Genomic DNA, 72,089 nt, shown 5'->3' with positions numbered 1-72,089 from the left:
TTACCAAAAAGTATGTGTTGAAATTTTGATTTTATACGGAAGAGAGAGAATTGTAATGGTGAGTTTCTTAATAACAGTTTTAAAATTAAACTAAAGATGGCGCCACAGGAAACACACACACACACCTTCTCACAATTTATTATTTAGCCAAAAGAAACAAACACTCGCACACAGTATGTTTGAAAACTTTATTCGTACAAAAGATAGATTCAGTTGAATTTTGAATGTGGCGTATGACGGACGTACGAATTTAAATAAAATAACAAAAACAAACGATTAATATAGAAATTTAACAAAAAAAATAGTATAAAATAAAACGCGTGTTGATTTTGGTAAAAATAAAAGAATCTTAAGCAAAAAAAGGTGAATAAAAAAGTGTTGAAAATTTAAATAATAAAAAACAAAAATTTATTGTTATGAGAATTATTTTTGAAAAGAAAACAAATATTTAAAAGAAACTTAAAACAACAAGATTTTGAAATTTACCTTTGGAAATTATGATTTATAAAGTTAAAAAGAAAATTTTAAGAAATTTAAAAAAAATGGTTCTAATATAATAAAACAGTTTTGCAATTGTACTATTTTTGTCATTTGAAAAAGACGAAAATAAAAAGAAACACACATTTACACAAGTGGCCATTTAAGTTTATTTTATTTAGTTTTTGGTGTTTTTCTTGAAAACCAAAAGTGAAATAAGAAAATTTATTGCGGTGGCCTTCAAATTTTTTAGAGTAAAGAAAATAAAAATAAAGATTTCAAAACATCCACCACCAACGACAAAATAAATAATACAAAAAAAAACTTAAATTACAAAATTCTCAAGAAAAGAAGAATTGAAGAAAACGCAAACAGCAACCAACAACATTTAACAGGAAAAAGTAAAGAGTTTGAAATATGATATTAAAAGGCAACACATGTTGCATGCAAAAACAAAAATTAAAGGATTTTCCAAGGCATTTATAAAACAAGACTTTATAAAGAAAAGAAAAAACTCAAGTGGTAAAAAATTAAGTCATTCATAAAATCATTAAAATGCTAATTTAATAAAAGGGGTGAAGTACTATTTACAATCAAGGAACTTTATAAAATTATAAAAAACCGTTAATTTGAAATAATTTATTTTTTAAATTATCAAATATTTTTTGGGTATTTTTCTTTGCTTTCTACACAAATTATAAAACTGTGCCAAATTTTCTTTAATAAAATAATGACTCATTTTCATTTTGCAACCACAACAACAACAATGCAAAAGGCCCATTTTTTTCTTAAAATGCGTGTATATTGTATATTGCTGCTGCATTTCGTACACTTACTTACAGCATGTTGTCATCACAATTTTAAATTAAAAATAAGAGTTTTTTTAAAAAAACACTGTGAAAGTATTTGTGGCAGCAACTTTTTGTCTTCACTAAAAGGATCCCTGTTCGTACAGAAAATGAAGTCATGCATTTTATTTACTTATTCTTCTCTCATTAAAATCTGTTGCATTTTTTTATTACATCATTTCTTTTTCGACTGCATTATTGTTCTTTTTTTTCCTTTTCAACTTTTGACAGTTCCAAGAACAACTTCCTTTAAAATTAAAAATAAATACATTGATTTTTTTTACTTTTTTTCTCCACTCACTTACACTCTTAAGAAGTATTAATGGGTGAGATCATAAGAATTAAATTGATGAAATCATAACTGGGTTAGACTTAACAGTAGCGAAATATAGAAAGAGAAATATTATACGTTTTGAAAAAAAAACAAGTAATTAAATTGGCTACAAACATTATTTAATTGATAACAGGTCATATATGTTGACTTCATTTCAATAATGAACAAAATTTTTGGAAACAACTAAAGTCATATGGAAAGCTTGGAATTTAAAGGTAATAAAAAGGGAAAATAGTCTATACTATAGCCTATAGTAAATAGAGACCATATACTATAGTCCAGACTATTTAGGGATTATAGACTATAGTTAGACTATTCTCTATAGATCAGACTATAGAATTAAGTCCAAACTATAAAATATAGTCCATACCATATAATATAGTACAGACTATAGATTAAAATCCAGACTACAGTATATATAGTACAGACTATAGTTGAGACTATAAACTTTGCTATAAACTATGAACTATAGTCGAGACAATTGTTTAGACTGTAATCTATAGCCCATACAATAGTTCAGACTATAAACAATAGTACAAACTATAGTCCAGACTATACTGAAAAACCATACTGAAAAATAAAAACTATACTCCTAACTACAAACTATAGATCAAACTATAAACTATAGTCCCGACTATATACCATAGTCCAGACTATAAACTATAATACATTCTATAAACTATAGTCCAAACTCTAAACTATAGTCCAGACTCTAAATTATAGTCCAGACTACAAACTAAAATCCTCACTTTAAACTATAGTCCAGACTCTAAACTATAGTCAAGACAATAAACTTTAGTAAACCTACAGTCCAGACTTTAAACAATAGTCTAGACTCTAAACTATAGTCCAGACTCTAAATTATAGTCCAGACTACAAACTAAAATCCTCACTTTAAACTATAGTCCAGACTCTAAACTATAGTCCAGACAATAAACTTTAGTCCAGACTCTAACCTACAGGCCACACTTTAAACAATAGTTCAGACTCTAAACTATAGACCAGACTCTTAACTATAGTCCAGACTACAAACTATAGTCAAGACTACAAATTAAAGTCCTCACTGTAAACTATAGTCCAGACTCTAAACTATAATTCAAACTCTAAACTATAGACCAGACTATAAACTTTATTCTAGGCTATAAAATATAGTCCCGACTCTAAACTATACTCCAGACTCTTAAATATAGTCCAGACTATAAACTGCAGTCTAGACTCTAAACTATAGTCCAGACTATAAACTATAGTCCAGACTATAAACTATAGTCCAGACTATAAACTATAGTCCAGACTCTAAACTATACTCCAGACTATAAACTTTAATCCAAACTATAAACTATAGTCCAGACTAAACTTCAGATTCTTAAATAGAGTTCAGACTATAAACTAAAGTCCAGACTCTAAAATTTAGTCCAGTATTAACTATAGTCCAGACTATATAATTTAGTCCAGTTTAGTTTGTAGACACGACTATAGACTTTATCCAGACTATGAACTTCAGTCCAGACTGTAGACTTTAGTCCAATCTAGGTTATAGACAAGACTACAGACTTTATCCAGAATATAAACTATAGTCCAGACTAGAGTCCATTAGCCAATATATAGCCGCCAGTCACTTCTATTCCCCTGCTTCTTAGGAACATTGTTTACAGTTTCATGGGGTCTTGAACTATTTCAAATCTCTTAAAATATATAAAATTCCTTTGAAAATAATGACCTTATTAATAAATTAATTTAATAATTAAAGTACCTTTAATTAAGCATTAGCCTCTTTATTTCCTTTTTTTTATGGTCTTCCAAAGAATTGTAAAAAGTGCTTTTTAGTTCTAAATTTCATAATAATCCCTTTCATTATAAGAAAAAAACACAAAATCCATTTAAAATGGGTTAAATAACAAGCAAACATATCAAATCGTTCAATAAATTTAACAAAAAAATATTTTTAAGTCAAACCATTAAAAATTAAAAGCAAAAAAAAAAAAAACAAACACCCTCAAATTATAAAAGTTCAAATGGTAATAAAAATTAAAGAAAAAACAGGAATATCTTCTACTATACAGCAAGTATTTTGAACTCATCAAACATTTTATCTAAATTATGATGTTGTAATACTTAAAAAAACAGTTTGAGTGTGCGGTTAATTTATTAAAACAACAACAACAATAATCAAACACTACTCCTAGTGAAAACAAATATAGAAATATATCTGCCGGAATACAATCATACACCACAAGCACTTCAAAATCATGTGTGTTAAAAGAAAAAAATTACAAATTAAACCTCTCCCCTGCTTAAGGAAAATTTTGTTTGATTTTTTTTTTAGAAAAGTGAGAAACCTAAGAAATTTTTAGATTTTAAAAATAAATCAATATGTACAAAAAAAACCAAACATTCTAATTAAATTTTTGAAATAGATACAAAGTTTTACAAAATTTTGGAATTTTGTTTATTTTGACTTAAGGCTGCATGCTTTTGAAAGCAGACAGTCAGTCAATCCAACTGACATACACACAAATGGCTGATTGTTTGAAGCATGGGGAAATAGTAAATTGAAAAATGTTTAAGGAAAATGTAATTTGTGTAAATAGTTTAATTAAAAATTTTTTGTTTTTATAAAATTGTTGCAATTGTTGCACATACCTTTGCAACAATTGCATTTTATGCAAAGTCGATTTTTCGACTTTTTTCATTTAGTTAAAGGTCGACTTTTTGACTTTTAGTATTTTATAAATAGTCGATTTTTTCTGACTTTTCGCTTTTTTCGACTTTTTGACTTTTTTTATTTTTTTCGAGTTTTTCCGACTATTTTAGAGTTTTTGACTTTTTCCGACTTTATCGAGTTTTTCCGACTATTTTAGAGATTTTGACTTTTTTCACCTTTTTTAAATTTTCGACAATTTTTTACATTTTTCTACTATTTTCGACTTTTACCGACTTTTCGACTTTTTTTTGACTTTTTTCGACTTTTCGATTTTTTTCGACTTTTCGACTTTTATTTACAAAGTCGACTTTTCGACTTGTTTCATAGACGTTAGTCGAGTTATCGACTTTTTTGGAACAAAATAGTCCCTTTCGACTTTTCAACTCTTTTCGACAAAAAGTCGATTATTCGAAAGTTGATTTTTAGAACCCTAGTTCATATTCAAGTCTACAGTCTTTCCAATAATATTGATCAGAGTTTTATTTAAAGTCTCGATCATAGTCTTGTATACAGTATTTAGTCTTTTTTATACTCTCGATTTATTTATTTAAGTCTACAGTATTGTCAATAGTATCGATCTAGTATTCTAGTCCATAGTATCTAATGATTATAGTCTAGTTTATATTATAGTCTGGCTAATAGTCTAGCAGAGTTGCTTACAATATCGATCATAGTATTACCTTAAGCTTCGATCATAGCCTTGACAACAGTTTCATTTAGATTTTAGTTAAAGCATCGATCATAATCTTGTTTATAGTCTCGATCATAGTCTTATCTATAGTCTTGATCATTGTATAGTTTATATTTTATTATTATTTTCATCAAAAGTCGAGTTTAAATTTTAGTCTACAGTCTTGTCAATAGTCTCGATCATAGTCGTATTTATATCGATCTATAGACTCCATTCTAGTTTAGTTTATATTTTAGTGTAGAGTCTTCCCATTAGTATCGATCATAGTCATGTTTATTGACTCAATTATAGTTTTGTTTGTAGTTTTGATCATAGTTTAGTTTTTATTTTTGTCTATAAGTAATCTCGATTATGGTATTGTCTCGATCATATTGCAGTCCAGCGATACGCAATGAGCTCTCAATTGAGTTGTCTTGTACTCTTTCTTTTACTCGTACGCTCACACATTTATAAAAAACAAACAAAACCGAGAGAACAATTGTTTTACTCTTCGCCGTTCTAGTCTACAGTCCTCTCATTAATCTCAATCGTAGTCGATTTAATAAAATCGGCTATAATGTGGTCAATATTCTGCTCGATCACAGTCTGTAATATCAATCATAGTCATATCGATAGTCTCCATTATAGTCATGTTTCTATTCTGGATCAAAGTCTTCTTTATAGTATGGATCAGCGGTTTGCTTATAGTCTGCAGTAATAACTGATAAAATCAATTACATTGTTTCTAAACAAAACACTTGTTTATTAGAAAATTCGTCATGTTTTGACCGTTCAGTAAGTGTACAGCGAAGCACCTTTTAGGCCACCTTATCGTGTAGTAGTTGTTGTTCGCCACCACTCTATAAAACTGTCTTCTTGCATTTACGTGCGTAAATTTTTAAATGAAAATTTTTTATTTTCAAATTCATTATGCTTTATGTGTTCTTTATTTTTCAAATTAATTTGCATCTGTAAACAAACAACAAATCCAACAATTTTGTATAATAAATTGTTTATTATTTTTTTGTGTTGTAAGTTTGTTTAATGTTGGCCATTTGAAAAAAAAAATGGCAAAAGTAATTTAAATACTCGCAATAGAGAACACACCCGCATGACCTAATCACTGATTAAATAAACGCACATAATCAAGAAAAAAATTTAGTTTCTAATTTGTTAGAAAAAAAATTAAATTGTAACCATTTGTCTAGATGATTGTGAAAAGAGAAAGAATAATAAGCGAATTCTGGGATTTTAAGCAGAATTAAGTTTAAAATAATTGATAATTATGAAAGCTATTTTGATCAAAGAACAAAGGCAATTCATCCCTTAAACTCCCTCAGTTAAAAGTTTATCACTTCTAATTTCTAATTTTTATTGTTTAACCCAAAAATTCCTATACCTTTTATTTTCAAATACCTATACCTTTTATTTTTCAATGTCCTCATTTCAACCAGTTTAAAGTGCTTTTAAAAAAATACTTCAACTTTAAGTTTTAATAATAAATGACTTTAAGGGAATTTCCTTAATCGTATTTAATGCAATTCCCAGGGTGAATAAAACGCAAAAAAAATGATTTTACGTGGTAAACATTAAATACCGGAAGTTTACCGGGTGTTTTTTTTTTTTTTTGCAGCAACCTTATGTTAAGGACTTTAACCACCCCCCAAGCTAAAGGAGGACAAAAGCAACCCTTAGATAGTTAAAGTTTAATAAAAATTTAAGTGTAATAATTTATGCGATAAAGGAGCGCCCAAATACAATAAACAAAAGCCGGTACAGGGACACAAAACAAGAAAAACAATCCTTGTATATGGGAAAATAAATGGAAATTAAAGGTAGTTTGTGTAAAGCTATTCGAAAAGGAAATTTAAATTAGAAATAGGAAAAAAATACGATTTTTTATAGACTCAATCATAGCATATTGTAGTCGCAATCATAGTATTGTCTATACATATATTAATCGTAATATTTTTAATAGTTTCTATTATAATCTTGTTTATAGCTTCGAACTTTGAGTAAACCCCAGTTTATTGTAACGTTCATAGTCTTTTCTATAATCATGTTAATAATCTTGATCATAGTAATGTTTATTGTCGTGATCATAGTATGGTTATAGTTTCAATAATAGTTATCTATGCAGTTTAGATCAATCTTTTACAATAATACTATCTTTAGTCTCGATCATAGTTTTCTCTATAGTTTTAATGTTGTGACAAAGTGAATATTATATTCTGTGGATAAGGCATATAGCCTTGATTATTGTCATCTTTATTACCTCGATCGACTTTTATATAGTCTTAATAAATTTCCTGTCACATCATAGACTTCTTTATAGGGTTATAGTTGAAATGATGGACTTTTTGCATTTAGTTAAAAGTCGACTTTTCGACTTTTTGCATTTTATTCGATTTTTGAATTTTCGACTTTTTTCATTTAGTTAAATGTCGACTTTTAGACTTTTAGTATTTTATAAATAGTCGACTTTTTTCGAGTATTTTTTTACTTTTTTGAATTTTCCGACTATTTTAGAGTTTTTGATTCTTTTTTCGACTATTTTTAACTTTTTTCTACTATTTTTGAGTTTTCGACTTTTTTCAACTTTTCGACTTTTATTAACAAAGTCGACTTTTCGCCTTTTTTCATAGACGAGAGTCGAGTTATCGACTTTTTTGAAACAAAATAGTCGACTTCGACTTTTCGAAATTTTTCGACAAAAAGTCGATTGTTCGATTATCCAAAAGTCGGTTTATAGAACCCTACTTCTTTATTGCCTCGATCATAGTATTTTATATAAAGTCTTGTCTCGACTATTGACCGGTTTAATATCTCTTCTAAAAGCAGAAGGCAAGGAGTAAAAAATTGTTCTCTCGATTTTGTTTGTTTTTTATAAATGTTCGAGTAAAAGAAAGAGTACAAGACAGCTCATTTGAGAGCTCATTGAGTTTCGCTGGTCTATAGTCTCCATCATAGTCTTGTTTATAATATAAATCGATCAGAGTATTGATTGTATATTCTACATCAATCTCTTGTCTATATTCACGATCATAATTTTGCTTGTATTATTGTTTCTAGTCTCTGCTAATAGACTCGATAACAGTTTTCATTAATTTTTTAATTGCTATTATAGAAATATTTGTTTTTTATTCTTGATCAAAGTCATTTCAATAGTCTCAGGCTCGATTATAGTATTCTCTCTCTTTATAGACTCACATTTATTTCTGCATGCCTGTCAAAAGTTTCTTTCATAGACCCGGTCCACACTAGGAAACTTTTATTGAGAAACTTTTTCTTAATTCTCTTTTGAAGTTTCCTTAATGTTCACACATAGAAACTTTTGTTTTAAAAACTACATATTAATTGCTTTTATTGTACGAATGAGAAGAACAACAAAGCAAGTTTCCGAGTACGGGAAACTCCGTACCTCAAGAGAGAAGAATGACATTCTTTCTCTTTCCCTCTCATGCAAAAACAAAAGTTTCCAAAAAAAGTTTCCTAGTGTGGACAGGCAGATAGTCTAGTTTATTAGAGTTGTGTTATTTAATGGTTCGTCTATAGTCTTGTTTTTAGTCTCGATCACAGTCTTGACTATATTTCTGTCTATTGTTAAGATCATAGAATTAAGTTATGTTAAGTCTTAAGTCCATTTTATTGCCTTAGTAGGAACCTATCGATTAGTATTTTACTTATAATTTCAATCATGATCTTTTCTTAATTCTCCACCATCATCAAACTTGAAAACCCAACGTTTTCAAACTTCCGACTAATGTCTGATCAGTCTCGATCGATGATCTTGTCTGTAGTCTCGATAGCCAATAAACTTTAAGAACTTAAAGTTAAAACATAAATTATCTTTTATAATAAATTAATAATTTTTTTCTTTCACCTTCTAATTTATAAAACATAAATGAAACTAATTTAGTTTCTTTAAGCAAAAACAATAAGATTTTTAAAACATTTTGGTTTCTATTTTCAAAAAAACACAAGAAATACTAAAAGCCAAAAAATTCAAATTATTACAAATACTCAACGAACCATAATTATGAGTGAGTATAGCATGTCAGTCAGTAGCAAACAGCCAGAGAACTATATGGTTGGTTGGATAGATGGAAGTGGATTTTATGGTGGTAGTGGCATGAGTATGACATCATCCGCGTCATCAACTATTAGAATGTATACTATAGACGGCTGACACCTTCAACAACATTATTACGACAAAAAAAAAAAACACGCCAAATTCAAAGCAGCCAACAAAACGAACGACCAAACCAACAAACAATATTTATTATTAGTTTTTTATTATTGTTGTTGTCTTTAACAATAACAAAATTTATAATAAAAACTAAACTAAACAACAAAAATAATATTAACTATTAGACATTAATAACAAATACATGTAGAAAAAAAAACCTACAACAATAACAACCATATACATCACATTAAAAATAAATAAATTAAGAAAAAAAAAACTGGCAAAACTGCCAACACAAAAAAAAAGTAAAAAAACATCTTTTTCATAAGAATCATCATTGTGTCTTTATGCCAGTAGTACGATCGCTAGCTACTAATACATGAACAAAGTTACTACACACAGATATACTTTAACAAAGTCATTTTTAAACTGTAGAATTTAAGAACCAAAAATAAAATACTATAACTTAATTCTATCAAAAATAAACTGTAAAACAGTCTGAATATTTATAAGAAATTAATTTAAGAAGAAAATTAGTTTAAAATGTTTCAAAGCATAGAAAATTAGGCAGACTGGCATGTAAAAACTGTAGGATACTTATTAACAAATTAAGCCAGGTTTTCAAGGTCTAGGTTAAAAAGACAAAATTAAAGTAGATACAAGTTATAAGACGATTACTGCCTGAAAATGTCCATAACTTTATGACATTTTTTACTCTTTTATTTTAGGGTCAATATTTTCGAACAAACTGAATCTGAATAATATGACCTATAGGCATGAATACAAGTCTCGACTATTTTCTTATATGTAGTTCCTACTGCAGTCTGGACTTCTGCCTGGGCAACAGTCTAAACTATACCTTCGGTTAAAGTCATAAATATAGTTTCGTCGATAGCCTTAACTATAATCTGATCTACTCGATTATAGATTGGGCTATAAACTTGATTTTGATCTGGTCTATAGTATTATAATGTAGTACACAGTCCCGACTATAGTTTCGTTATAGTTTCAACTTTAATATAGTCTATGGTCTATAGTCTATTCTATAATATGGTTCATAGAAATGAGACAAATGAGTTGACTATAGTGTGAGCCGATTACAGCCTAAAAGTGTTCCTAACTTTATGGATTTTTTCACAGAATTGTGATTTATCAAAAGTTACAAAGGAACAACACAAAAACTTTAAAAAAATTTTAAAGGTATTTCCATAAAATCTTATTTAAAAAACCCCAATTCCTAAACCCTTTATTATCTTCATACTAGAATAATACATATTACAAAATTCTCATAAACATACAACTTTCATTAAACTTCTTTATCTTCTTTGTTATGCAATTTACTATACAACTTAAATAATTCTATTGTTAAACAAATATTGAATTATTCCTGTTTATAGTTGTAAACCTCAAACCCCTATAGCCTCAAAATCCTTGGCAACTTTATATTTTATTAAGATTTTCTAAGAAATATTGCAGACTTATACAACCAACAGACGTCTTTATACTTTTAAGATTGTAAGTAACACACACTCAACGAATAAAATGTATCCTTTAACATATTCCTCAATACAAACTCATTTAGATTTATTTATAGTATAATTTCCCTTCCTCTTGAAAACTGCGTCTGTTTGTCTCGTTTTTATATGGAATTATTTTCCATTTTTTTTCCTCAATAAATTTGTTTTTTTTTTTCATTTTAGTATGTCAGCAAAGTTAAAATTATCTATTATACAATTTGTATATAGTTGTGCCATTAAACTGATAGAAAAACTATTGAAACTAGGACAAATGTGTTTATATTTTGCAAGGAAAAATAAAAAAATACAAATTGTGGTAATATTTTCTGACTCACAGCGAATGAACTTTAACCACCCAGTGACAGTGGAAGTCTTAAAGAAAAAGCAATAAAAAAACTATACGGCGTAATAGAGAATATAGGTCACGAGGAAGACAGTATACAATTGAGACGTAATAAATCTTAAATGTATGGAGATTAAGAACATGAGTATAGAAATGTTGAAAGATATTCCAATAATACTTATTCGTTTTAAGCAATAACCTTGCTTTGATCTAGTCCATAGTCTCGACTACAGTATGGTTTAACATCTAGATTTGTCTTAAGTCTTATGTACAACTATGATGTTTTAAGAAATAACCTTGCTTTAATCTAGTATATACTTACGAGTACAGTCTAATTTAACATCTAGGTTTGACTTTAGTCTGGACCCATAGTCTTGAATTTATCTCGATTATAGTCTTCATAGTACATAGTTCATTGTCTTGTTTATAATCTTGATCATTGTATTGTTTATTATCTCGATCATAATCTTTTCTACAGACCTGATCTATAATCTCAATATTCTCAACTGTATAGCTACGACATAGACTTGTTTATAATCTTGAACATAGTATTTCTTATTATCTCGATCATAAGCATATCTACAGACATGATCATAGTCTATAGTGTCTATCATAGTCTTCTCTAAAGTATTTTTTATACTATTGTCTATAGTCATAGTATAGTTGATGATAGTCTAGTCCATATTCGCGACTATAGACTTCTGTATAGTCACGACTATAGTCTTGTCTATAGTCTTGACTATAGATTCAATTATAGTTTTATCTATAGTCTCAAACGATCGTCTTATTGTCTATAATGTTCTTCTTTATGGTCTCGATCATCTCATCTTGATCATAGTCTAGTTTTTCGTCTCAAAGTAGTCACGACTAAAGTATAGTTTCGTCTAAAGTCTGGTTTATAGTATCTACCATAAGTGTGTGTATCGACTTTAATCTAACCTATATTCCTGATTTTGTTTGACTATAGTCCTATCTATAGTTTCAACTGTAGACCTGTTTATAATATCCCCTACAGATTAGTGAAACATATAGTCCATTATTTGGACTGTAGTCTGATCTATAGTCTCAACTATGTTATACTATAGTCGCGATAAAAGTCGGGTCTATAGCCATGACATTATCTGTTCTATTCGTCTATATATCGTTTATTAAGATTTGGATTTGATCTGTAGTCTCTTTTAAAATCATAACTAGACTTTCGTTTTATGTCTGTATGTTGTATGGAGTCTTGACTCTATAGGTCTATTGTATCTTCGAAAGACAACGCTAAAGTTTCGAATATAGCCCGGCCTATTGTCTTAATTATTGTCTGGTCTATAATCCCGACTATAAGCTATAGTTTAGACCGTTTTCTTACTTGAATATTGTGCATACATTCCTCTGGTCTAGAATCAACTAATGTGTGGTCTATAGTCGTCACAATATCTGGTTTGTAGTCTCATCTATAGACAACGCACAGTGGTATAGGAAAAAAAAAAGAGGGAAATAATTCGGTAACTTCTAAACGGTTAATCCGATTTTAATGAAATTTGGTATGCACAAAAAGGAGGTGTTGTCGAGTTTAGGTTTTGAATTTGGACCTTATAGGCCAACCAGGGGCCCGGCGGGGAGTCCTCAAATTAGGACACCTCGGCTATGTTAAATTTTTAAAACGATCTTATTTCTTCATTTGAGTTCCGATTTAAAAAAAATTTCGTATATAGAATCTCCTCATCGAGCACTATAAAAAATGTCGTCATAGCAGTAAATTATCTCTTATAGTTTAGGAGATATTCGCATTTGAAAATTAAAATTTTAAAATTTTTACCGTTCTTACTTTAGTTTTTTGATAATAGCGGGTCCAAATATTCCCGATTTTCGCCATTTATTTTTTTATTCGCTTAACAACAAGTTTATATATCAAGCAGTGAAAGAATTATGTAAAAATCATGACTGAGTCCAAAGTTATAGGCATTTTAATTTAAAAAATTAAAAAAAGGCGATTTTTTGCCATTTTTTTGGGAAAAAAGTATCTTTTTCTTTTTAAGTTATCTAAAAAGTTTCTAAAAAGATGTATATAGAATTTATACTTTTTGAAAAGCTGACTTTACATAAAATACGATAAATGAAACAAAACCTAAAAATTTTTGATACCGAGGGGACCAGATCCATCCAAAAAAACCCTATTTTTTATATAAAATTCAATTTTGAGCAAAAATTCTCAAATCGCATAGTCGATATCAAATTATAGTGACCTGTTTTATATGACCCAATATGTTCTTAATCATTTTGTAACGGGTTTCGATAACCCCGCCCCTGGTATGGATATAATAGGCAAAAAACCAAAAAATCCCATTTTTGGGATTTTTTAAAACTTTTTTGGGAATTCCGGGATTTCTAATAAGAAAATTCGAAATTTTATTTAATTTTGGATTTTGAGTAAAAAAATCTACCTAACTGTAAAATTTCATCAAAAAATATTCATAAATAAAATTTTTATTGCAATTTGAAAAATTTGTATCTTCGCAAAAACTGAATAAAAACATTTTTAATTTTTTTTTAAAAAAGTATTCCGCGAATTTTTTAATTTTCAAAAATTATATACAGTTTTGAAAAATAGACAAAATTACCTTTCCATTGATATATAACATGCCTACCTAATGTTTTTTAAGTGACAAATTAATTAGGGAAAACTCAACATCTTTTAGAGAATTTACCTAGTACTATTATTTTCATCCATACATTTGTTAGGCATGTTTTACTACCTAAATTTTTATGAATTTTCACAGCCACTTTTTACGATTAATCTTTTATTCTTTATCCCTAAAAAAAATTAACAAGTATTTATTTTATATAAAAATAGTCTTTATTTATTTTTTTTTATAAATTAATATAATTTTGTAAAATAATCGGTATCACAGTAGTCCATATCTAAAAGATAAAGTAAATCTTTAAATTCATGAATATTTTCAAATGCTAACGTTTTGTAGCAAATCCAACGTTTCCTTATAGTAGATAAAACAGGATCAGAAGATGGAATCAGTTTATTTAAAATATCTTCATTTTGAGACTGCCTAGAACACTTCCTTGAGCTAAACTGATGAATATGCTTAAAGTCTCTATTCCTCGATTCTTGGGGTTCTTCTGTAAGCTCTCCTAAAGGCAGAATATTATGTTCTATGATGACCTTTCCATGACATAATATCTTGTGAACTGTAGGTGTCATTTCTTTCCAGGGATATAATTCCAAAAGTAATTTAGAAACTTTTGTAGAATACTCTCCAAATTTTGTTGCGTTCACTTTATGCTTGCTATTTATCGCCATTAGAATAATATTGACCTTTTGCAGTAAATCCATACTAATTCCGGTTATTTCGGAAGTAGTTTCAAAATGTTTAAAAAAACGTCTAGCGGTATTACCATCGTTTGTGCTTCCATATCCTGTGAGTGGTTTATCAATATTTAATCCCATCCGCTTTTTAAATTCCTCTTGAATTCTTCGTTTCTCACTGGCTCTCATTTCCATTAACTCCTTATTGTTATTTGCATCCAAAGGCTGTTTTTCTTTTCTTAACATTGCTTTAAAAGTGTCCGAAACTTCTTCGTTAGATAAGGTTTCTAGTGAAGTTGATAACCTTTTCCTCTTAGATTTTGAGCTCAAATCCTCATACTGCTTACAGGGAGCACCAACAGTTGATACGCAAATAGCAACTTCTACACATTCATCCAGCCAATCAGAAAATTTCGATCGAAATTTAGCAATGGAATACCGAACACTCTTCAGTTTTATATCAACTGATTTTATAAAATTTTCAATTTTACATATATCAGTTTTATCCACTTTATTTTTATGTGCAGTTTCAATATATTTCAATAAGAAGTTCACTTTATCTTGAAAAGGAGCTGAAGAGTGTTCAAATAAAATGGAGCACAAATCATTTTTTTTTAAGCCATATATAAACCTGTCTTATATATTAATTACAGGTACTTAAATTAAATTATTTTTTAAAGGGTTATGATATTCTACCTAATATGTCTAACGTATCCTTATGTAATGAATTTTTCCTCAATAGGTCACTTTAATAAGCTACCTATTAAAGTGACCTATAGGGGTAAAAATCATTACAGTTTAAAAAATAATACCTGAAAATTTTTTAATATATGTAACAAATTTAAGAGTTAACGTTATGGATGAAAATAATAGTGCTAGGTAAATTTTCTAAAAGATGTTGAGTTTTCCCTAATTAATTTGTCACTTAAAAAACATTAGGTAGGCATATTATATATCAATGGAAAGGTAATTTTGTCTATTTTCCAAAACTGTATATAATTTTTGAAAATTAAAAAATTCGCGGAATACTTTTTTTTTAAAAAATTAAAAAATGTTTTTTATTCAGTTTTTGCGAAGATACAAATTTTTCAAATTGCAATAAAAATTTTATTTATGAATATTTTTTGATGAAATTTTACAGTTAGGTAGATTTTTTTACTCAAAATCCAAAATTAAATAAAAATTTCGAATTTTCTTATTAGAAATCCCGGAATTCCCAAAAAAGTTTTAAAAAATCCCAAAAATGGGATTTTTTGGTTTTTTGCCTATTATATCCATACCAGGGGCGGGGTTATCGAAACCCGTTACAAAATGATTAAGAACATATTGGGTCATATAAATCAGGTCACTATAATTTGATATCGACTATGCGATTTGAGAATTTTTGTTCAAAATTGAATTTTCTATAAAAAAAATAGGGTTTTTTGGATGGACCTGGTCCCCTCGGTATCAAAAATTTTTAGGTTTTGTTTCATTTATCGTATTTTATGTAAAGTCAGCTTTTCAAAAAGTATAAATTCTATATACATCTTTTTAGAAACTTTTTAGATAACTTAAAAAGAAAAAGATACTTTTTTCCCAAAAAAAATGGCAAAAAATCGCCTTTTTTAATTTTTTAAATTAAAATGCCTATAACTTTGGACTCAGTCATGATTTTTACATAATTCTTTCACTGCTTGATATATAAACTTGTTGTTAAGCGAATAAAAAAAGAAATGGCGAAAATCGGGAATATTTGGACCCGCTATTATCAAAAAACTAAAGTAAGAACGGTAAAAATTTTAAAATTTTAATTTTCAAATGCGAATATCTCCTAAACTATAAGAGATAATTTACTGCTATGACGACATTTTTTATAGTGCTTGATGAGGAGATTCTATATACGAAATTTTTTTTAAATCGGAACTCAAATGAAGAAATAGGATCGTTTTAAAAATTTAACATAGCCGAGGTGTCCTAATTTGAGGACCCCCCGCCGGGCCCCTGGTTGGCCTATAAGGTCCAAATTCAAAACCTAAACTCGACAACACCTCCTCTTTGTGCATACCAAATTTCATTAAAATCGGATTAACCGTTTAGAAGTTACCGAATTATTTCCCTCTTTTTTTTTTCCTATACCACTGTGCAACGTCGTTGTATCGACTAACGTCTGGTCTATAGTCACGATTATGTTATGGATATTGTTTAAGCTATAGTTAGGTTTTTGTATCGACTACAGTATAATTTATAGTCTCGACTATAGCTAGTTCTATAATCTCGACTAGTCGGATTATATTCGAAAGACTTATATAGACTAAGGTCAAAAAGTCAAAAGTCAGGGTTATATTGTGGTCTTTCGAATAATGTCTTGTCATAAGTCTAAAGTAAAGAAATAGAAATATTCGTTGTTTTCATTCCATAAACGGATATTTTTGAAAGCATAATATTTAAAAATCATTTGGCAAAGTAAAAATAAACAGTAATTAACTTTTAACTTTAGCTAACAGTATTTATTTTGACCACCCCAAGCAACTTTAATTTAACCAAAACAAATCTGTATATAAAAGAAAAATCCCTCATACCTGAAACTATATATTTCTCAATCTCTACCCAGAAAATCTAAATAAATTATAATTAAACAAACAATAGTCTCACAACAGCTATAACAAAAGGTTCTTAAAACAATGATGTCATACTTGAGAGGCCAATAATATCCAAAACAAACTAAAATTCAATCCTGCAAATACAAATACACATTATGTGTAAGAAAGTGTATAACTGATTGAGATAATAATGAATGACACTACAACACAATCCGGTTCCTTATTATGGCTGCCAACGACCACAACAACTCCTCAGTCAAAGTCAGTCAGCCAGTCATGGTTTACAATACCAAAAATATATTTAATGCCATAAACAGCCTTTAGCCTTAATAATTCCTTATTTGTGGCCTGTTTTCTACTCTACATAGACAGACTTTTGTTATTCTCTTGGTTTCCCTCTTTCTTGTTTTACTCTTTGGATCTTTAGTTTCATTTATTTGTACGTTATTTTCAAGTTTAAGTTCAAAATCATTAGAGAACAATAAAATGTGAATAAAAACCCCAAAACAAACCAGAATAAAAATACAAAATAACACAAACATTATGTATTTAGTTGTACATTTCTGGTCTCATAATCTTAAAAGAAACACAATAAAATAGTTAGACGACAGCCAAACAAATCCATGTTTATTGTGTGTACGGACTTGGAAGAAAAAAAGCCTTCAATTCCGCTTGTTTGGCAAAAACTACCAGAAGAACAACAATAAAACAGCATCATTTCAAACAACAATAACAGAAAAAACTGGTTAAATCCATATTAGACATTTAAGGAAATACTTGTCTTGTTGTACCCGGCTGGTATTCTCACAGCAGAGATGTGTAAATGGAAAATATTGCATATTATTGGAAAAAAGTACTTTTTCTTACAAACACTATAAACTTAACGACATTATTAGCATTAAGGTCTCTTTTATTTTTAAGTCAATATTTTCGAATAAACTGTCAAAAAAATCTCGCTAATAGAATGACCTATAGACTTGAAAATAGTCTAATGTTAAGTCTCGACTTCGGTCTTATATGTAGATCGTACTACAGCCAGGTCTACAGTCTAAACTATACAATCGGATATAGTCTTAAATAAAGTTTCGTCGATGGCTCAAACTAAAGTCTAATCTATGGTCTCGAATTCAGTCCACTCTAATATGTACTCTGATCTATTGACCCGACCATAGATTGGGCCATAAATATGATTTTGGTCTGGTCTATAGTATTGACTATAATGTCAATATTATATACCAGTCTCGACTTAGTTTCGTTATAGTCTCGATTTCTATAGTCTATGGTCTATAATCTCGACTATAGTATGGTCCGTAGAGTACACTGCAGTGTGGCATTTAGTTTGGCCTATAGTTTTGATTAAAGTCTTGTCTATAGTATTGACTATAGTCTATAGTACACCTAACTATAGCATGATCTATAGTATACTTAACTATAGCCTGATCTATAGCATACTTAACTATAGCCTGATATATAGTCTAGACTATAGTCAGGTCTATAGTCTTGATTATAGTCTGGTATATAGTCTTGACTGTAGTTTGTTCTATAGTCTTGACTAAAATCTGGTCTATAGTATTGACTATAGTCTGGTCTACAGTATTGACTATAGTCTGGTCTATAGTCTTGATTTTAGTCTGATCTGTAGTATACTTAACTATAGCCTGGTCCATAATCTTGATTATAGTGTGGTTTATAGCATTGACTTTAGTCTGGTATATAGTCTTAACTTCAGTCTCGACTAGAGTCCGATCTTTAGTCATAACTATAGTCTTGACTATAGTCTGGTGTATGGTCTTGATTGTAGTGTTGTTTATAGTCTTAAATATTGTGCGGTTTATAGTCTTAATTATAGTCTGGCCTATAGTTCTATAGTCTTGACTAAAGTATGGTTTCAAGTTTTGACTTTAGTCTGATTTATAGTATACCTAACTATAGCCTGGTCAATAGTCCTAATTATAGTGTGATTTATTGACTTGACAATAGTCTGGTATATATTCTTGACTTTAGTCATAACTATAGATAGGTTTATAATCATGATCTTTAGTCTGGTCTATAGCCTTGATCTTTAGTCTGGTCTATAGTCTTGACATTAGTCTGGTGTATAGTTTTAACTGGTCTATAATGCTGGTTATTGTCTCGACTTTTGTTCGGTTTTCAATTTTTTGTCTGACCTATTGGCTGGTGTGAAGTCTAGACTATAGTATAGTCATCTCAACTATAATCACATCTACTATAATGTGGTCTATAGATTAGATAATACTATGGTCTATAGTCTTAACTATATTTTTGTATATAGTCTCGGCTTTTTGAATTTGTGCCCCAATAAAAGTACCACCTTTGATACAGATGACAACTAGCCACAATCGTTCTCAATTCCTAATAGAAAAACAAAACGAAGACAACAGCTTTTTGTTATATTCAATAATGATGACGATCACCATCATGGGCACTATGTTTAACAATGACGTTTCAGGTTAATGTTAAGGTTTTTGATGTATGAAAAAATATATAAGAAAAATTTACAATAAAATAACTATGTAATGAAATAAAAACAATTGCAGTGTTTTTTCTTTCGTTAACATTTAATTATTTCTATGGCTCATGGCAAAATGTTGTGTATGATAGTGATGTTTAAGATTTATTAATGAAGTATCTTACAGATTGTATTTAAAACGTAAATGTTTTTATACAATAGTTATTTCCTTTTTTGCAAGAAACCAGTTTATTTGTAGTCATTTAATTGAGGCAAATGTATAATTATTTACTAGAAATAAATTGTTGTTTGTTTAAAAGAAATTGTTATGGTAGGCTTTATAAATGTATAAATAGAGATTGAGGGGACACTGGTTTTAGAATCTTTAATTCTTGTTTTAAGTATTGATATTCTAGTGAAATGAAGAAAAATTATTTTTATGAAAATACGTTTGTTTAAAACTAACTAATTATTTTATAAAAATTTATTATAACTGAAAAAAGAGATTTTATCTAATAAATAATTTTAATTTTATTATATGCTTTTTATTGTTAATTTAATTAAACTTTATAGATTTGTTTATTATAGCTTTTTTTGTTTTGCTTTGTTTGTTTAAATAGTTTTTTAATTTGATTAACGTTTTTTTTGCATTTTAATCTCGAGGGGGTTTGAGTTTTGTATAGTGTTTGTTAAAAGCATAGTATTAACAGATGTTTGGGCAAAATGAGGAATAAACGAAATAGATTCTATTATTTGAAATCATCTGTTTTTTTTTTTTAACTGATAAGAATTTTTTAGTAACAAAAGTTCTGAAATATTTTGGCAATGCAAAAACTATTTAGGAAATTTTCAAATAGGATTTCAGAATAAATTTTTAAAATGTTTCTGTCAATGTCAAAACAAAGAAATAGAGCAATAGATCCGAGCATATTCGAAGCTACAGAAGCCAAATTTTTTGCCGCATCTATACTCGACTTTATTATAGACTATAAACAATACTAATAGTAGGCTACAGACCAGACTATAAGCTAGACTATAGAATTCGCTACAGAGTAGACTATAGACTAGACTATGGACTAGATTATAGACTAGATTATAGACTAGACTATAGACTAGACTATAGACTAGACTATAGACTAGACTATAGACTAGACTATAGACTAGACTATAGACTAGACTATAGACTAGACTATAGACTAGACTATAGACAAGACTATAGACTAGACTATAGACTAGACTATAGACTAGACTATAGACTAGACTATAGACTAGACTATAGACTAGACTATAGACTAGACTATAGACTAGACTATAAAATGCTAAAGACTTTAGATCTATTATATACACTAAACTATAGTCGACTTTTATTCGACCCATTATTTCACTATCAGACAGAAGTCTAACTTTATTGGCAGACTTCTGTCTGATAATGAAGGTCGTCGTAAACATTAAATATTTATGTCTAGTTTTATTACATTTTGCCTCTGTTTATCAATTTGTTTAAATTATATTAGAAAAATATATATTTTTCAACTTAATTTGTTGTTACTCGCACCCTACTAAATACACTTAAAGAATTGTCATATTTTTGACAAACATTTTTCCGATGTAACTGAAGAATCATAAATCTTTACAAAAAATCATAACTAAACTAATATGTTCAAACATTAAGTGATGATAAATATTTAGTTGAGATAATCAAATCATTTTATTACTAAACTATTAGTTATAAATTGGAAATCCAAAATGAAATAAGAGCTATAGCGTTCCCTTACAAAACCACTAAACCTTTAGTTTCAAATCGAATAAATTTACTAAAAGCAGCCATAATTTTACCACATGTCAACAGTTGGTGGTTCATTCATTCACTCAGTCGCTACTGCAGTTTGCAATTTACACTTGCCAGACTGATGCTATATAATATATATTTATATTTATGTTTACATTGGTTAAATTTGTTGTTATTGTGGTTTTACAATTGTTGCTTGTTGTTTGTTTCCACTTTATTTATTTTCAAAGATTTTTATTTGTTTAATGTACAATTTTTGTTATTTTATTTTAATGTAAAATTAACATAAATATTGTTTAAAAAGTAAAAAATCAAACAAGACTGGTTTGTTTCGAATTGTATAATTTTATTTTATAATATTTATTTTGTTAATAAAAGCCGGCTTTTAAACAATGACATCATATAATTGTTGATATTTTGAAACAAGTTATGAGATTTGTTGCTAATTCTTTAATATGAAATTTATTTATATTTGTTACTAAAAATTATTATAAAACTTGTTTCTCGACTAAAACAAAAAAACTATAAAATAAAGAATTTTTTTGAAACAAACAAGTCGGGGAAAAGGTATTTGAAATTTTTTATAACTTACAGGTATTATTTTAATGTGAAATGTGGCGAATAGAAATTTATTGTTTTTTTTAATAAATAATATCTTGAAAAAAACAATTTCAAGTTTGAGGTTATATCGAATTTTTCGCGGAACATTTTGTATGAATTTTTTTATGATACAATTTACTCAGCCGACTAAGTTTGAAAAAATTCGCATTCGTGAGTTTAAGTTTGAAGTTTTTAAGAATTGAGCAGCGCTGAATTCAAATCTGATTTTCTCCATCACATCTAGATTTTGAGATATCGTGTCGTGAAATTTGACAAAACGTCATTTTTGGCCCTTTATGAGTCATTATAAAAACGTTAAGACAACTTTATTTGTAAAATGTTATATGCTATCTGAAAGTAAAGTGTACATTTGTTTGGAGTCTGGATTAAAAATTTGTCTGTCATTGTTATTTAATGAATTTTTCCTAATTTATATAAATTTACGCCCCCTAATGCTTATCCGCCCATTTTTATCTTAAATATTTGAATTAGATAGTCGGCAATTATGGAGAATTCCAGCTCAAACCAATTGTTTATCCACCAATTCATTGACCAAATGGCTGTCAAAATTGATTATGGAATGATTTTAGCTGTAATTAATTTATGTGGGGTGCGCCATGGCCCCTATTATTTCCAAGTGTTTTTTAATATTTTCTGTTCACTTATTTTGTGTTGAAATCTTTTCTTTAACTTTAAATATATTAATTTGTTAGTGGGCGTGGCAGCTCGCATATCAGTCTTCAAAAAAGACCATAATTAATACGAATTCATTATACTCTATACCACTATAATGGGGAGGGTATTATGCGTTTGTACTGATGTTTTTAATACCCAAAATTATTGGTTCTACGATTTAGCTATGTCCTTCCGTACGTCCGTCTGTCTGTGGGTGCATGTAAAGCTTGTTGCAATTTTCAATATAATTTTATGAAATTTTGACCCAAGGACAAAGTCAATTGAAAATCGTAAGGTCCCTCCATTATTTCGTATATCCCGTTAATTATATTGTGGATTAAGAAACCAGCAAAAAATAAAACGAAGTACTTCCAAAAGAATAAAATTTATCACCACAAACAGCACTAACAAGGAGCTCTAAGTGAATTTGTTTACATTCTATGGAAGTGATGTTTATTGACTTCAAAGACACAAGTAGCTCTAAGTGAAATTGTTTACCTTCTATGGAAGTGATGTTTATTGACTTCCAAAGAAGCGAAATGTATTCAATTATGTTTAAAATTAAAGATATATTTTTTTGTATTAAAATTTTTTTTTAAATAAAGCCTCTAATTTATTCATTTATGTTAATATTATTTAACTCAAATTAATTGTATTCTGTAATATTATAAAATTCTACTTAATAATAACGTCCAAACAATGAACATAAAAAATACTTCTTGAGAATGACTTCAGATGTAGTGAATTTGAAATCAAAAAGAATACACATTTCTTCTATGACAAGCCTGTGTTAAAATTATCACTTCTTCAGGTCTTTTTCAGTACCTCTGTGGATTTAATTCTACTTCTTTTTGGCTTCTTTGGAAGTTCTTTTTTTTTTGCTGAGAATATATAATGATATTTAAAAATAAAATTTTATGTTTTTATAAATGAAGGACAAATTTGTTAAATAAAATAAAAGGAAAAAAATGTTTATTACAAAATTTTAACCATTTAACTTAAAATCTAAATGAAATTAAATATTTATCTGTTCATTCATTTAAACGTTTAATTAAAACAAATTTCACACAAATTTTTTGTGTGGGGAACTTAATTAACACAAAGATTAGATCTTACTCATGATCATGATGATGATGATCATCATCTAACAGCTTAATAATTAAAACTATTTAAGTTATTTGTTGTTTATTTTTTTCAAACTGCAATTGTTTTGTAAATGATTTTCCAACATATTTTAGCAATTAACCAGCAACTGGACAGAAATTGAGCAATTAATTAAATTGCAATTAACAATTTGTTGTTAATTCATAAAGCATTTTGTTTATAGCATTTTTTATATGTTTTTCATTTAACAAAAATGGTTAAACTATGGAATTGAGTAGTTTTAAATGTTTTTTTATGTCTGAATTTTTGAAGGAATGTGCTAAAATATTTGTTTTAATTTTTTATTATTTTTTTTGGATTTATTAATTTTTAATGTTTTTTTGTGGTGTGGAATATTAATTTGTATGTTTTGTAGTAAATTTTTAACAAACCGAAAAAAGTAATTAAATTAGACCTTATTTGCTGGAGGCACGTAATGAAAGTACAGCTCCAAAAACAGTAATCAAAACATTTAAAATAACAATTGAGGGCGGCTTAAAACTTTTGATTTTGTTTTAAGAATTTTTAATTAAAATTTCAAGCATAATTTAATAAACATTTTTATAAGGTAAAGTCAATAACATGGTTTTTTTACACAAAAATTTTGGAAAAATGATTTATGGTTTTGAAATCAAGTTTAAACAATTAGATACATGAGTTTTTGTCACCAAAATGTTGTTTAGAAGGATTTAAATGATAGTGAAAATATTTGCAAATATTTGTCTTTGAAATAGAAAGTTTAAAAAAAATTTCGCAATTTAATAGAAAATTGCCAAAAAAAAACTAATCCCCTTATCAATTTAACCAATTTATTTTGGGAATTAGTTAAGAAAGTTAACAATTGTTTTAAATCCCCCTAAACTTTACAAAATTACTCATACAAAATGCTTAACATCTGTCAAATATTTTACTAAATAACTTTATATTTTTTTCACTAAAAATAAACTCTTTGCCTCATCATTTATTTACAGAATTTTTATTTTCTCAATTAAATTGCCAAATAAAAATTTTATGTCTGTGTGCTCTAAACAATTTTTGTATATTTATTTTTGAATATTTTCTTATTTCTTTAGTTTCCATTCAAAACGTCAAATGGCTAATTATGTTTTGAAGACTTGTATGTGTCAAGAAAAAAACACAAAATTTAAGTTTATTTTTAAGGCAAAATTTTGAAAAAAGAAAAAAATAAAATCATACAAAACTATAACTGCTAGCGACCCACATGCGTAATCGCCCAATGGTGGCGTTGATGCTAAAGTCATAAATTTTTATTAATTTTTCTTTTTTGGAACATTTAGATTTTAAAAAATGAAATAGTTTTGAAGCAAAAAATAGTGCGAAATACAATACAAAAAAATTTTTATGTTAAGATGTGTTTATTTTTCAAATGGCACAAAAAAATATACAAATACAAATTATTATAAATTAATATGTCATTTTTTAATTATAGACAAATTTATTACAATTTTTAAAATTTTCTAAAAAGAAAACTTTTTATATGTTTTGTAAGAGATACTTCACTGACATATTGCAAGATAATCTCTGTAGAACTGTATGACAACTATGCTGACATGTCATGTTACTAACTGATGCATTCTTCTGCATATTTATAGCATGAATTACGATTAAAAGGGAATCTAATAATATGAATAAATGTTTATTGTCTTCTAATAAACATATATCGTGTACCTCTTCCTCTCATTACCAACTACGCATTGCGATACTATAGTCAACTTTAAAAAAAATCTTATTCGAGACTTCTAAGCAACGCTCTAATGAGAAAACCTTTGTTTTTTTGTTCAATAATTTTTTATTAATCTCCACAATGATTTCATGTAATTAATCATGTTGCTATTTATAATTTAATTAAATATTTTAACTGTAAAAATGTCAAGTGTATAACATGCAGCAACAATAATATAAACAACAATAATAATATTACTAATCAAGGCATGTATTATAATATAATTTTTTGTCAAAACCATGACGCCTTCTAGTATGAAAAAAAAAAACAGAAAATGTTTCATTTAAAAAATTTTTAATAATAATAAAATAAATTATTAATAAATAAAGCAAATATATTAAGATTTAATCACGTACAATGAAAACAATCATAAGTTGTTGTCATCAGTGAAGGGCGCAGGAAGTTGTAGAAAAAGTACTTACATAATTACTTACTTACTTACTTACTTACTTACTTACTTACTTACTTACTTACTTACTTACATACTTACTTACTTACTTACTTACTTACTTACTTACATACTTACTTACTTACTTACTTACTTACTTACTTACTTACTTACTTACTTACTTACTTACTTACTTACTTACTTACTTACTTACTTACTTACTTACTTACTTACTTACTTACTTACTTACTTACATACTTACTTACATACTTACTAACTTACTTACTTGTTGTTGCTTTTATCCCCTGTACCTCCGTTGGGAATAGAACCCATGACCTCCCGCCTAATAGCTAACAGCACTAACCAATAACCCACCGAGCGTACAAACTTGAAATATTCAGAAATATTCGAACTATTTGTACTAATTACCAATTCGGCAGATTTGAAAGAAAACATCCTTTCAAATTACTGTCCTTCAGATGAGGGGCATCAATGAAAGTTGTTTTAAATTTATAAACAATGTGAGAGAAATATTAATTAAATACAATATATTTTTTCTTTATTTTTTTTTGCAAAATGCTTTTTTTCATAATAAACAAATGTTTATATTTGTTAAATATTCTCAGACATTATGTGTCCCGAAAACGAGGAAAATCATTAAACATTTTGTTTATTTAGCGAAAAGAAGTGGAAACAAATATTTCAATATTTATTTAATTAAAAATTTAAAGAAAACAATTATTACTGTTAAATAAATAATACGATTTTTAATAAAATTAAAATATGCTAAAGCAGGCAATAATTTATAGAATGACATCATATGAAAAGGAAATTATTAGGGACGTAACGAAGATTTTAGTGAAAATTAGATTTTTAATCAAAAATTAGATTTAGCTTGAACACTTTCCCTATTCCTTTGGAACCATTCACGTAACTAGTGCGCTTTTAAATTTTTTTTACTTTTCTAGATAAATTAAGATTATTTGTTTTTATAAAATGCAGAGTCTTACTTAATAAAATTTTTTAATTAATTAACATTAATACACAATAAAACTAAATTAGAAGCAACTGGTTACATTATTATCACAAGGTAATCAAATATGTATATAGTGGAAACAAAATTATTTTATTAATTAATAACTTTTAGCAATTCTAATATTGAAACAATTGAAAGCAGTTCAAACTTTTTTTCTCAAACAAATTTAAATAAATTCAGTGCCAAGTTGTTGTTATAAATTTAATTTGTTTCTATTTTTATATATATTTATATTTTTTTCATAGCTGATCGCCATAACAACTGGCACATTGTATATATGTGGGTATCTGATTATAATTAATGTCGAGTTAAATTTTAATCTAAATGAAAAAACATTTAGAAAAAAAAAAACGTAGAAAAACAAAAACTAGAACAAAAATTAGAACAAAGTGCAATTTAAAGGCGATCTGCTCTCTACGGTTTAATGAGTTGTCATTTTTTCAAAATAAAAATAAAAAACAGAAATAACAACAATTCACAATTCATTGCTATTTTCAATAAAAAAAAAAAACGATGCCAGATTAATATAAATAAATATATTAAATTTTTTTTAATAAAATGTATATAAATTTATTTGGTTTTCCAAATGATTAAATATTGTTTAAAAATATAACAATTTGTTGTTAAATACTTTTGCAAATTTTAAAAATTTTTAAACAAATTTGAATATTTTTTAATTATACTGATTTTTAACACCTGTTGCTGATAATGAAAACGTTTTCAACATATTTAATTAATTTTTGTTGCGATATATTTAGAATACAAATTGTTTCTTCAAACATTTAATATAAAATTAGTAATTGTATGTTCTAGTTACCTTCTGCATTACTTTTCACCCAGAAAGTAGCTAGAGCGAAAAGTGAATATGATTTTGTTGTAAATTTTATGTAAAAAAAATTTTCATCAAATTTTTGCCAGTAAGATTTGAAGAGAGAATTTAGTTAGAGTTGTTTTATAAAGAGAAAATTTGATTTTTAAAATTCTTTAAAGAGAAAATGATAATGATATTGCAATCTCAATTAGGCAGCGAAGGGCAGAGAGTAAAAAAAATAATTTCTGGTGTTGTTTATTTTTTATACATGTGTGAGCATACGTACGAGTAAAAGAATGAGTACAAGGCCGCTGTTTTGAGAGCTCATTGCGTTTCACTGATTTAAGAAAATTTTTATTAAAGAGTAAATTTCAAAGAGAAAGTGTTCTCTAAAGAGTAAATTAAATCGAAAAATTTTTTATAAAGAGACAAATTTATTTAAAAGTTTCTATTAAGAGAAAGTATCATAAAAATTTTTTCTAAAAATTTTTCGAAGAAATTCTTTTTAGAATAAATATGATAAGAAGTTTTCTATAAAGAGAAAATTTTATAGAAACTGCTCTATAAATAGTGAGTTTGATTGTCTATGAAAAGAAAATTACCATATTCTATTTCTGCAAAACTTCTGAGTTAAATAGATGATGTTTACAAGTGACATAGCATATAGCACAAGGGGGATGAGCACAATTGAGGATGAGTAGCTGTAGCGTGTCGAAAATGCATTCCATTCTGCTGTTGTGTCTGAATATTTAAATTTTCAGTATTCTTATTAATTAAAAATTTTATTACGATTTGGAAAATAACTAGCTTGAAGAATATTCAATTAATAATTTTTGATTTTTTTTTACCCTACACCTCTTTAGTAGGGTAGAGTAGGTGGGTACCCTGGGTTTGTGCTGATGTTTGTAATATATAAAAATATTCGTCCTTTACCCACCTTAAAGTATACCAATCGACTTAGAATCGTTTCCTGAGTCGATTAAGCTATGTCCATCCGTCTGGATGTACAGGTAATAATTTTCAAGAATAATTGGGACTTTGGGCTCACAATTAAGTTTAATATTCTATTATGTCATTAAAAGTCGCCAAAACTTAGTTTTATAGAACTTTTAATGACATTACCGATTTTTGTAAAGATCGCGCTTTCCCTATACAAACTCCTTTCAGAAAATGACTTGAAGGTCAAAATTCACCTATAAACACTAATTGAACTTTTAAATTCAACATAAATAACTTTGAAGTAGATGTAAATTCCTCTATCAACATGTCCCCTACTCCCCTTTGAGCCCTTTTGTAAAAAATCTAATTTTTTGCCAAAAATAATTAAAAATATTCCGGAATAAAGTTAAAAAAAACATACTGAAATATATCGTCGGCTATGCCCGACTATACATTCCTACTTGTTTGTATATAAAAAATAAATTTGACCGAAATTTGTTATTAAATGAAAATGTGACCGAAAAGTTTTTAAAAATAAAATTTGACCGAAACATTTCTACAAAAAATTCTAGTTATTAAACCTAATTTGAACGAAAAGTTTATATAAGAGAAGTTTTTAATAAAAAAGAAAATTTGAACAAAATTTCAATTTACTTAAAAAAATTTGACCATTTTTTTTAATGAAAATTTGATCGAAAATTTTCCAAAAAAAAATTTGATCGAAATTTTTTTTAAATGAAAATTTTAAGTAAAAATTTCACCAAAAAGTTTATATAAAAAAAATTTTTATTAATAAACTAAGTTTTAACAAAAAGTTTCTAATAAAAAGGGAAATATCTTTTTAAAGAAAATTTGTCCGAAAAGAAAATTTAAACGAAAACTTTCTATAAATATTCTTCAAAAGAAAATTTAATTCAAATTTTCTATAAAAAGACATTTTTACTAAAAAAATTATAGAGAATTTTATGGAACATTTTCTTTAAAGGTAAAATTTGATAAAAAAAATCTTCTTTTCAAAAACAAAATTTCATCGATAATTTTCTATAAAAGAAAATTTTAACAAAAATGTTCTATAAAAAGAAAAAGTATTAAACAAAGTATTCATTGAACAGAAAAAATTTGTTCAGACTTTAATGTCCTAATAATTAATCCCATCTGGGAATATTTCCCCTATTTATTAATTACAAGCTGGCAATTCTAGCATTTTGACTTTTTTAAAGTAATTAACTTTAAATTTATTTACACTGTCTTAGTCTGGGTGCTTTAAATGTCTACATATGTCTTCGTTTATTATCAATGTTTTAAACGAATCTGATTTAATTATAGTGATGATAATAAATATTACTATTTTACTTATTTGTCACATAAATAAGACATTTATTACAAACAAAAATGTGTTTCATATGAATCAGCTGCGATTTGGTAATTTACATTAATAATACTACGGTAATAAGTAGTTTTAAAAGATTTCCAACACCTTATAGACAAAATGGAAATTAGTTAACAAAAAAGCAATTGAATTTTCTTTAAGTCAAGCTTCTTAACTTGGTAGTTTTAGGTTTTTGTTTTTCTTTGAAGTTAAATACTACAAAGTGTTAAATGTTTTTCAACACTTTGTATTATTGTTGTAAGCATTTGACACACATTAGAACTCACACTGTATTTTGTAAGTTAAAGTGTTTGTAATTAGTATGGGGATTTAAAAGCAAAAGAGGTTCCCAAACATTGTTATTAAAAAAAAAGAAAAACTTGAAGAGATTTTTTAAATTAAAATTTTGTTAAAAAAGAGATTTTTGTTAAAAAATTTGAGTTTTTTTAAATTTTTCTAAAGTTTGGGACTCTCTGTTTATTTAGCTTTTTCTTAACACTATATTAATATTTATGTTTAAATTACATGTTACAAACTACTTTAGTTCACTGTTTCATGTGTTAATTTAATAACACGCACGCACTCGTTTGCAACATAAATTATTTGTTCCCTTGGAAGTGGGAGACCTAAAAGAGAGACGTATCGACTCCCCTTAATTTCTTTTGATCTTAAGCGTTACTAACTAAATAAAACAATAGAATACATTTTATGCCAGCGTGGTCATTAATTAATTGTAAATGAACAAGAGACAACTGCAACTACAATATAATAAAAACACAACATTTTGCAATTGAGAAGATCTAATGAACTTTATTAATTAATCGGTGCAAAGAAATCGGGTCAATGCTATTTACTTATTGCTGTTATTCAATATTCATTCATTCATACAAATTATACATTCATTCTTTACGATTTTGATTACAAGTCAATGTAATGTAATAAACGTCAATGTAATAAATAAATAAAGTTTTAATTTCATACAATAAATCAAAGGCGCTGAAATTGTGTTGAATTTAAAGATGCGGCATTTCGTAATAAGGGAATTAATTACAAAAGTTATTAAGATTTCACAGATGATTTAAAATTTCTAAAAGAAATTTTATTAACATAATAATAAAATTCGGCTGTGCCGAATCTTATATACCCTTCACCATGGTGTGTTAAAAAAATAGTCGGTATCAAAAACTCATCTTTCACATCACTTACTTCACGCTCAACATTTCTAGGTTCAATATTAAGAAAATTCAAAAAGTACCTTTTTCAGGACGAAAAGGTAACAAAAAATTCCAATTGATTTGTTCTCGTATAATCCGGGCTCTACATACTTTATTTTATGTTTCTAAGTTCGTTATTATAGAAAACTCAAAAATGTTTCTAGGATCAATATTATAGAATAATCAAATAGTACCTTTTGAAAAACGAAAAAGTACAAAAAAGATCCCTTTTTTGGCTTCTAACTTAAGCCAGGCTCCACATACATAATTTCATGTTTCTCACCTAATTCAGACTGCACATACTTAATTTCATATTTCTAGGTTCAATATTATAAAAAACTCAAAAAGTACCTTTTGAAAAACACCAAAAAGCACCTAAAAGTTCCCTTTTATGGGTTCTTATCTAATTCCGAATCTACATAATTAATTTCATGTTCCTAGGTTCAATATTATAGAAAACTCAAAAAGTACCTTTTGAAAAACAAAAAAGCACCAAAAAGTTCCCTTTTATGGGTTCTCATCTAATTCCGAATCTACTTACTTTATTTAATATTTCTACGTTGAATATTAAAAAAAATTCAAAAAGTACCTTTTAAAAAACTAAAAAGTACCAAAAAGTTCCCTTTTTTGGCTTCTAACTTAAGCCAGGCTCCACATACATAATTTCATGTTTCTAGCAAATAACAACACACTCTTGAAAAATTTCTTTAAAAAGAAATTTTGATCAATAACATTCTTTAAAACATTCGTAACATTTTTAACATTCGTAAAATTTATTAAAAAATAACATTTTATTGAAAATTTTATTTTTTCTTTAACAAAGTGATCATTTGATCGATAACTTTCTTTAAAAAGAAAATTAAATCGATTGTTTTCTTGTTGGAAATTTCTCTATAAAATGATCAATAATTTTGTCGAAAACTTCAATTGAAAAGAAAATTTTAAAATTCTACAAAGTGATCATTTTATGGAAATCCTTTTTTAAAATACAAATTTTAACTTAAACTAAGTTTTGATCGAAAATTTTCTAAAATTTAAAAAGTAAATTTGATAACATTTAGTTTTAAAAATTTTTTACAAAGTGATCATTTAATCGAAAACTCTCTTTAGAAAGAATTTAATCTTAAACTTTATTTGAATTGAAAATTTGATTGATACTATGTTTAAAAGAAAATTTTATCGAAAATTTTTTATAAGAAATTTTCTACAAAGTGATCATTTCAATGAAAACATTCTTTCATAAAAGAAAATTTTTATTAAAAATTTTCTGCAAACTGATCGAAAACTCTCTTTAAGGAAAATTTTGATCTGAAACTTTTAATTTAATCGATAGCTGATAGAACATTTTCCACAAACTTTCTTTAAAACTCAAAATTTGATCGAAAACATTTTAATAAAGTAAATTTAATAGAAAATGTTCTTCTTCTCTTTAAAAAGAAAATTTGATTTAAAACTTTCTATATAGAAAACAATTGATCGCAAAATTTTAACAAAGTGATAGTTTGATCGCAAATATTTATTTAAAAAGAAAATTTGATTTAAAACTTATTTAAAGCAAAAATTTTATTGAAAACTTTTTATAAAAGAAAAATTTATCGCAAATTTTGTACAAAATGATCATTTTTTTGAAAAATTTATTTTAAAAATTTTGTTTAAAATTTTCTTACAAACTAAACATTTAATCGAAATATTTCTTTAAAAAATAAACATTTTATAGAAAACTTTATTTAAATCAAAAATTTAATCAAAAACTTCCTATAAAAAGAAAAATTTACCGAAAATTTTGTACAAAATAAACATTTTCGCGAAAAATCTTTTTAAAATGAAAATTTAATCTAAAACTTTATTTTAAAACAAAATTCGATTGAAAATTTTCTTTAAAAAGAAAATTTGCATCAAGTTCGATAAAATTTGAATCATTTGATATAAATTTTTGTTTTTAAATGGTAAATTTTATGAAAAAATTTTCTACAAACTGATCACTTAATGTAAAACTCTATTTAAAAAAAATGTGATGTTAAACTTTATTTAAATCGATAATTTGATCGATAAAAATCAAAATTAGATCGAAAACTTTTTTAAAGTACTTAAATTTAATAGAAAATCTTCTTCAAGAGATCATTTAAACGAAACTTTCTTAAAAAGAAGATTTTTTATCAAACATTTTCTACAAACTGATCATTTGATCGCAAACTCTCTTAAAAAGGAAATTTGATTTAAAACTTTATTTAAAACGAAAAATTTATTAAAAGCTTTTTACAAGAATAAAAATTTATCGCAAATTTTTGTACAAAGTGATAATTTTTTTCGAAAACTTTCTTTTAAACAAAAATTTGATTGAAAACTTTTTTAAAAAAGTAAATTTCTTAAAAAATTTCTCTACAAGGTGATAATTTAAATAAAAGCATTCATAAAAAAGAATATTTTGTTTAAAAATTTTCTACAAACAAAACATTTGATCGTAAATTTTCTTTAAAAAATAAACATTTTATAGAAAACTTTATTTAATTGGAAAATTTTATTTAAAACTTCCTATAAAAAGAAAAATTGATTAAACATTTTGTAAAAAATAAACATTCGAGCCTAAAATCTTATTCTATAAACTAAAAATTAAAAAGAAAAGTTTTTTGTTTTACTTAAAATTTGATAAAAATTTCACACAATAACCAAATATCTTCTGCCATCTGTAAAATATATCTTTATTTCAAACAAACTTAAAAGAAACTAAAAAATTATTAATAAATTAAATAAATATTTTTTGAAAAATATTTAAACAAATATTTGCCAAGCTCTACTTATTAAACTATGATGATGAACTTTAATGGCTAAATTAACTTAATAAACATTATTACCGCATTCTCACAAAATCCACAGAAATGTTGCCAGCCAACGAAATTTTGATAAAAAGAGAGTTGAAGTGAGACCTACCAGAACTAGAGGGAAACATTAACCGGTTTTAATAATCGTAAACAAATCAATGAGAAGAAATAAATGACATCACTAATGATGTCATTTATACAATCAAACAACAATTATAATGTATTCGTAAACACAACAACAACAATAAAAGACAAGCCATTACAACAAACATAAAGAGCTTAAATAATAAACAGTGTTGTTGTTGCTAAAGTTAAAATTAAACAGAGCAGATCATCTCATCAGCAAAGAGCACACAAACAAATAAAAAAGCAATTACGCATAAAAAAACGCGTTTTATATTAAAAACGAATCGAAATAAAAGAAGAATTGAAATAACAACAACAAGAAACAGATTTTTTTTTTTTAAATAGCGAAAAAAACGCCCATTTAACTCAACTAGGAAAACAGAAAGAATATTCTTAAGATAAATGTAGCTATGAGGATGATTGTGTGAAGTTGAGCTACAAAAAATAGGAAGATCAAACATAATTCTATTTAAAATTTCAATGATCTGCTTAGTAGTTTGTTAAATGGCCCAAGAATAGTTAAGCTAGCTTTTGAAAAGCTTTACAAAACTAGAAAAGCATTTTTTTCTATTCAAAGTTGAAAGTGATACTTATGTTCAATATTAAACTCAATACTCTGTTTTATTTAGTTAGAAATAAAGGAAAATTAATATCTTTACAGTTTAAATTGTATAAAGTAGTTTTTTTTATTCAAATGATAAATTTGATTAAGTCGTACAATGTCAGTGGCTTAAGAAGTGTTATTGTAAATTTCTGTCGTAACTACCTTGTGTTGGAGGGTAATTTAAGTTGTTAATGGCATGTGATTTACAAGGAGATAAATACAAATATTTTTGATCAACATTAAAGGAGATTTGATCATACTTTGATTAAAAGTTTTTTTAAGAGAATTTTTGACTTTTATTTACAAAAAAGCCGAAAATTTTTTTTCGAAAAATGTTTATGAAGAAAAAATTTAATCGAAAATATTGTATAAAGAAAAAAATTTGTATGAAAATATTTTATGAAGAGAAATTTTAATTTGAAAACTTTGTATAAAAAGAAAATTTTAATCGAAAATTTTTTTGAAGAGAAAATTTCGAAACAAAATTTTTAATAAAATTAAAATTTGAATGAAATTGAAAAATTTGAGAAAATTTTAAAAAAAAAAATAAAGAGAAAATTTCGATCAAAAACTTTTTATAAAGAGAAAGTTTTAATGGACAATTTTCTATAAAAAGAGAATTTTAATTGAACATTTTCTATAAGGGAACATAGAGAAACATTTAATTGAAAACCTTCTACAAGAGAACATTTTATTGGAACATTTTTTTATAAAAAGAAAATTTCAATCATTTTATCGAAAACACTCTATTTAAAAAAAGAAAAATTTTATCTAAAACATTATTTAAAATGAAAATTTTATCGAAAACTTACTATAAAAAGATAATTTGATAGACATTTTATACAAAGTGATCATTTGATCAAACAAATTCTATAAAAAAAGAAAATTTTATTAAAAACTTAAAAAAATGATAATTAAACATTCTTTAAAATAATATTTTCCTTCTGATCATTTTTTACAAATTGATCATTTAATCTAAAACATTCTTTTAAATTAAATTTACTTTGTGTAATAACTTAATGAGAAAAGAAAAATTATTTACAAATTTTGTACAATTAGTGAAAAAAAAGTACAAAATTTTAATCAAAAATGTTCTAGGAAGAGAATATTTCGAACCAAAATTTTTAATATAAATATTTTAATGAAAACTTTCTATAAAGAGAAAATTTCTATCGAAAACATTGTTGTTTTTAATGAAAAACTTTCTAAAGAGAAAATTTTATCTGTAACTTTCTAAAAAGAGAAATTTTGATCGAAATCTTTATATAAGAGAACATAAAAAGAAGAATTTATTAAAAACTTTTTATAAAGAGAAATGTTTATCTCAAAATTTCTATAAAGGAAAATTTACTATAATTAAAATATTCGATTGAAAATTTTCTTTAAAGTGTAAATTTTAATCGCAAAACTTCTCTTAAGGCAATATTTTATTAAAAATTTCCTATTAAAAGAACATTTGATTAAACATTTTCTATAAAGAGAACATTTGGAAATTTTCACAAATTTGATGGAGAATTATCTATTAAGAGTAAAGTTCTTATAAAGAGAAAATTTGTTGAAAATTTTTATTATCAATAAAAATAACATTTGGGAGAAAATTGTTTGCTCGATCATTTTAAATTAGAAATATTTTAAAAGAATTTCTATAAAAAGAACAATTTATTAAAACATTCCCTCATACAAGAGAAAATCTGGCAAAAGTTTACCTATTTCAGAGTATTTCAACAATAATTTCTAAAAAATTAGATCGATCAATTTTCTAAAAGAATAATAATTGGTCTATTTCAATAAAGGAATTACCCTTTAAAAAATCGCATATTTTTTTTAAAAAATTTTGTATGAAAAGAATAATTGTGTGAAAAATTCGATAAAAAAAATTTGGATAAAGATAATATTTGATCGATAATGTTAAACAAAGAAACAAATTGATTTTATTGACTTTTTGTGTTTTTATTTAAACATTTTCTACAAAAAAGAAAATTTGATCTTGAATAATCTATATTTGCTTTTATTCGAACGATTTCTGCATAGAGAAATTAGTTTGAATATTTTTCTGAAGAGAGAATTAGATGGAAAGATTTAAATATTTCATCAGTTTCAAAATCGATTTTACAAAAAACTCTTTTAATTGGTTCTTGTCTTAGCTAAAGTGATCTCTATGATCATCTTCATCTTATTGCCTGCTTAAGTAGGGTTATCTAGTTATCGTTCTGTCTTATCCTTAAGTAAATTTATCTCTGATTTTATTATTAAGGGCTCCATTTACAATTGCATTTAACATTGTTGCTGAAGTGTGGGTTGCAATTTATTGCAATCACTATAATTGTATAAAGTATTATTAAGCATTTTTCTTGGGCAATTGTTGAGGGGGAGTGACAGCGTAAGAGAAAGAGTGAGTAGGTGTCAATTTAGTTGTCTGGTTTTTAAAATGATGTTTAAAACTTTCAACTATCAGTTGGATACAATAATTGTCTCATAGATTCGTTTATTAGAAAATCAGGGTGTCTTTTTTTAAAGAATTTGATAAATTGAATTTAAATGAGAAGAATTCAATTATAAAGTTGGATTTCAAATAATAAATTATTTGCATAGTAATGTAATGAAGTTTAGTTATGATATTTCTATGTCTTTATATTCAAAAAGTAGTTTCCAAAAAAGCTGTGTTATAAATATGACTTCTCAATGGGAAGTTTTAATTCTTATCTGGCAAGCAGCTAATGTAGACCATCTGGTTTTAAGATGTAAGAAAACAGCTGTAATTTCCCTTTAACAGCTGTTATTTATTTTAGTGAATACCCTTAATATTTCACTTAAACTTAAACCGCTAAATTTACCTTATTTTTAACATTAGAAAATGCGTATTTAGCATATTGAAGTTGTATCAATTTTATATGTATGTCTACAAAAACGACAATATTAAATTTGAAATTTGTTATAGAAAAAAGTTTACAAAAAAAACTTAATTTAAATACGCTTAACATTTGTATTCAAGGTGTGCAAGTTTTGTTTAATTTATAAACAAAATTGAAAAAAAAAAAACTTAAATTCAAACAGAGGCAGGCTTCCCATACTGAAAAACAAATATTGAACACGTTGGTGTAACGTTTCTAATGTTGTATAAACATTTCGCTGTCGTTTTTTTTGTTTTTCTGTATAAATTTAATTCAGGTAAATTTTGCATTAGGAAAAAGTTTTTTTTTGTGTTTTGTATTGGATTTTAAAACAAATTGTATGAATGAAATTTGTTTGCCAAGCTTTGTTTGTTAAAATGTATTTACTATATATATTTTTTTTCAAATTATTAAGCATGCGTAACGTATTTCAATACCTTTAGGTTTTTTTAATTATCATTTTAAATACTCTAACCTGACAGTCATTGTGTCTGCGATTGTTTGTTGTTGCTGTGGTTGTAATAATTAAACAGAAAATAATTAATTATTTTTTCATGTGTTTGTTAGTTTTAGTGTTTATTAAACATAACATTTCTTTGAAATGTCTTTTCATTATTAAAACTCATCTAGTGGAACATTTTAAAGGAAATCTATTAATTGTTAAAAAACATGAACAAATTTAATGGTGATACAATGTTATATTACATAATTTTGCTATTTTAAGAAGAACTGTAAAAAGACTAAAAGAACCAACAAAATTTTAAACAAGAAGAACTTCTCCATTACATTAGGTTTTCCAGATATTATGTCCTAAAACTTGAATAAAATCCAGAGTTTATTCTCACATTTGAGACGTTATAACGGCGTGAAAACTGTTTTGTGTCTACCTATAGTCTTTAAAATACTGAATTTAAAATAGGTTTAAATTCAGTTATAACTTCAGAAGTTTTTGAGATATCGTAACGTAAAGCCTGATAGAACGACATTTAAGTTTTAACAGATTTTTTAAAAACTCAAAAAGTTTTTTTATAGAAAGTAGTTTGTCCGACGTCTAAAAAATATAACGTATTCACCGACTTCCCTGTTGGCTAACTAATTCAACATATGATTGTCCCTCGAGAAAGTCAATTATCACTCCATAGATTACAAAGTGACAGTCAAAAAGCTAGCCCAAAGGAATCAATGCATCGAAATTTAGTTCCGGACCATATCGAACTATTTATTCAACCTACGACTCAGGGACTAGCTATTTTAACATATGCTGGTCTTACGTGAATGTCAATAATCCTTCCATGGATTACGAAGTGACAGCCAGAAAGCTAGTCCAAAAGAGTCAATGTACAGAAACTTAGTTCGGGACAGTCCCGAACAAGCTATTTAATCTGTGACTAAGGACCCTATTCATCGACTGCCCGGTTGACTAGCTATAAAGTCAATCATCACTGGATAGATTACGAAAAGACAGTCAGAAAGCTAGTCCAAAGGAGTCAATATGTAGGAACTTATGCAATATTCCTTAAGTTTCTTTTTTAAGTGTCTACTCTCTAGATTACTTGGGGATTGAATGTCAAAGTGCTTTACGTGAACACTTATCTTATTGGCCTATTTCATGGTGGTCATTTTCAACTACTGGGTAAGCTTCTTCAACAACTCACCACCGCCCCATTGTGTATATTACACGCAACTTTGCTCCGTTGCTCAAATTCCGAGATGTAAAACCATTGCATCTGCTGATTGGATGACCTCCCTTGAGACGACAACAGCACTTAGAGACGTTCTTCACTAGACCGAAATATGAATCCATCAATTTAGATAAGGACGTTTTTCATACTAACATACCTGGACAAAGAATTAAAGCCAGCATACTTCTCATTTATCCTTAACACTCATAGAGAACGACATCTGGGTGAGATACCCCAACATTCATCCTGTTACATAGACAACTAACACCAACTCATTTCCAACGCTTGCAATACATCAAATTGGAGTATGTCATCAATGAAACATACGCAGACATTGATTACTAGAAGACTATAAAGTTACGACTAATTCCATTCTCGCTTACGAGAGTACATTAATTAGACGCTAAAGGAAATGACTGTATTTTTCGGATGCATTGACTTTTTGTTGAACTCCTGGGAATTTTGAAGTCAAAATATGGTGAAACGTTGAGATTTTCTTACTGGTTTTCTAACTAGTTAATATAACGGTTTTCCAGATAACATAACACTGGGTCTCTGAATTAAAAATTTGTTGGACTATGTTCTTATTAAAAGCACTTCAATTCTCTAAAAATTTTGATTTATATCGCCTTTTAGTAATATAATAAAAATAACGAAAATAATTTGTAAACAATAAACTAAATAATAATTTATTAATTGTTTTTGGCTTTTATACCAATTGAAATTTATTTAAACAATAAAAGGTCAAGAAAAATGTTTGTGTAATGTTTAAAACATTTTTTTTGTGTGTAGAACAACTCAGAAAGAAATAATAATAATTTGTTACAATTTAACCCTGAAATTATTAAAAATAGAAAAATGTTTTAATGAACTTTGAGTATAAACAAAAACAACTTTAATATGAATAATTTAATATGTTTAAAGTTAATTTAAATAAAACTTTAAAATGACATCATAATAGAAAATAAAAAAAACATGTAAAAGTTACTTGGTAAAATGCTATTTATATGATCACAAAGTTTTTTTTTATAAAAATAAGAATTTTTAACAATAAAAATATATTATTTAAAATATCAATCCTAAATATTTTATATAAAATTTTTAATATTTATTATTGTTTTCTATTTTACAGATTTCGACAACACCATTTATTTTATTAAGAACGAAAACTAAACAGATTTCTAATCCTTACGATAGAATCACAACCCACCCGCTAAGGAGCTTTTAAAAGCTCTACCTACGAATTGTTGTTGAACAGAAAGAAACTCCACCTATTTTAAGTAGATTAATTAAATTAGTTGTTTAAGGAGAATCCTAAATACCAACATTTATATACAAATATAAATTGAAGCAGCTACTCCAAAATGGGAGCCTTTTCCAGAAAGCCTAGAGTCAATAAGACTCTGATATCACTGAAAGTGGTAGCATTCTTTGTATTGAGTGGTAAGTATTATTTTATTTCAAAATTATAAATAGATTTTAAGCTTAAGTAATCTCGAGTGTAATATTTTGGACACTAGTTACCTTTCAATACACGAGTGGTGTATAAAGTGGTGTTTTAAGTAATTTTATTGAAGAATGAGTCAACAAGAGATTTATTGTTAAACTACTGAATAACTTTAGCTATTTCAGTCAAAATCGGTACCTTAATACATTCCATATAACGTCAATTAACAAGAGGTGCTTGCTGACCTTATTAAGAATCAGCTTAAGTATTAAGAATCAGCTTAAGGTATTCCTATTGATCCGTGCTGCTGCAGGTTTAAATCGCGGATATTTTCCTCAAGTGTCGTTAGATATTTTTGAACCGGTCTAGGATCCTTTCATATACATGAAACATAGGCTCACAGACGATTTAACAGCCAATTGTTTGGTCGGGAAGTTAGCCGATATTCTTTGTATGAAGTCGTCATATGACGTCCGATTTTTTGAATACATGACTTTTACTTCTCATTAATGCTTCCACCTATCTCTTTCTCTGCAATCCAACTTTCGATAACATTCTTGATCAGTTGCAAATTATACTGATGATCGCATTAATGTTAGCATCCTTAAGTTGATCCTTAAGTTTTCCCAACATTCCCCTTTATAGTTGTAAAAAAATGATCTAATCCGGCATCTCTTTTTTCAGGTATCTCCGCCCTCCATATACTCAACAACCGCATGCCCTCTGTTTTGGGTTTAAATTTCAATGAATATCGCGATATTACCATTATTGCTTCATTTGTATCGATATTGGGTCCCCTAATTGCCGGTCCTTTGGCAGATCGTTTTGCTGCCAAAAATCCTAATAATTTTGGCAAAACTTTGAGAATACTAACAGCCATATTTCTACTAATAACCGCCATTATATATGCCTGCCTATTTGCTGTGCCCGAAGTGAAACGTGGTGAGGCACATCAACCTCTAGTTAGTTTTGGTTGTGATGCCAATGGAGCCGTCATATTCCAACAACGTTGTTCGGAAGACAATCAATGTCATCACTGGAAATCAAAGGTGGGTAGTGTTAATTTAACCAGATGTACTTATACCTGTCAAGATCCCACACAATATGAGAATATGTATACACCCTGGTTGGAAAGTATACCTACGCCCTCACCCTCCACCGAACATAGTTCTGAATTTGATTATGAAGATGAATCGACAGCGGCGGTAACGGAAAGTTTAAGGCAACGTAGAAATGCTCAACAGCAACAACAAGTTGAACAGTCTTCGGAATTGGGTGCCGCCGAAGTAATGAGTTCGGAAATTCTCTCCCGTCAAAAGAGACAATACAAATCATCTCCCAATAAGGTATATGTAGAACCACCTCACTTGTGTATGACGGAAAAGAATGAAGAGGGAGAAAGTGTGGTTAAAAACTGTCATGTTTATACCGATGATACCACCAGCATATTGGTACACACTGTTATGAAGGCCGCTACCAATGTGGAGAATGACACCCACTCTGCTGAATGGTGTAATTATCCTTTGGGTAAGTTTGGTTTTTTAATTTGTTAAAGGACAAAATTTAATTTTTTTTTATATGTTTTTAGAGGGTTTCCAATGTCAAATACCCTTGCAACAGGCCAACTATATGATCCAATTGAAGAACAACAGTGATTGTAAGCCCATGATTGAATGTCAAGTTATCGATCCTTATGGCAGTAAAGGCAGTGTTTTGGCTGATAGTGAATGTGTTAAGATTGAGGGTGATTTGGACTCTACATTGGGAGGTTATACTGCCATACGTATATTGGGTGATATCTTCGCTTTGGCTTGTTTGACTTTATTAAATACCGCCATTGTGATTGCTGTCCGTGAAACATCCGAGGGTAGAGGAGAAGTTTGCCGTCAATATGCCTGGGGTGCTGTGGGTTATGTGATTTTATTCTGTTCCTTGGATTTGTTCTTCTTCAAAGAAGCCGAAGGCATGACTGTGGCTTTAATTTTGGTTATTGTCTGTTTTGTATTGGGTGCTTTAGTTCTGCTATTCGCCAGCCAAATGCCTTTGAGTCCTCCCGAATGGTGGTGGCATACCAAGACCGGCATGTTGGTTTATCCAATGTCTGCTATAAGAAAATATAGTCCAGAAATTTTTGTTTTAACTTTGGTGGCCATTTTGTTCGGCACCTTCTGGGGTAGTATACACAGCTATTTGTATTGGAGCTATTTGGGTGAATATGCTGCCTATTTCTCTGGCTTGCTGTTGATTTTGGTCTTATTCTTTAATGTGGACAAATTCATAGAATATTGTGGTCATTCCAATATTTTCATTGGTGGCTTTGCCATGTTTATTATACGTTTTACCGCTTTGGCTAGCAAGGATACCGATTGGTTAACCAATCTTATGGAAATAATAGAACCCGTGATTTTGGGTATTGTTTGGATTACCATTATTCTGTATATGCGTCATGCCATGCCACGTAAATTCACCGCTACCGGTCAGGCTCTGGCCGTTATTGCCTTCTTTGCTTTGGGCAAAGGTTTCGGTGCTTTGATTGGTTTAGTTCACGATGATAAGAAGGGCATACACAACGATGACGATTTGATTAAATTTGAATGGTTATCTGTTACCGCCTGCATTATTGCCCTTATTTATTTTGTTATCTATAATTTAATATTGGCTCCACGTTGTGCTGCCAAACCTGTGCATTTGGATGATCTTATGTCCGGCTCTGCTTCACAAACATTTGCCAATGGTGCTGGCGGCGCTGGTGGCAATGGCAGTGCTGGCGGTGCTGTTAATGGTAATGGTACTGGTGCCGGCAATGGCAACAGTTATTCACCCTTAAGAGTGTATCACAACGAAAGAGGAAAGAAGGGTCAATTTAGGTATTAAATGTTTACTTTTTTTAACAAATTTTGTTTTTAGTTATACTTTAAAAAATTTTTTTCTACTCTAACTAAAAAAGATGATTGATTACTCTTTAACTATTATTTTGTTTAATTTAATAAGAAATTAAGAAGATTATATTAAGCTTAATAAAATGACAAAAATTAAATAAAACAAGTGAACGAACAAATTTCTCCTTTATGTAAGATATGTAAAGCTTAAAATTTATTTATATTAATTACAAACTAATGATTTGATATAATCGGTATGAAAAATTTCTATATAAAATGAGAATCGGTTTATTACTTATTCTTTTCTATTAAAAATGCTGGCAAATTTTATTGCAATTTCCAAGTTATTTGTCCTTTTGAAATTCATGTACTAGACTCTATAGAAATTTCATTTTCAAGATCATTTACAAGATCGCTTATGAAGATCTATTGAAGCTAATTAAGATCATGAAGTTATAACTTCTGAAATGGTCCTCGACAGAGAAACACTTTAAATGCTGTTCATACAAAAGAAAAATTAAAATGTTCAATACATAATAGCATATCTGATTATGAGGATAAATCTGTGGCGACTTAACGAGAATCTTTAGATCTGGCTAAGTTAGTTAGTTTGAAGAAATACACCTGTCTTAACAAGAGCCTTAGGTGGGAATCGTACACAACATCTCCGCTCTAATAGACTATGTTTGATTATGGGATCTCAATTTGTTTGAAGATCAGTAAGTCAACTGTATAGAGATAATTAAGATCATAAAGTTATAACCAATAAGTCAGTGAGGCTTTACATTTGTATAATTCTCTTCCTTTCGAAAGTTTAAAAAGCAATTTTCAATACATATTAGCATATCTGATTATGAGGATCAATATATACCGACTTGACAGGGATCTTTAAATTTGACTAAGTTAGTTTCAAAGGAGGAGTAACATAATCCGAAGAAATATAACTCTCCAAATAAGAGCCTCAGCTTTGCTCTGCCAGACTATGTTTGATTTTGAGATCTTAATATGATTATGAAGATGAATTGAAGTCAACTGTTAAGATGTTATTAAGATCAAGGAGTTTCAAATATAATATCAGGAAGACTTTATACAAGTTCTGACTTGTGAAATGGTCTTTCGACAGAGAAACACTTCTAATTCTGTTCCCACAAAAGTGTTTAAATAAAATTTCCAATAAAGAAAAACTTGAGTTAAAGACAAGCTTTAAGATCCGTCTACTTAACTAAAAATGATTCAAGTTCCTTAATTCAAATCTTCTCTCATGAAAGTTTGTGAGAAAACCTAAGCTGTGGGCAAAATTTGGAATCGATCAAACGATTTCATTTAGGTCACATAGATCCTTACATATAGAGAAGACATATTCATTCAAGCTGTAGCTTAGGTCTGAAAAGCTTTAATGTGCGAAGGAACTTTTTAATTCCGTAACTATGTTCAATAAAGTTTTCAAAAGATTAAAATGGAGTCCATGAAAGTATATACATAGAAAAACTTATGTTAAATTTAATTAAGAATATCCATCAGAAGTAAATACTACGGCTAAAGCTTCTAGATAAGTTAAATTAAAGCTTACAGGAGTGATCTAGAGGTGATCTTGAAGTAATGAATTATACAAAGCAAATCAAGCCATTTAGTGCTGCCTTCAAGTGTTTTCTATACACTTATAAAAATTACACAATTTGACATTGAACATAGTGACGCATTTAACCTGTAAAGATCGCGCGTGAAAATGTGCTAGAAAGACTCCAAGATCGTTACGTCATGAATTATAAAGAACAAAAATCAATTTTCAAAATTCTACGAAGTTTTGAAGAAGTGAGCTTAAGTATTTTTCGTTTTTTGTGAGAAACTATTTAGGAGAGAAGATCATAGGAAAGATTAGGGAATAGAAGTACTAATATGTATCAAATCAGCAGCAATTTTGAGCAAAATTTTATAAAAACTAATAGTTTTTCGTAGAATGTTTATAAATTTTATTTTTATAAAAAAATATATAGAAAATAGAGATAAAAAGATAAAAAATTGCTTATTTTTCTTAACTTTTTTCTTTAAAAATTAATTGTAATTAATTTGCACTTGTTTGTTTAATAATGAAATGTCCCCTCCCTTACCCAAACTTAAAAAAGAAAAAATCATAAGAAACCGGAAAAAGTGATCATCTATTTGTGTTCAAATAGTCTGCCATTTTTTTAAATATAATTTTTTCAGTTTCAAATATTTTATTTTATTTTTAAATTAAGTTTTAATTACAATATAAGCAAAACAAAATAATTAATTTATAAGAATATAAAAAATTTAAATAAAAAAAAAACAAAAACAAAACTAAATTTGGAAACTATTTTTGTATACAAAATTATTAAATTATAAAAAAAAGCAGTATGATTAAAAATATTAAAAAAAAAACGAAAACCAAATCAAATTTGAACAAAAATTGCAACAATCCGCTATATGTGTGTTTCATTAAATAAATAAAACTATATACAAAATAATTAAAAAAAACTAATAATTGTTAAGCTCATTTTAAAATGAAATAAATTCAAAAATAAATCTACACTTAAATAAAAACAAAAAAAAAAACATTCCAGATTTAATTTAAAATTAATTTAAAAAACAGGTAAGTAAATATGTAAGTGTTACAAGGTTAAATACTCAATAATTTTTAAATAATTCTAATTTAGTACTCAAAATTTTAAGGTTCCTCTCAGATTCATTGAAATTTTGTAACCCAAAGATCAATAAGTCAAACAACAACTGTCAATTTTAATAGAAAATAAATTGAAAAACACTTTATTATTACCCCCTTGACTTGACAAAATAACAGTGTGAAATGTTTGATTTTTTGACACTAGCTGGCATTAATGAAACCGAGTCATTCCAAACAACAAATCATCAATCAATTAGCATTTTGTTGTTGTTGTTAAGAAAGTTATTGTAAGTAAAATAACGAACAAATAATTTGAAACACGTAGCATGCCATGCATATGTTTGAATATTTACAATTTCCGATTTGCATTTGTTTTCAATAAATGTTCAATTTATTTTTATTTTTTTTCATTACACGACGACGAAAAGGGCTAAGAATATGTAGTTTCATTGCCATTACACATTATTATTTACAAGTTGTTTGCTTTTTAATTATTAAACGAAATTTGTTGTATAGAAACAAAAATGGTCTTAGTTCTTATAAAAGGAAGTTGTTTAATAAGTACTTAAAACATAATTATAATTTTACAAACTTCTATTTAGTAACAAAGGTCAGTGCTGTAGAAAACAAAAGAACTTTATTCAACTTCCGGAAAGTAACAAATGGTCCTACAAGGTGTTTCAAGAACCCATTTGAATCTAAAACATTTATAACTCAGTAAATAATGGTTCTTTTACGAACACAAACTTCATCTATAAACACTTCTTCTATTTCCAGAATTTCAATATGTTGATTGAAAATGTCGATTAAACATAGAACCCTTAATAATCACTTACACTTTTTTCAAATATTTAATATTTTGAGACCAAATGTCAAACCTAAAAACCCCTATAACTGGGTTTTTCGACAAAATAAGCTCAATCTGTGATCACTACTACTTTTTCCGAAAATTTTAATATTTTGTGGCAAAATTTTGGTCAAACCTAAAAACCCTTATAACTCTGTAAATACTGGGTTTTTTTAAAAAATATGCTCAATCTGTGATCACTGCTACTTTTTCAAAAATTTCAATATTTTGAGGCAAAATGTCGATCAAACATAAAAATCCTTATAACTGTGTAAATATGGGGTTTTTTGAAAAATAATCTTAATCTGTGATTACTTCCACTCTTTCTGAAAAATTTCAATATTTTGAGGCCAAATGTCGGTCAAACCTAAAAACCTTTATAACTCTGCAAATACTGGTGTTTTTGAGAAAATAAGCTTAATCTGTGATCAATTCTTCTTTTTCAAATATTTTGAGACAAAATGTCTGTCAAACCTAAAAATCCTTATAACTCTGTAAATACTGGTTTTTATGACAAAATAAGCTCAATCTGTGATCACTTCCACTTTTTCCGAAAATTTCACAATTTTGAGGCAAAATGTAGATGAAACATAAAAATCTTTATAATTCTGTAAATACTGGTGTTTTTGAGAAAATAATCTTAATCTGTAATCAATTCCAATCTTTTCGAAAATTTCACAATTTTGAGGCAAAATGTTGATCAAACCTAAAAACCGTTATAAATCTGTAAATAAGCTCAATCTTTGATTACTTCTACTTCTTCAGAAAATTTCAATATTTTGAGGCCAAATGTCAATCAAACCTAAAAACCCTTATATCACTTCCATTCTTGACGGTCAAATATAAAAATCCTTGTAACTCTGTAAATACTGGGTTTTTTGGCAAAATAAGCTCAATCTGTGATCACTTCTACTTTTTCTACAATTTCACAATTTTGAGGCAAAATGTTAATCAAACCTAAAAACGCTTATAACTCTGTAAATACTGGGTTTTTTTTTGACAAAAGAAGCTCAATCTGTGATCAGTTCTAATTTCAATATTTTAAGGCAAAATGTCGATCAAAGCTAAAAATCCTTATAACACTGTAAATACTGGGTTTTTTTTAGAAAATAACCTTAATCTTTGATCACATCCACTTTTTCCAAAAATTTCAATATTTTGAGGCAAATTTTCGGTAAAACCTAAAAAACCATTATAACTCTGTAAATACTGGGTTTTTTAAGAAAAATCTGTGATCACTTCTACTTTTTCAGAAAATTTCAATATTTTAAGGCAAAATGTCGGTCAAACCTAAAAATCTTTATAACTCTGTAAATACGGGGTTTTAGAGAAAATAAGCTCACTTCTACTTTTTCCAAAATTTAAATTTTTTAAGGCCAAATGTCAATCAAACCTAAAAACCCTTATATCTCTGTAAATCTCGGTTTTTCGAGAAAATAAGCTCAATCTATGATCACTTCTAATTTTTTAAAATTTTCACAATTTTGAGGCAAAATGTCGATCAAACTTAAAAACTCTTATAACTCTGTAAATATTGGGTTCTATCTACTTTTTCAAATCACTTCTATCTACTTTTTCAAAAATTTCACAATTTTGAGACAAAATGTCGATCAAACATAAAAATCTTTATAACTATGTAAATACTGGGTTTTTTGAGAAAAAAGACCAATCTGGAATCACTTCTATTTTTTATGAAATTTCACTTTTTTGAGGCAAAATGTCGGTCAAACTTAACTCTGTAAATACTTGTTTTTTTGAGAAAATAAGCTCAATATGTGATCACTTCAACTTTTTTAAAAATTTCAATATTTTGAGGCAAAATGTCGATCAAACCTAAAAACTCTTATAACTCTGTAAATACTGGTTTTTTGACAAAATAAACTCAATCTGTGATCACATCCACTTTTTCCAAAAATTTCAAAATTTTAAGCCAAAATAACGGTCAAACATAAAAACCCTTATAACTCTGTAAATACTGGAGCTTTGGACAAAATAGGCTTAATCTGAGATCACTTTTTTTTATACAAATATTTTTACAAAAAATATTGACCAAACCCTTACAACTATTGTGTAGTTTCCAGATAGCGTGTGCGTTATTAAAATACAAATTTTGTTCATTACCTGTGGTAGAAAGTATGTCTTAAATGTAAAAATATTGCTTAGTTTTCTGGTGATTTTATATATTATTTATAAACTTAAATTAACAAGAAGCACTACTAGTACATAGGTACAAATAAAAGTCGCGTTATGTAAATAAAATACATAAAAAGGAGATAAGAAATCAAATTGATCTAAACTTCATCTTCATTCAACAACATATTAGGTATACCATCGGTAATGGGGAATACACGGCCGGTTTCTGGACATTCTAATTGACCCTCCAAAACATCTACTTCCAATAAAAGATGGTGTAGTTTTTGCAAAAGTTCTTCATTATCACCAATATTGGCAGGTTGTTCGGCTGGTATATCATCACCCAATTCCACCTTAATAGAGAAGGATGTATTAAAATTTACTGAAAACTATTTTAGAATTATTAAAAATACTTACCATTTGAGCTGCCAAGTGTACTGTAGGCCAATCTAATTTGGGTAGAAGTCTTTCGATGAAAGTAGGATTAAATTCTGCCTCTATAACATCCTTTTTGGAAATCTGTGGTCATGACAAATATGTTGAGATTTTTGGTTAATTTCTTTTTGGGTTTTTCTTAATACTTACGGTTAATTTTAAGGGAAATCCTACTTTTACACCTTTTATAGGTTTGGAGGTAAGAAAATTATATGTGCTTAATTTCATTTTTATTTAATTAATTGCAAAAATTTAATAAAAACTAAAATTTTTTCAATATTGCGACAAGCACGTTGGTTTGTACGAAAAAAATGTAAACAATTATGATGCATAGTTGCTTAAAAAGTAGTAAACCAAATAAGTGTCATTTGTGTAAAAACGGCCTTAAGATAAAAGAGAACTAACTGCATTATGGTAAACATGATAAAGCAGTGTTTGTAATAACAAAAATTGCTATGTTATTAAGTAGAATAAAATAATTATAATTTTATTTATTAAATAAATTTGCATATTTTTAAACTTCAGTCTTTGTTTTATTGTAATTTTTTTCTTATTTATTTAAGTTTTTTTTGTTAATTATTTATGTAGATAACACGGTTCTTTTAAATAATCTCTGCCAATTGTCAAAATCATTTGACATTTTAGTTTAGTTTTTTTTATTGTACAATTTGGGAGTTTTACACTAAAGAAATTTTCTTTTTTTTTATTAAGCAATCTGTTTTTATTTTAAAGAAAATTGTTAAACATTTTTTAAACTATAAATACTATTGAGTATTTAACATAATTTACAATAAAATAACTATAATATTAAAGAAAATAAAGTGGTTTTTGTATAAAAATAAAGAAAAATGGAGGATATTTTCCACTGGTGTCGTGAAGGCAATTCCATACAAGTCCGTTTATGGCTTGATGAAGTGGAGCATGATATGAATTTAGGGTAAATTTTGATAAAAATACATTTGTTATTTAGTGTTCTAATAAGAAATATATTTATTAAAAGTGTTTTGTATGAAGCATAATTCTGGCAATAACATATTTATAAGCAAATGAATGACGTCATTATGTGTATTTTTATAAAAAATTTTGATTAGCAAATGAATTTTTTTTTAATAGAAATTTTATATTTGTATACAATAACAACAAGAACACCTACTTTTTTTTTGCTGGCCATAAGATGAATGTGATGTTATGAGAGAAAGAGTAAAAAGTGATTCAATGTTAAAGAGAGCAATGTAAACAAATGAAAAAGTGTTGCCGAATAATTAAATAAATTAAAAAAAAACTTTTTGTATTATTAAAATTATAAAATAAAACTAAAGTTGTAAACTAATTGGTTGTATTTCAAATAATTTAAAGTAATTACATTATATATTTGTTATTTTTTAGTGATGATCATGGCTTTAGTCCTTTACATTGGTGTGCCAAAGAGGGTCACAGCAAATTGGTGGAGACTTTATTGCAAAGGGGAGCTCGTGTAAATGCCACCAATATGGGTGATGACATACCCCTACACTTGGCAGCAGCTCATGGTCATCGGGATGTAGTACAAATGGTATTTAGGAAACTTTTTCAAAATCTTTATTCAAATTAAGAAAATAAATCCTTTTTTACCTTATAGCTTCTCAAAGAACGTTCCGATGTTAATGCTGTTAATGAACATGGCAATACACCTTTGCATTATGCCTGTTTCTGGGGTTACGATATGATTTGTGAAGATTTAGTAAATGCCGGAGCCTCTGTTACTATTGCCAATAAAGATGATGATACTCCCTTGGACAAGGCCAAGCCTGGTTTAGCCAAACGTTTGCAAGACTTGGCCGAACGTAATGGTCAAGAAATGAAAAAGATTAGTTTTAAAGAACAAAGTTGGTTGGGTTTTAAGACTCGTTCACGTGATGCTACGTTGTCACGTTTCAAAGGTATAAGTATGGGTGATTTGGATTTACATACAAAATTGGCGGTAACACCTTCGGGAGAAACTTGGCGTGGTCGTTGGCAAAAGAATGATGTTATAGCTAAGATTTTATCGGTTAGACAATGTACTTCAAGAATATCAAGAGATTTTAATGAAGAGTTTCCCAAGTTGAGAATATTTTCACATCCCAATATATTGCCGATTATAGGAGCAAGTAATTCACCACCAAATTTGGTTGTGATTAGTCAGGTGAGTGGGGAATCCTTAGATTAATATAAAAAACTTAATTTTTCATAATAAAAATACTGTGTTTTAGGATGAAAACTTTAGTGAAAACTAAAGTTTTAAGTGAAACCTTTAGTTTTTAGTAAAGTGTGTGAAAACTTGTGATTTCAGTAAACTTTTAAAATGTTGAAATAAAAAGTAATTAATTTTTATTTATAGTTCATGCCCAGAGGTTCTTTATTCAATTTACTGCATGGAGCCACCGGTGTAGTAGTAGACACATCACAGGCAGTACGTTTTGCTTTAGATATAGCTAGAGGTATGGCTTATTTACATTCTTTGGAAAGAATTATACCCACTTATCATCTTAACAGTCATCATGTTATGGTAATTAATTGATATTTACAATAAAAGAAATACAAAGTTTAAAACTTTTTAAATTTTTCCATTTTTCTACAGATCGACGAAGACCTAACTGCTCGCATTAATATGGGTGATGCCAAATTTTCCTTCCAAGAAAAAGGACGCATTTATCAACCAGCCTGGATGTCACCAGAGGCCTTACAGCGTAAACCCACCGATCGCAATTGGGAAGCCAGTGATATGTGGAGTTTTGCAGTCTTATTGTGGGAATTAACCACCCGTGAAATACCTTTTGCCGAATGGTCACCCATGGAGTGTGGCATGAAGATAGCCTTAGAAGGTTTAAGAGTTAAAATACCACCTGGTACTTCACCACACATGGTGAAATTGATAAATATATGCATGAATGAAGATCCCGGTAAAAGACCTAAATTTGATATGGTGGTACCTATTTTAGAAAAAATGAAACGTTAAGTTTTTCCATTTAACAAAAATACTCGAAATCCGTTGAATTAATTATCTTTTAACTCCTCTTTTAAAATATCCTTTGTTGTCAAAATTTAAATGAAAAATCTGCCAAAATGTTGTTGTTTTTTTAAAGCATTTTAAAAGTGCCTTAAAAAGAGTTTAACTTGTAATTTTAATTAAATGTTTTTAAAAAAGCAATTAAAGCAACAAAATAACTAACTTTAGTTTAAGTTAAGGTGCTCGATTTATGTATGTTTTTTTTTTTGTAGAATTGTATTGTGTCTACTAATAACAGCGAGGGAAGTTTTTCCTTTTCTAACAAAATGTATTTTTTATAAATATTAGTTATACTTTTTACTACTACTACAGCTACTACTTTATAATATAAATTTAATAATGTTTATTAAACCATATTTAATAAATAAAATTACGAATTTTATATTTATATTTTTATATTTATAACATATTTAATTATAAATAATAACCAAAGCCTGTTTAAACAAATCTTAACTTTTATACAAATGCCCCGAACACGTGAGTATTTTAAAACTATATTTATGAAATAAATAAATCTAAAAGTTACCCCTTAAGGGAGCAAAACAAATAAGTAAAAAAACACTTCCTGTTAGCTGTTACCGGGAGCTGTTGAAATTGTGCTATGCTCTTTTTGGGTTTTTTCTCTTTCTATTGTTTGCTTTTCATCATTATTATTTAATGTACAATAAAAAGCTTTCGTTCACTTTGTTTTGTAAAAAAAAGTAGTGTGTAAGGAAATTTGTGTTAAGGGTTTTTATTATTGTTGTAGCTTCTTTGCGCTTTGTGGGAAAATGAGCACAACGTCCCTGACCTACTTTGTCCCCGTGAGAGTTGGGGTAGAAAAGAATAATACCAACAACAAAAATGTTTTTTTTTTTGCTAAATTGTTTAGTTTTTAAAGAGTAAAGAGGGAAAAAAGGGTGTGCGTTGATATAAAGAGTTTCTGTTATTGTTTTTTTCTTAAAGAGTAAGAAATTTTGGTGAATCATTATTACAATTTACAGAGAAGTTTTATTGAAGAAAAACGGCGATGCTAAGGATACTAGAAATTGGTTTGTTATTAAACATTAGATTTATGTAAAAATTATAAAATTGTTGTCAGTTATTGAAATCTCTATTAATTTTTAGGTTTATTTATGGAAGTTAATATTAAGATGTTAGTAGTTTTGTTTAGATTTGAACAACATTTTTTGGTTTTTTTTGTAAAGACCATGATTGAGGTCCCGTTATAGTCTACAATATAAACTAGTTTTGATGTAATGTAAAGATCTGTTTAAAGTTAGATAGCAGAGGGACGGATCGACTCAGAAAATGATTCTAAGCCGATTGGTATACTTTAAGGTGACTGTAGCCACCAATATTATTGTGCATTACAAACATCAGCACAAATCCAATATAGCCTCCCCACTAAAGTGGTGTAGGGTACAAATATGGAATAAACATCGACGTTGTACTTGCAAGACTTCTAGAAAATATAAAAGAAATCCTGGAATGGGAGTAATTTAAAGGATAAACGTAATGGAGTATATTCCAAATAGCATTAAGATGTGGCTAACGATTACAGTTATTAATTCTACTTATTTTATTGATAATTCCTGACCAACGATCTGGTGGCAGCAGTAGATTAATGCAGAATAGCTTCACTTATGAAAAAGTTATTGAAATTATTGGTCCTTTACTTACCTTGTTTACATAAAGATGGCTCCAAAGGTATTCCAAACATTTTATTATAGAAAAATTTATTTTCATGTTAAAGCACAACACTTTTTATATAAAACAGGCCATAGTGTAAAAAATACACTTATTTTTTAGATATTTCTTATAAATTTCATAATTTTTTAATAACAATACATTTTATTTATAAATTTTTATGAATAAAAGCAACAAAAACAAACATGGGCTCACTAAAAACACAATAAACGAATGGTCGGATAAACAAAAGAGGAGACACTAATGAAATGCTTCTAGCCGGCCGGGGAGGTTTTAATTTCATATTGATCTTTTTTAACTTTTATAAATTTTCAAACTAATTTTTTGTTAACAAAAAACACACACGGACTCTTTGCAGCAATCATAAGGGAACGGGTTAACACAAAAGTAAATGACATGCCGAGAAAACAACGAACACAAACACTTGAAATTTTTAATAATTTAACAATTATTTTTATGAAAATCAATATAAAACTAAAAACGCGTTAATAAATTTATAATATTAGTACAGATTTAACAAATTATTTCAATAATAACAACAATTTTTGATATTTTTTACAATTTAAACAATTTTTTTTAAGCCACTTGCACTTGCAATTAAATAAGAGGAGAAACTAAAGCGAATAGCGGAAAAAACACAAAAAAGCAAAGAAATAAGAGAGAAATTGCAACAACAATATAATGCAAATTCATATTAAGGAGAATGATTATTAAAGGAAACCAACAAATTACTCAAAGCTTTTGCAATAGAACGGTGGGAAATACATAACAAAACAAATGTAAATGTCAAATTGATTTTCGTTAAGAGAACAATTTTATGGAGAACAGATTTAAAGAAAATAAATTACTTTGCACATTATTTTTGCATTAATTAATACATTTTATATATTTATTGAAATATTTTACAAATTATGTTTAATTCTCGACATTGTTTAACCGTTTTTAAGACTCTGAATACGTTATATTTGTGCTGAATACTATCCAGCAGTTCGACAAAGAGTCAATGCATACGAAAAAGACAGTAATTTCCACTAATAGTTAACCTCCTGGATGATCGTAATTCGTATGTTTTGGGTCATTCGTCACGAATGTACCCTTTGTAATCGAGAAGGAAGACAGTTGTCACTTTAGTGTCCCCTTTGTAAGCGGGAGCGGACGCAGTCATCTCTTTACTGTGCTCAAGTAACCTAGAGATTATACTCTTAAAAGTTGTTTTTTTTTTTTTGTTGTACTTCCGAAAGTAGTTATTTTACCTATCTTTTGGAGAAATGATTATTACTTTCTACTAATATGCCACCATATGGTTGACTCATATTTATATCTTTCGGGTCAATCGTCACATTATTGTCCCATAGTATTTTATAGAGTAGACACTTGAAATTTTTAAATTTTAGTTTCATTAATATCTTACCACCTGGCTGTTTTTGGTCTTTCGTCACAAATAAACTCTTTGTAAACGAGAATGAAGACAGTCGTAACTTTAGTGTCCCCTTTGTAAGCGAGAGCGGAGGCAATTGTCTCTTTATAGGGTGTAGAGTGTCGATTGACTTCCTCGTAGGACAAGCCCATGTTAAAATGGTTGGTCACCTGGGTAGTCAGGTGGCTAGGGGCCACCACAAGTGGTAGGTTAAGTGGTCAGTTCGGGACTATCCCGTCGAACTGCTGGGTATAGATCGAGACACTTGCACATGTATTACCCAAATGTGGTAGAGAAACTGACGTGAAAAAGGAAAAAATTTTGGAACAAATTAGTGTTGCTTTAATTTGACTAAGCAGTCAGACGTGCGCAAGTGGCTGCTGCCGGTTTCGGTTGAATATAAACGTTTAAAATGAGAAGTGTAAATATAAGAATATGTTCGACAATAAGATAAAGTGTTAATTAAAGAAATTTCTGCTTTGGTTTTCCATAAAATAAATGTAAAAGTGTTTATTTTGTAATAAAATGAAATTTTATACTTAACGAAAGTTCTTTTGTAATTCCTTTTTGTTTCGTTATCCGTTTCTCGTCGGTTTAAAAAAAGAAGTTTTGTACAGTGTTGTTGTAGAAAAAGCTATAAAATTTAATTTCTTAAAAAGAAGCTTTGTAGCAAATGAATTTTCTTCGCTTATTTCCAAGAATAACTCGACAAATGGTATGTATTAGAAAGGAACTGTTATTTTCTTGTTGTTTACTTAGTTAGTTAGTTAGTAAGTTAGTTAGTTACTTAGATAGTTAGTTATTTAGTTAATTGTTTAGTTAGTTAGTTCGTTAGTTAGTTAGTCAGTTATTTAGTTAGTTAGTTAGTTAATTAGGTAGGTAGGTAGTTCATTAGTTAGTTCGTTTGTTAGTTAGTTTAATGATTAATTAATTATTTAATGTTATTATTTTTATATTGTTGTTATTTTGCCTTCCGTTTCCCGTAAATGAAGCAGTTATTACGTTCAATTAACAAAAGCTTTAGGTTAATAAACAGCTTTTGCTCTTGCGTTTGTAACCAAACGTGCCATACTTGTTTATTTCGATAATTCTCTTAAAATCATATTGTTTGTTTAATTCTCTGCTTAATGCGCAAATGGGTTTAGTTTATTTTGTATTTCGATACATAACAAATAATTTTTTTTTAAATTCACAACTTTGTTAATTTATTTAACAAAAGCTCTTTAAAATGTATGAAATTTAATTTTGATTTCAAAGCAACGTTACATTTTTATTTAAACTGCTATTAACAGGAGTAAATCTAATATATTTTAGCTCTCTTGCAATTTAAACTCTTTTAAAAACCTTGCATAAAATTCTCTCTGTTTACAATTTGTCCTGCATTTCCTGCCGACACAGGTTTGTTTGAGTGTTGCGGTGAAAATAGTGTTTGTTTATTTTAACACACGCATTTACACTTGCACTCACTTACACATGCCGTTAGTTATAAATGTTTGAATTCTTCTACTCTCCAACTCTCTTAGAATTTGTTATTGGTAAAACTTGCAGTAGTGCAGTAGTATTGTGTTAGCTTTTTCCTTTATCATGTAGTGCTGTTGTTGCTAAATAACAGTTTGGGGATGTTAGTTTTTATGTTTTTTTTTATTGTTTTGTTTGGGTATTAGTGTCCCAATAAAAATTGAAGAGGAAGAAATAAACACAACAATAACAACAACGCCGTATACTCACACAAATCAAAAGTGTTCGTAGTTGTCAAAATTTGTATAAAAATGCACATTTTCATAAAATAAAGCGGACGGCCAGAAGAATAAAAACAAGGCAATAAACTGCAAAACTATTTAAGTGAAAAAAAGATAATCTATAAAATAGATATAATTAAACTATAATTAAAATAAAAAAACTTTAAATTATTAAATAAATATGTTATAAAACAAATAACTTAATGTAATAGTTAATATAAAAACCAATTTAATGCATTTAAATAATGTATTAAGAAGTGTAAAATAAATATAAAAATTATACATGTATGTGTTAATAAAGCAATATTAGGTTAAATTTTTAATATAAATTATACTTTTGTTGCTATTTTATGTAAAATTTTATGGTAAAAATTCCGGTTTTATAAAATTCTAGTGGAAATATCAATATTTTTAGTGCAAAATTCACGAAAATCTTTAAAATGTTAATTTCTACCATGTTTTTTTTTTCTTTTTATTATTCTTCTTCTCATTTTAACCCAATAAAAAAGCTGCATTTCGATGCTTTTTCTATACTCACACAAACACACACTCACGAATTTTACTCTTCCCTTTTAAATTGTGCCTTCTGCATCTCATCGTTGTTGGAAAATAAACAGAAATTAAGGAAGACCCGGCTACACAGAAGCAAATATCAACAACAATAAATTCATGCACTCATACACACCCAAATAAATAACAAATAATAAACCCAGTTGACTGCTGAGGAGAGACACAAATAGAGAGGAGATTTTTTAAAAAGAAAATAGGAATTTAAATATTAAAAAAAAAAATTGAACAAATTGGACATATAACTGCTTTATAAGAGCTGATGAAGGTACAAGTCACTAATTAACTTATTAACCCAAAATAAAGCTCAGGATTTTCCTAAGATTTTTTTCTTAAACAAAATAAAAATTCCTTTAAATTCTGTAAAATATTCTCAAAATGAATCTGACCACTTGACATTTTCATTTGCAGCAGAAATATTTTAACACACGACATCGACCACGACAAAAACGACAACCGGCCAACGAAAAATAGAGTAGAGTAGGCCAAACGCAATTCAAACTTAAAAAGGCTAGAAAAATAAGAGGAAGAGAAGCCATAACAACTACATACAAATAACAGTAACGCAAAAAAAAAATAAACACAGTTTTTTTACTTGTACTCACACACTGGCACAGCAGACAAAGAGTAAGAATAGTTTCACTAAAAAGGAAATAAAAAATGTTGTGAGAAAAAAATACGAATAAAGGAAAACATATGAAAATACAATAAAAAAAAGTGGTGCATTTAGTAGGGAAAAAGCTTTTCGTATGCAATTCCTTCATAAACATGCTAAAACAGCAACAAAATGCGGTCATATTAAAGTTTTAACAAAAAAAATTCATATAGAAAAGCAACAAAAACTTTAAGATAATTAAACCGGTTGGTCACAGAGAATTAAATTTGTTTCTTTAGCAGAAAAATAAGTTTTAAACTATTTCTAAAGAAATTATAACAAAAAGTAACTTTTAAAAAAGATAGGAAACGGAAATAAAATACATAAAATCGTTTATTGGAAAAGTGTGTTCTTTGCAAGAGATTTAAAAAGAATAAAGTGTATTGTGTGTTTGTGGTTACTTCAAATTGTTTAAATGTATTTAAGGCGTTTAAATGTTTTACGGCCAGCCCCAGTGAGGGCCGGCACTCCATGGAGTATCCAACTACATCTCTACTAAGCGATTCATATAAGAAGTGTCCGAGGTAAGGAAGTGAAAGGATATTTAAAACATTTTGTTGTTGTCTCCTAAATATAAAGAAATAATACCGGTCCCATTATGCCAAATGTAGGCAAATAGATAGATAGATAGATAGATAGATAGATAGATAGATAGGTAGATAGATAGATAGCTAGCTAGATATATATATATATATATATATATATATATATAATATATATATATATATATATATATATATATATATATATATATATATATATATATATATAATATATAATTATATATATATAATATATATATAATATAATATATATATATATATATTATAGATAGATAGATAGATAGACAGATAGACAGATAGATAAATAGATAAATAGATAGATAGATAGATATATAGATAGATAGATAGATAGATAGATAGATAGATAGATAGGTAGATAGATGGATAGATGGATAGGTAGATAGATATATAGATAGATATATAGATAGATAGATAGATAGATAGATAGATAGATAGATAGATAGATAGATAGATAGATAGATAGATATATAGATTGATAGATAGATAGATAGATAGATAGATAGATAGATAGATAGATAGATAGATAGATAGATAGATAGATAGATAGATAGATAGATAGATAGATAGATAGATAGATAGATAGATATACATTCATACATATAGCTACTTTAATGATTACTGATTCTCTTGTTAGTTTCATATTCCATTCGTTACAGAAAATTTTAATTAGAAAATCTTAGCAATCAAAAACAAAAAGAAATGTTGTCATAATAATTAAAGACTTTTTCAGGGAATCTTTTTTCAAATTCTTAATTCTAATTAAAATTCTTTTGTTATGTAAACTATTAGCTATTTTTTTCTCTCTCATTCTAACATTATTTTCTTTTGAATTTATAACATTTTCAGAACACATTTGAATAATAGTGAAACAGCAACTGCTGTGTGTTTTACAAATTCAACAACATATTGCAATTTTGATTTGAAACCACAACAACAAAAAGAATTGTGTGATTTCACAACATCAATAACAACTGCATCTTTGGTAACACCAACACCTACGCCTGCTACAATTACAACAACTACAATTTTAACAACAATAGCAGCTGCAGCAGCTTCAAGTGCCGCTGCCGCTACAACAAACAGAATATCATCACCATCATTATCGTCACCATCATCATCATCATCTTCGACATCATTGTCATCTTCTTCATCTTCCGCATCATCGTCGTCGTTGTCAGCAGCATCGCCTTCATTAACACCACCCACACCCATAAGTCCGTCCTTCGAAACATTACCACACAGTCCAGATGGGCATGCATCAGTAAGTTCAACAGCATCATCCAGTGATAATACAACAACATCAGGTAAGTCAGTCAGGAAGTTGGAATGAAAAAGAAAAATTTATATTGTATTCCCAAATGCTTAAAGGTAAAAAAATGGAATGTAGAATTGTAGCAAAAAAAAACAACTCCAATAAATTTTATTATTCTTCACTGTCGTTCTTCTTCTACTATGTAGATCATGACCCAGGAAATTGTTGAATTATATGAATTGTACATTATTGGACAAGACAGGCATACACACACATACAAAAGAAAATGAATGACATATTCATTTTCTTTTGTATGTGTGTGTGCGTGACTTTGTTTGAAATTCGTCTTAACACAGCCGTGTATCGAGAGTTGTGTTGGTTGGTCTATTGGGACCAAGTGATGCTTGTTGAAGTGGTTAAAAGATGAGAATAATGAAAATCTTTTAAATGTTTGTTCTAAGTATTAAATGTCAATATTATGTGCTTCAATTAATTTAATCTGTTGTTTGTAGGGGATGTTTAATATTCTAGGAAATTTTGTTATATGTAATTATTTCGGTAGTTAACTGTCATTAGCCTAATTAAACCTAGTGGAGGGATATTAGGGAATTTTAATTGGCTTTGAATGAAAAATGGAATTTATGTGTAAACTGACTAACCAGTTAACTAACTAATTAACTAACTAACTATCTAACTAACTAACTAACTAACTACTAACTAACTAACTAACTAACTAACTAACTAACAAACTAACTAACTAACTAACTAACTAACTAACTAACTAACTAACTAACTAACTAACTAACTAACTAACTAACTACCTTACTAACTAACTAACTAACTATCTTACTAACTAACAAGAAATAACTAATACTTGTTAAACTTTCCTTAAAATATGCAATAAATTTACATTTTAAAACATCACCTAAAAGTATGCCACACATTACACAGTTTCTTTCTACATACAAATCTTTTCGCTTGATTTAAGCTAACAATACAATTTACATGATTTTATCTACAATTATTTTGTGCATTTCAACAAATTAAATTTAATTAAAAGGAAAAACAATTTGCTAATTTTTCAGAAAATAAAAAAAAACAATAAAAAATATATATAATTTTAGTTAAGATTTTTTCTAAATGATTATGAAAGTGCTTTGTTTATGCAATAAATAGACAATTTTGTATAATTTTCATTTATTCTATTACCAGAGTACAACAATGTTGTCGTTAATATTATTATAAAAGCCTTAGATGTTGTTGCTGCTGCAATTGTTGTTGTTGATATTAAATATAATTGTTTACAACACATTTCACTATCAACACTATGTCTATGTCAAGTAATATAATTTTTTGTTGTTGTAGTTTTTTCTTTTTTGCAAATACTAAATGCATTTATTTGTATTTGTTTAAAAATTGCATTTGTGTATATCCGTGTGTGACAGCAACATGCAATACAAACGCATTTAAGTTGTTTGCCCATGACGTTGCTGAAACGAGTCATTGAACTTAAAAATAAAATATTGCAATTTTTTGTTCTTCTTATTTTTTTTTTTTTAAGAAACTAGGCGAGAATCTTTAAAGAGACGAGTACGTTCATTGGCACTTATTGTAACGGTGTTGGGCTTTCTTTTCTAGCAACTGACACAGAGGAGAAGATATGTTTACATTGATCTTTTGTAGATGTGTTGTTGTGTGTTTGCTTTTCTTGGGTTTTGGCAGTGTTTAGAAAAAGTACTTTAGTAGAGGAAATGGTTTTCCGAGATTTCAAGTGAAGTAAAATGTGGAATGTTTGGACTGTATAGTCCAATTTATACTTAAACTAGAGACTCTTTCAACTACAGAATACACTTACACTTTATATGAAATATCAGACACTTACACTTTATATGAAATATCAGACTTTGAATAAACGACTATAACTTTGGTAAACAAATCGATTAAGTACTCATGGATAAAATAACGTTTCCATAAAGATAAAGATTAAAGCGCATGATCTTGATTCAAGATCAGAATTCAAGAATTCTGTTTTAAACATTGATGCAAATGCTACGATGGAATCATAATGGCTATATGAATAATGATCCATTTAAGATCCTAAGACGGTCGTAGTTTATTTACATTGGTTAGTGACTTCAGAAAACTTTACCAGAATGTACTTTTCATGTTTTAATTGCATGATCTTGATGATCGATTCCAATCACTTTCAGATGTTATTATCGTTCTCATGCACTAAATTCAAGAATTCTGATTTAAAGGTTAATGTTATTCTGTGTTATGGATCATGAAAGAGATTTGAATAACTCTTCCTTATAGAAAACAGCGGAATTATAGTGACGATATATTTATGATCGTATAAACTCAGAAAACTTGACCAAAAAGTGTTTTTAATTTTTAAATTGCATGATCTTCATGATCAATTTCAATCACTTACGGATATTATCATCATTGTCATGCACGCCATAGATCTTTGACACTGATCGTGCCATATAGTGCGCTCCTCAGGAAGCAAAGCTAATAATTAATGTCTTTATGGGTAGTCATCATTTTCAATCACTGATCGTGTAAAATAATTAGCAAAGGGTAAGATTTTAGAGTTTTTTTAAATGGGATCATGCACTCAACTTAATTTATTTCATATAAACACATTTTTTAGAATTTTAGTTGCAGCTCTACAGACTTTAAAGTCGAAAAAGCAAAAATATAGATTAAAGCATTTTAAAAAACTGATCGTGCAGATCAATTAATTTCTCTACATTATAATAACTATCAGTTACGAGTCATCACAAAATCTATTCCAATTTTATTTACATTTCGAAATTTCTTCAGATTTCTCTCTTTAAGCTTTAGAAACATGATCACTTTTACAAAACCCCAAACAGCAAAGCAGCTTAAAATGTCATAAAATTAATTTTCTTATTACCAACAAGTGACAGTTCCCAGGCAGCAACCGCCACCATAGAAATGAAAATTCCCTTAAAGCATAAATGTGACAGTTACAAAAATCCCCCTCTGATCGTTCATTTGATTTTGCAACAACTCTATTTACTCATTTACTCACTCACCAGCAACAGCAGCAACAACAAAACTATGCACGATTACTATTACACAATCTTAAATACTCCGGCCTCCACAAAATAAATACAAGGAAAAATATCACAACAAAAATACAATACCAAGCAGCAGAGCAGCAACAACAACTACAGCAAAAGAAAATCAACAACAACACAACTAAATAAAAAAAGAAAGAAAAAATGCGAAAAAAACTACAAATAAACCAATGCACTCTACTTGAACAGTTTTCTTCCTGGTTCAAAGATAGTTGTAGATGTTGTTATTGTTTGTTTTCATACCACATTATAAAAGTAGCAATAACAACAAAAACAACAACAGCGAATCAACTGATAGATGCCACACGTTGCTAGCTGTTGTTGTAAGTATTTACAATGTTACCCATAGACAGACAGAAATGCATTTAAAAATTTATCATTGCAGCAAAGACATTCTGCCCGGCAAAGTAAGCAAATAAGAAGGCAGTCAGGCCGGCAGCCTGGCAAGAAAAAGAAAAGACTCTATGGCAGCCAGGCAAGGCAATCAGTTATAGATTGTAAGTAGTTTCTTCTATACCATGAAGACGACGTTGTCGACAATGATGGCGATGATGATGTTGTTGTTGCAATATACAGACTTACATAAGTAGGTGGAGGAGTGCTGGGGAGTAATGATGGCAATGTGATGGTAGTAATAGTTGATAGTTTTATAATAGTAGTAGGCGAATTGTGGTTTAAATTTTCTAGTTTTTTTCCTGTATGTAATGCACTTCTTTCGCTTTCGTATCTAATAGTTTTGTCAGAGTTTTTAAAAAACATTTGATATTTGAAAAGTTTTTCGGAATTTGGAAATTAATACGAGTTGCAACGCTTTCTAAAGATAATGATATAACTTAACAAATACCTTTCCTTTGAGATAACATCATCTTTGAAAAACTCTTTAAAGCTTATGATCAAGAATTATAAAGTCATCAACTTTTTTTGTCGATATAAACAATTGATGTGTTCAGCCGCAAGAATACTTCAATCATAAAACAGCTCACAATGTACTCTTCTTAAAGGTTCTTGACCAAAATCAGATTGTTTAGGAAGCTTAAAGATTGAGGGACCTAATGTAGGATGCCTTGGATCATTGGTTGTATAAGAAAACTTTGAACCGCATTCCTCAAAATAAATGGAAGTGATAAGTTAAGTGGAAAACTTTACACTTCTTCGGATAGTTGGTTGTATGTAATAATTACGTTCCAAATTCGGTAGCAAACTATGGCGGATAAGTAGTTTTTACTTTATTAACATAGATATCAGACTTTAGAAAATCTAACAATATAATAATGTCTAATAAGGTCAAAAATATAAATCCTCTGAAACCGATCTTTTAATACTCATTTACTCTCTGTCGCAATTTTAAGGGTATCAACATACATAAACTTGCCAATGAATAGACAATTGAGACAACATTCTTAAATGAAACTGTTTCGCAAATGTAAACTTTTATTAAGCGGGGAGAATGTCGATATCCCTTCTTCTGAATGTTGGGCGAGAACAGCCTGAGTTTCTTTCAATAGTGATGGATCTTATACTAGGTAAACTATTAAATTTTCCCTTTTTGTCCGGCTACGTTTCGGATGTTCTCTGTACATACCAGATTTACCGCAGTGTGTTCTGTAAATCCTCTCTATGGGTTGTTGCCGTCTCAACAGAAGACATCCTTCCTGCGTTGGAACTAATGTTTTTAGATAGTTCGAGTACTTGAGCCGGCATACCTATTTACGAAAATTCTCACCCGGTGATTGAATACGCTTAGAGTCCATCCGTTTTTAAACGTTTTCCTTGCCGCTATACCAAACATGATCAATAGATAGGGGACGAACGAATGTGATCTTTAACAATAACGGTTAATGGTGATCATATAATGATTTTGAGGTATTGTCAGAAATCTGTGGTCTTTGTTCCACACTGACGTATCAAAGAAAAATGAACTGATGCTACCGGCCCGATATTCGAACCACTTAGTAACTTTAATGCTTATCCATATACTGAAGATCGTGCGATCTTTCATCATTCAATCAACGACTAAAGACTTGTTGACATGTATAATTCTCTAACATACCAAACGATCTTAAATTTTAATAAAAAATGAATTGATACCTTTACAATACTTAATGATAATAAATATCATTGTAGTATTTCGTTATTATGTCTATCTATTTATCTATTACGTTGTTGGCTTCTTTTTTTTGCATTTAACTTTCAAGATTTATAGAGTGTGTACTGTTGTTTTTTTTACAATTTCCTTCTTTTTGAAAGCAAAAAGAAAAGAAAAATTGCGTGGCTTTTCTTTTCATTTGCCATGATCATTGACTTTTGCTAAATTGCTTTTTTTACAATATTTACCAACAACAAATACATTAAAAAAAACTGTTAAATAATTTAAATGTTTTAAAAAATATCGTTTTATTTAAATACAATGTTTCTAAATTAAATCAAAAAATAAGCTTTGCCAACCTTTATTTGCTCTTGATCTTTAAAGAACATTTTAGATGTTTTTTTATATTTATTTAAAATTTTTGTTTATTTTTTTGTTGTTGTAGTTGTTTTTATTGTTATTATTGTTGTGACATTATCTAGCAAATGTCAAAGTACTTTTTATTTTCTTTTCATAAAGGAAACTCTTCCTGTTATTTTTTGTCTCAACACTCACTCACTCATTCACTCGCTTGCTCGCTCGCTCACTCTCTTTCATTTTCAGTTCAATTTCATATTGTTATCTAATTATGTATGGGTGTGTATGTGTTTGTTGGTGTTGATTCTCAAGAAATTGTTTACTCAAGTTGTGTTTTATTACTGTGTACTAGTCGTATGCCTCCTCATTATAACCCACTGCTAGTAACGGTTCTCACACATACTATGATGATGTTAGTATTTTGTGCAAAAAAAAAAGAGTACTTTAACTTTATGCTATTGAATAATATGTATTTAGGGATTTCCATGGATTTTCTTCCTTCGATGAAGATAATATATTTAATAGAATTGATCAGTTTAAGATTCATTCTTATATAAATTGTGTGATCATCTAGCGTTTACAACATTTAACTTTTAACAAATCGAATTTTTTCACTTTTGAGCGAAGATTCTAAACTGTTTTCATATTTAGTTCTATAAATACTTTAATGGAAGCCCCCATATCATTGGTATTTAGTTCTGTGCCGTTGATCTTGTAACTTGAAGATAGATAGTTTGTTTTTTTTCAAAAATTTTTTGCTTATATTGTTATTGTTTGCTTTTTGTAGTTGTTTTTGTTCTGACTTGAAAAGAAATTGAAAATAGTTGCAACAACATTAACAAAACTGTAGTAACAAAATATTATGTACGATTAACAATGACACATGATCACTACTTATTTATTCATTCATTCACCTATACACTCTTTTACATTTCAAAGAAATTTTCTCCAAAACAAGAGTGTCTTTTTTCTATTAGTTGCTCATTTTTTGCTCCCTAGTGTAATAGTGTTTGTTTGTGTGTGTTTTTCCTGCTTCTAAGTAAATAATTTTCACAAATAATATTTTCTTTTTCCACACACACATAAAACGTTAGAAGTGAGTTTTCTTTTCAACAAAATTTTGTTGTTGTTGTTATATCTGTTCTTTTCACTATTTTCTTTTTCTATCGTTTGTTATTTTTCAAGTTGCTGCTATTGCTGTTTCTAATGTTTGTTGTTGTTATAGTTGCTTTTAGTTGCAACATTCTCGACTTGAGTTTTTACTTTCGTGCAAAAAAGTAAGAAGAATTGCAAATAGATTAGAAAAATATTATATGGGAACGGCATAGACGACAACAACAGCAATAGTAAGAACCATAACAACAACTACAGCGTCAAGAAGTATTTCAACTACAATTGCAATAGAATAGAGTGTAGAGTGGAGAATCTGATGCCCATGACCACAACTTGCAATTGCACCATTTCCTTAAAAAGTGATCGTGAGTGATAATTTTCTCAATTGCAAACATTAGATATCTCGTTAATTTAATCGCAGAGAATGATAATATTTTAGTAATGTTAAATTTATGAATAGAAATAGCAGGAGAACAAGTGGAAAAGATAAGTCGAGATTAATGATCGACTCTGCTCATGTTAAATCTTCAACATGTACTGACAGAAGGGTAAAAAACTTTTTCAGAATAAAATTTATAAGTCACGATCAGTGATCATCTTTACTTATGATAGTCGTATATCTACATCACTGATCTTTCTGAATTGTAAAAGTCAAATAAAAAACTGCATTTCAATTGATCGACTATCAGTAGGGTGTATCATGTACTCCACCTCTCTCTTTCTCTCTCTCTCACCGCCTAAAATATCAGTGGCAAATTGATTGATAAATGGTTTGTCAATTTGACATTTTTTATCTTCATTTAGTTTTATCTTTTAAAGGAGAGTATTATGATTCCTGTTGCAGGGATCAACTGATATCCTTGAATATATCTTTAAATATTTTTAAATGATAAATTCAATTTTATTGGTCAGACTAGTGACTAACTCTAGTCTTATACTCTGAGAATACTTAATGCGATCATTCTACTAACGACTCAATACGATATAACGAAGGTAAATATGAAAAACGATTTGTCGGATAATGCTGAATCTTCTTCATATTTGAGTATCATGCTAATTAGAATACACAGTGCAGAATGGGTCATGTTCTACGACAGCGATCGTGGCGATCATTTAATGTATGAAACGTTTGTTATAATAGTATACAAGTTATGTCAAAGTATAATCGATTAGGTTTAATAAAAGTGAGTTTAGCGAACGTTCGTCATCGATCATACGTCTAACGACAAGTTCGCTAAACAAAAAACTGATTGCACAACAGTTCGAAAGAGAACATCTAACAAAATGGGATCTTCATATCATAAATATCATACTAAAATACAGAACAGGATAGAACAGGTTCTATGAATGAGATCTTGTCTATAATATGCAAAATCATAACAAATTTTCATCACTATCAAAGGATCAAAAGAAGACAATAAGTCTCAGACAATGTCTACTATAACAGGTTTGACAGCGATCAATCAATCAAATGATAAGATCGTGAAAAATACATATGTGGAGTGAATTAAGCCAAGCAGAAGAAGAAATCGAGGCAATTGTTTCACATCTTTCTTTTGTCAAACGATAATGTTGTAATTAAGATGCTTAAGTGTAGATGATCACATGTTATTCACTTTCGATCTTCGATAAAGGAAAATTGAATAGGAGGAGCTCATGTTTTACAGAAGAAAGTTTCAAATTATGAGATGATGGTAATGTTGATCAAGAGTAGCTCGTTCTCTAGGCATTTGTGTATTAAAAACTTGATTATTCCGATTAAAAACCAATCTGTCATTAATCATTCAACAAATGATAAGATCATGACAAATAGATCGGCTGAAGTAAGCCAAACAGAACGCGGAATGCAAAAGAAGTCGAAAGAGAGCTTAACGTTCTTTTAAGGAACGATAAGATTGTAATTCGATCCTTCGATAAAGGAAAAACTATTTGATGATCTGATAATTTAGGGAAAAGAATTTGGCTATAATTTATTTCAATTGTTGCGATGGTGAAAATGTTGGTCAAGGGTAGACCGTCACATGTTCTGTAGGTTGATGCATGTGCAATTGAAGTTGACTACTTTCACCAAGAAATGGTGTAATAGATATTGGTTGTCTATGTGTTGGCGTCGTTTTTTTTTAGAATTATATTCGAAAGCAGCAGCAGCAGTAAAAGCAAGCAAGTAATACTCTAGCTGCAACAACAATATCAACTAAATAGACAACAACTACAATAACAACAGCGAGTAGAAAGAATGAAAAGCAAAAGAAAAGAAAAGCCATCCCAGAATAGGCCTCAATTCGCTTTTTTTAGTTTTGCTCTTGTACTTTTAAAAAACATTTGCGAGTTCTAATAGAGTTAGAGCCATTGGTTGGTTGGCAGGGAGTTGGGAGTTCTTCCTCTTCTTCTACTAATACTACTACTTCTACAGCATATACCATACAATTCTGCTAAATGTTCTTCTTATACACGCTTCAAAGGTTCTTTTGGCAAACGATCGGGATATTTACGTGAATATTGACTATGAAGCGCTTTACGTGAAAATGTGTGATTTTTCTTTGACAATTAAACGCAAACGAAATTGAAAAAAAGTTATACAAAAAAATAATAATAAGCGACATAAACCTAAACTAATTACAAGTGATCGTTAGGATTTAAATGAGGAAGAAAATTAATTAATTTAGAAAAATTTATTAATTTAAAAGATAATTTATAAAAAATATTTTAAACAAAAAAATTATTTAAAAACTAGTTCGTGTGTTTTGAAATTTTTAAAAAAATTGAAAATTAATATAAATATAAAAAAATGCAAAATATTACAAAAAATCCCTTTTGCCATCACACCCTTCTGCGTCCACGTTCTATGTGCGGTTGTGTGTCTTATCTCCATTCAATGGTGGTGGTGTTGTTGTTTTTGGTGCTTCAACTTGAAATTTTGTTGCACCATTTAAACTGAAGAGCAAGAATAGTCTAAAACAAACAAAAAAATATTCATTACGGAAGTGTATTTAATTTAGAAATTAATTATTTAATTAATCAAATTATTACAAAAATATATACAAATAAAGAGATGTATCATTATATAAAGTTTGAAATAATTTAAAAAATATCCTTTTCTTCCCATTTACCTAAATGTCCTGTAAAGCTTTGTCAAACCCCCTTAAAATCCAAAAAAAACATGCTCTGTTAACACAATAAAGGATTAAGGATTTAACGAGGGAAAACAAATGTGATCAACAATATGGTTTAACGGACTGTAAAGAAAATATTTAATTAGTAATCAAATTGTTAACCCTTAATAGCTTACGATGGGCTTGAAGTGGTCCATTAAAGTGATGTGTAAAATTTAAAGAAAATTTAATTGATTTTTTAATTTAAACTAAAATTATAGAAATTTCAGTTAAAATTTTTACAACATTAGAAAATTTCGAATTTAAAACGATTTTTTAAATAAAATTTAGAAATTTAAAAAAAAAATTGGAAAATTTTAAATTCAAATTTTGAAAAATTTTAGAAAATTTAAAAGTAAATTAAAATTAATAAAATTTTAATTATTTTAGAAAGTTTTGACTTTAAAACAATTTTACAAATAAAATTTTAAAATTTAAAAACAAAATATAGAAATTTAAAAAAAAAAAATTGAAAAAAACATTTTAAATTCAAATTTATTTTTTTAATTATTTTAATAAGTTTGGAATTTAAAATGATTTTACAAATAAAATTTTGAAATTTATAAAAAACATAAAAATTTAAAAAAATGTTTCGAAAAATTTAAATTTAAATTTTGAAAAATTATTGAAAATTCAAAGTAAATCAAAATTAATAAAATTTTAATTATTTTAGAAAGTTTAGAATTTAAAACAATTTTCCAAAAAAATTTTTGAAATTTATAAAAAATATAGAAATTAAAAAAAAAATTGGAAAAATTTAAATTCAAATTTTGAAAAATTTTTGAAAAATTATAAGTAAATTAAATGAATAAAGTTTTAATAATTTTAGAAAGTTCAAATCTTAAAATATTAAATTCAAATCTTAAAATATTAAAAGTTTATTCAGATTTTGATAAAAACTAATAAATAATTGAAAAATTTTTGAAAATTAAAAAAAAACAAAAGGCTTGAACCTAGTCTTAGTTTATGTTTAAAAAGTGCTCCTAAAAGTCCTTTTCCAGTTTCCATTTTAATAAACTTATAAAACCTATTGTTGATCACATTACCCTTTCAAATACCACAAAAGTAAAACTTGTAAATATTATACATATTATATTTTTTTATACTCAAACTACACTCAAACATAACCTAACCCACATAACCTAAAACTGATCCCAATTGAAATTCCCCAAAAATGGGAGTTACAACCTTAAATGGTTAGGTATTTTCTATTTGCAATAAGTACAGCAGTGTTTTTAAACAACAAACAATAGAGAAGAAAAACTAAATGAATAAAAATCAAATCAACCCGAAAGTTATATAATTAAATGTGTTAACTTTTTTAACAAACACCAACACCACCACTACCTTAAAATCATACAAGTTCAAGTAGTTGTTTGTAAAACGTTTGGTCACAAAACAAACAAAAATGTCTAAACCAAAGACGATGGCTCTGGAGTTGATTGAACCATGGATGTATTCAAATTAGATTTGGATCAGGCTCAAATCGGTTCCAGTCTGGTGGAAAGTAGTAGTAATAATAATACAATACATCATAATTTACACACAGCAACCGGCTCGGCCGGTGGTAACGGTGCCAACGATAATTTACAGGCGGTCGATGAAGACGACGACGAAGTCTTACCCGAAGTTAGTTTTGATGCAAATTCTGATTTTAATTTACATTTTTTCGATACACCCGAAGATT

The 72,089-nt window shown here is 27.9% G+C and overlaps 5 protein-coding genes across 7 annotated transcripts in view; 4 read left to right on the top strand and 1 right to left on the bottom strand.

Moving 5' to 3' along the window:
* The first annotated feature begins 40,402 nt into the window (after positions 1–40,402).
* LOC111683613 lies at positions 40,403–45,895 on the top strand. The gene is made up of 3 exons (XM_023445706.2): positions 40,403–40,714; positions 41,403–42,245; positions 42,307–45,895. Exons 1-3 carry the CDS (start codon positions 40,636–40,638, stop codon positions 43,590–43,592), a joined length of 2,208 nt encoding a protein of 735 aa, XP_023301474.2. The 5' UTR covers positions 40,403–40,635; the 3' UTR covers positions 43,593–45,895.
* Positions 45,896–49,244: 3,349 nt separating this feature from the next.
* LOC111683619 (multifunctional methyltransferase subunit TRM112-like protein) lies at positions 49,245–49,968 on the bottom strand. The gene is made up of 3 exons (XM_023445712.2): positions 49,804–49,968; positions 49,636–49,737; positions 49,245–49,571 (listed from the first exon to the last, which is right to left on the bottom strand). Exons 1-3 carry the CDS (start codon positions 49,879–49,881, stop codon positions 49,377–49,379), a joined length of 375 nt encoding a protein of 124 aa, XP_023301480.2. The 5' UTR covers positions 49,882–49,968; the 3' UTR covers positions 49,245–49,376.
* Positions 49,969–50,379: 411 nt separating this feature from the next.
* Positions 50,380–53,108, top strand: LOC111683614 (integrin-linked protein kinase). The gene is made up of 5 exons (XM_023445707.2): positions 50,380–50,590; positions 51,040–51,205; positions 51,272–51,817; positions 52,013–52,180; positions 52,253–53,108. Exons 1-5 carry the CDS (start codon positions 50,502–50,504, stop codon positions 52,628–52,630), a joined length of 1,347 nt encoding a protein of 448 aa, XP_023301475.1. The 5' UTR covers positions 50,380–50,501; the 3' UTR covers positions 52,631–53,108.
* Positions 53,109–57,748: 4,640 nt separating this feature from the next.
* On the top strand, positions 57,749–62,230 carry LOC111683615 (cell wall integrity and stress response component 1-like). 3 transcript variants are annotated; one of them, XM_046953154.1, is made up of 5 exons: positions 57,749–57,811; positions 58,036–58,361; positions 58,505–59,272; positions 60,179–60,636; positions 62,146–62,230. In XM_046953154.1, exons 3-5 carry the CDS (start codon positions 59,220–59,222, stop codon positions 62,220–62,222), a joined length of 588 nt encoding a protein of 195 aa, XP_046809110.1. In that variant the 5' UTR covers positions 57,749–57,811; positions 58,036–58,361; positions 58,505–59,219; the 3' UTR covers positions 62,223–62,230. The 3 variants fall into 3 exon arrangements, with proteins under 3 accessions (XP_046809110.1, XP_046809109.1, XP_023301476.2); XM_046953153.1 differs by having other exon boundaries at positions 57,790–57,811; positions 58,144–59,272; XM_023445708.2 differs by lacking the exon at positions 57,749–57,811 and having other exon boundaries at positions 57,986–59,272.
* A 9,621-nt stretch (positions 62,231–71,851) lies between these two features.
* The window catches only part of LOC124420285 (ecdysone-induced protein 78C-like), a 4,122-nt gene continuing 3,884 nt past the window's right edge, over positions 71,852–72,089 (top strand). Inside the window, exon 1 of the mRNA XM_046952584.1 lies at positions 71,852–72,089. This exon is cut by the window's right edge and continues 732 nt beyond it. Within this exon, the coding sequence (XP_046808540.1) occupies positions 71,852–72,089 (238 nt within the window).

This window comes from Lucilia cuprina, chromosome 5 (genome assembly GCF_022045245.1).
Source record: "Lucilia cuprina isolate Lc7/37 chromosome 5, ASM2204524v1, whole genome shotgun sequence".
Classification (NCBI taxonomy): Eukaryota; Metazoa; Arthropoda; class Insecta; order Diptera; family Calliphoridae; genus Lucilia; species Lucilia cuprina.
This window is presented reverse-complemented; position numbering and strand designations above follow the sequence as displayed.

Excerpts from the sequence above, each read along its gene's own strand:
- LOC111683615 (XM_046953154.1), top strand. The coding sequence starts at position 59,220 with ATGGAGTATCCAACTACATCTCTACTAAGCGATTCATATAAGAAGTGT. Across the intron at positions 59,273-60,178 it reads TCATATAAGAAGTGTCCGAG|AACACATTTGAATAATAGTG; the intron begins GTAAGGAAGTGA and ends TAACATTTTCAG. Across the intron at positions 60,637-62,145 it reads TGATAATACAACAACATCAG|AAACTAGGCGAGAATCTTTA; the intron begins GTAAGTCAGTCA and ends TTTTTTTTTAAG.
- LOC111683619 (XM_023445712.2), bottom strand. The coding sequence starts at position 49,881 with ATGAAATTAAGCACATATAATTTTCTTACCTCCAAACCTATAAAAGGT. Across the intron at positions 49,738-49,803 it reads GATTTCCCTTAAAATTAACC|ATTTCCAAAAAGGATGTTAT; the intron begins GTAAGTATTAAG and ends TCATGACCACAG. Across the intron at positions 49,572-49,635 it reads TACACTTGGCAGCTCAAATG|GTGGAATTGGGTGATGATAT; the intron begins GTAAGTATTTTT and ends TTCTCTATTAAG.
- LOC111683613 (XM_023445706.2), top strand. The coding sequence starts at position 40,636 with ATGGGAGCCTTTTCCAGAAAGCCTAGAGTCAATAAGACTCTGATATCA. Across the intron at positions 40,715-41,402 it reads AGCATTCTTTGTATTGAGTG|GTATCTCCGCCCTCCATATA; the intron begins GTAAGTATTATT and ends CTCTTTTTTCAG. Across the intron at positions 42,246-42,306 it reads ATGGTGTAATTATCCTTTGG|AGGGTTTCCAATGTCAAATA; the intron begins GTAAGTTTGGTT and ends ATATGTTTTTAG.
- LOC111683614 (XM_023445707.2), top strand. The coding sequence starts at position 50,502 with ATGGAGGATATTTTCCACTGGTGTCGTGAAGGCAATTCCATACAAGTC. Across the intron at positions 51,206-51,271 it reads ATCGGGATGTAGTACAAATG|CTTCTCAAAGAACGTTCCGA; the intron begins GTATTTAGGAAA and ends TTTACCTTATAG. Across the intron at positions 52,181-52,252 it reads TTAACAGTCATCATGTTATG|ATCGACGAAGACCTAACTGC; the intron begins GTAATTAATTGA and ends ATTTTTCTACAG.